The sequence below is a fragment of the Chiloscyllium plagiosum genome, unplaced genomic scaffold (genome assembly GCF_037043375.1).
Source record: "Chiloscyllium plagiosum isolate Xiang-an unplaced genomic scaffold, Cpla_swu_hap1 HiC_scaffold_27, whole genome shotgun sequence".
Taxonomy (NCBI): Eukaryota; Metazoa; Chordata; class Chondrichthyes; order Orectolobiformes; family Hemiscylliidae; genus Chiloscyllium; species Chiloscyllium plagiosum.
The window spans coordinates 74,931,633-75,003,721 of NW_028270165.1; the positions used below are offsets into that span (position 1 = coordinate 74,931,633).

General features: G+C 51.0%; 1 protein-coding gene, 2 non-coding genes and 2 pseudogenes across 5 annotated transcripts; 4 read left to right on the forward strand and 1 right to left on the reverse strand.

The window, feature by feature from the left end:
* Nucleotides 1-15,168: 15,168 nt before the first annotated feature.
* On the reverse strand, nt 15,169-18,897 carry LOC148144584 (uncharacterized). 3 transcript variants are annotated; one of them, XM_087974894.1, is made up of 2 exons: nt 18,376-18,897; nt 15,169-15,468 (listed from the first exon to the last, which is right to left on the reverse strand). In XM_087974894.1, exons 1-2 carry the CDS (start codon nt 18,816-18,818, stop codon nt 15,378-15,380), a joined length of 534 nt encoding a protein of 177 aa, XP_087831020.1. In that variant the 5' UTR covers nt 18,819-18,897; the 3' UTR covers nt 15,169-15,377. The 3 variants fall into 3 exon arrangements, with proteins under 3 accessions (XP_087831020.1, XP_087831022.1, XP_087831021.1); XM_087974896.1 differs by having other exon boundaries at nt 15,169-15,463; nt 18,437-18,865; XM_087974895.1 differs by having other exon boundaries at nt 18,437-18,833.
* Nucleotides 18,898-50,693: 31,796 nt separating this feature from the next.
* On the forward strand, nt 50,694-50,829 carry LOC148144585 (U2 spliceosomal RNA; annotated as a pseudogene).
* A 1,582-nt stretch (nt 50,830-52,411) lies between these two features.
* On the forward strand, nt 52,412-52,602 carry LOC148144586 (U2 spliceosomal RNA). Its single transcript, XR_015751765.1, has one exon. It is a non-coding gene; the product is annotated as a U2 spliceosomal RNA (small nuclear RNA).
* Nucleotides 52,603-57,900: 5,298 nt separating this feature from the next.
* On the forward strand, nt 57,901-58,074 carry LOC148144587 (U2 spliceosomal RNA; annotated as a pseudogene).
* Nucleotides 58,075-60,008: 1,934 nt separating this feature from the next.
* Nucleotides 60,009-60,191, forward strand: LOC148144588 (U2 spliceosomal RNA). The gene has a single exon (XR_015751764.1). It is a non-coding gene; the product is annotated as a U2 spliceosomal RNA (small nuclear RNA).
* Nucleotides 60,192-72,089: the final 11,898 nt, after the last annotated feature.

The following is a 72,089-nucleotide window of genomic DNA, read 5'->3' on the forward strand; positions in this document are numbered from 1 at the left end:
CCCCGTGAGTCTGTGTCTGTCTCTCTCCCCCCCTCGTGAGTCTGTGTCTCTCTCTCTCCCCCCCCGTGAGTCTGTGTCTCTCTCTCCCCCCCCGTGAGTCTGTGTCTCTCTCCCCTCCCGTGAGTCTGTGTCTGTCTCTCTCCCCCCCCCCCGTGAGTCTGTGTCTCTCTCTCTCCCCCCCCGTGAGTCTGTGTCTCTCTCCCCCCCCCGTGAGTCTGTGTCACTCTCTCCCCCCCCCGTGAGTCTGTGTCACTCTCTCCCCCCCCCGTGAGTCTGTGTCTCTCTATCTCCCCCCCCCCGTGAGTCTGTGTCTCTCTCCCCCCCCCCCGTGAGTCTGTGTCTCTCTCTCCCTCCCCCCGTGAGTCTGTGTCTCTCTCCCCCCCCCCCCCGTAAGTCTGTGTCTCACTCTCTCTTCCCCCCCCCCGTGAGTCTGTGTCTCACTCTCTCCCCCCCCCCCCCCGTGAGTCTGTGTCTCTCTCCCCCCCCCCCCCCGTGAGTCTGTGTCTCACTCTCTCCCCCCTCCCTGCAGCCTGGTGACCAGTGGGCTGGACGACAGCGGGGAAACCTCCTTTGGGTCTATCCTTCCCCCCACCATCTCTCGGATTGACATCTGCCGGATGTTCTACATTTGCCTCGGTAAGGGCTGTGACTGAGCAGGACCCTCAGTCCTCACTCTCCCATCCATATCTCTCCTTCACCTCCTTCTTCATTCACCTCCCCGTCTCCGTCTCATCTATCTCCATTTCTTTCTCACACCATTTCTCATGCTGTTTTAAGCACTTCTTAAAACTGTCCCTTTTCACACTGTCTCTATTTGTTTGTACCCACTGACCCACTCTCTCTCTCTCCCAGTCCCCACTGACCCAGACTCTCTCTGTGACTCCACTGACCCACTCTCCCTCTCAGTGACCGCTGACACACTCCCTCTCTCTGTCCCCATTGACACACACTCTCAGTCCCCACTGACACACTCTCTCTCAGTCCCCGCTGACACACTCTCTCTCAGTACCCACTGACACACTCCACCTCTCAGTCCCCACTGACACACTCTGACAGTCCCCACTGACACACTCTCTTTCTCTCTCTCAATCCCCACTGACACATTCTCCGTCTCTCAGTCCCCACTGACCCACGCTCTCTCTCAGTCCCCACTGACACACTCACTCTCAGTACCCACTAACACACACTCTCTCTCTGTCCCCACTGACACACACTCTCTCTCAGTCCACACTCTCTCTTCGTCCCCACTGACACACACTCTCAGTCCCCACTGACACACTCTCTCTCTCAGTCCACAATCTCTCTCAGTCCCCACTGCTACACTCTCTCTCCCAGTCCCCACTGACACACTCACTCTTTCTCAGTCCCCACTGACATACTCTCTCTCTCAGTCCACAATCTCTCTCAGTCCCCACTGCTACACTCTCTCTCCCAGTCCCCACTGACACACTCTCTCTCTCAGTCCCCACTGACACACTCTCTCTCTCAGTCCTCACAGACACACTCTCTCTCTGTCCCCACTGACAAATCCCTCTCAGTCCCCACTGACCCACTCACTCTCTGTCCCCACTGACACACGCTCTCCCTCTCTGTCACCACTGACACACTCTCTCTCAGAGTCCACTGTCACATTCCCTCTCTCGCTCCTCACTGACACACACTCTCTCAATCCCCACTGACACATTCTCCGTCTCTCAGTCCCCACTGACCCACGCTCTCTCTCAGTCCCCACTGACCCACACTCTCTCTCAGTCCCCACTGACACACTCTCTTTCAGTCCCCACTGACACACTCACTCTCAGTCCCCACTGACACACTCTTTCTCAGTCCCCACTGACACACTCTTTCTCAGTCCCCACTGACACACTCACTCTCAGTCCCCACTGACACACTCTCCCTCTCAGTCCACACTCACTCTCAGTACCCACAGACACACTCATTCTTTTTCTCAGTCCCCACTGATACACTCTCTCTCAGTCCCCTCTGCCACACTCCCTCTCTCAGTCCCCACTGACACACGCTCTCTCAGTCCCCAATGACCCACTCCCTCTCAGTCCCCACTGACACACACTCTCTCTCAGTCCCCACTGACCCACACTCTCTCTCTCTGACTCCACTAACCCACTCTCACTCTCACTGAGCACTGACACACTCCCTCTCTCAGTCCCCACTGACACACTCCCTCTCTCAGTCCCTACTGACACACTCCCTCTCTCAGTCCTCACAGACCCACCCTCTCTCTCTGTCCCCACTGTCCCACTCTCTCTCAGTCCCCACTGACCCACTCACTCCCTCTCTCAGTCCTCACAGACACACTGTCTCTCTGCCCCCACTGACAAATCCCTCTCAGTCCCCACTGACCCACTCACTCTCTGTCACCACTGACACACTCTCTCTGTCCCCACTGACACACACACTCAGTCCCCACTGACACACACTCTCTCTCCCTCAGTCCACACTCCCCCTCAGTCCCCACTGACCCACACTCCCTCTCAGTTCCCACTGTCACATTCCCTCTCTCGCTCCTCACTGACACACACGCTCTCTCAGTTCCCTCTGACACACTCTCTCTCAGTACCCACTGACACACTCTCTCAGTCCCCACTGACACACTCTCTCAGTCCCCACTGACACACTCTCTCTCAGTCCCCACTGACACTCTCTCTCAGTCCCCACTGACACACTCTCTCTGTCCCCACTGACACACTCTCTCTCAGTCCCCACTGACACACACTCTCACCCAGTCACCCACTGACACATTCCCTCTCTCAGTCCCCACAGACACTCTCTCTGTCCCCACTGACACACTCTCTCTCTCAGTCCCCTCTGCCACACACTCTCTCTCAGTCCACTCCGACACACACACACTCTCTCAGTCCCCACTGACCCACACTCGCTCAGTCCCTGCTGACACACACACTCTCTTTGACTCCACTAACCCAGTCTACCTCTCAGTGAGCACTGACACACTCTCTCTCTCTCTGTCCCTACTGACACACACTCTCACCCAGTCGCCCACTGACACACACTCTCTCTCTCAGTCCCCACTGACACACTCACTCTCAGTACCCACTGACACACACTCACTCTCTCAGTCCCCACTGATACACACTCTCTCTCAGTCCCCTCTGCCACACACTCTCTCTCTGTCCCCACTGACACATACTCTCTCTCAGGCCCCACTGATACACTCCCTCTCTCAGTCCCCACTGATACACTCCCTCTCTCAGTCCCCTCTGACACACACTCTCACCCAGTCGCCTACTGACACACACCCTCTCTCAGTCCCCACAGACACTCACTCTCTGTCAGTCCCCACTGATACACACTCTCTCTCTCTCTCAATCCCCACTGACACACTCTCCGTCTCTCAGTCCCCATTGACCCACACACCCTCTCAGTCCCTGCTGACACACTCTCTCTCTCTGACTCAAATGACCCAGTCTACTTCTCAGTGAGCACTGACACCCTCTCTCTCTCTCTGTCCCCACTGACACACACTCTCACCCAGTCGCCCACTGACACACTCTCTCTCTCAGTCCCCACTGACACACTCTCAGTCCCCACTGACACACTCTCTCTCTCAGTCCCCACTGACACACTCTCTTTCTCAGTCCCCACTGACGCACTCTCCCACTCAGTCCCCAATGACCAACTCCCTCTCTGTCCCCACTGACCTACTCCCTCTCTCAGTCCCCACTGACCCACATTCTCTCTCAGTCCCCACTGACCCACACACTCTCTCAGTCCTCACTGACACACACTCTCTCAATCCCCACTGACACACTCTCTCCCCCAGTCCCCACTGACCCACACACTCTCTCTCTGACTCCACTGACCCACTCTCCCTCTCACTGAGCACTGACACACTCCCTCTCTCAGTCCCCACTGACACACTCCCTCGCTCAGTCCCCACTGATACACACTCTCTCTCAGTCCCCTCTGCCACACACTCTCTCTCAGTCCCCACTGACCCACACTCTCTCTCAGTCCCCACTGACACACTCACTCTCAGTCCCCACTGACACACTCACTCTCAGTCCCCACTGACACACTCTCTTTCTCAGTCCCCACTGACACACTCTCTCTCTCAGTCCCCACTGACACTCTCCCTCTCAGTCCCCACTGACACTCTCCCTCTCAGTCCTCACAGACACACTCTCTCTCTGTCTCCACTGACACACACTCTCTCAGTCCTCACTGTCACACACTCTCTCAGTTCCCACTGACACACTCTCCGACTCTCAGTCCCCACTGACCCACACTCTCTCTCAGTCCCCACTGACCCACACTCTCTCTCAGTCCCCACTGACCCACACTCTCAGTCCCCACTGACCCACTCCCTCTCTCAGTCCCCACTGACCCACTCCCTCTCTCAGTACCCACTGACACACTCCCTCGCTCAGTCCCCACTGATACACACTCTCTCTCAGTCCCCTCTGCCACACACTCACTCTCAGTCCCCACTGACCCACACTCTCAGTCCCCACTGACACACTCACTCTCAGTCCCCACTGACACACTCTCTTTCTCAGTCCCCACTGACACGCTCTCTCTCAGTCCCCACTGACACACTCTCTCTCAGTCCCCACTGACACTCTCCCTCTCAGTCCTCACAGACACACTCTCTCTCTGTCTCCACTGACACACACTCTCTCAGTCCTCACTGTCACACACTCTCTCAGTTCCCACTGACACACTCTCCGACTCTCAATCCCCACTGACCCACACTCTCTCTCAGTCCCCACTGACCCACACTCTCTCTCAGTCCGCACTGACCCACACTCTCAGTCCCCACTGACCCACTCCCTCTCTCAGTCCCCACTGACCCACTCCCTCTCTCAGTACCCACTGACACACTCCCTCGCTCAGTCCCCACTGACACACTCTCTCTCAGTCCCCTCTGCCACACACTCTCTCTCAGTACCCACTGATACACACTCTCTCTCTGTCCCCACTGTCACACTCTCTCTCACTCTCTCTCTCAGTCCCCACTGACACACTCTCTCAGTCCTCACTGACACACTCTCTCTCTGTCCCCACTGTCACACTCTCTCTCTGTCCCCACTGTCACACTGTCTCTCTCACTCTCTCTCTCTCAGTCCCCACTGACACACTCTCTCTCAGTCCCCACTGACACACTCTCTCAGTCCCTACTGACACACTCTCTCTCAGTCCCCACTGACACACTCTCTCTCAGTCCCCACTGACACACTCTCTCTCAGTCCCCATTGTCACACACTGTCTCTCTCTCACTCTCTCTCTGTCCCCACTGACACACTCTCTCTCTGACCCCACTGACACACTCTCTCTCTGTCCCCACTGTCACACTGTCTCTCTCACTCTCTCTCTCAGTCCCCACTGACACACTCTCTCTCAGTCCCCACTGACACACTCTCTCAGTCCCTACTGACACACTCACTCTCAGTCCCTACTGACACACTCTCTCTCAGTCCCCACTGACACACTCTCTCTCAGTCCCCACTGACACACTCTCTCTCAGTCCCCACTGACACACTCTCTCTCAGTCCCCACTGTCACACTCTCTCTCTCTCTCACTCTCTCTCTGTCCCCGCTGACACACTCTCTCTCTGTCCCCACTGTCACACTCTCTCTCTCTCTCTCAGTACCCACTGACACACTCTCTCTCTGACCCCACTGACACACTCTCTCTCTGTCCCCACTGTCACACTCTCTCTCTCTCTCTCTCTCTCTGTCCCCACTGACACACTCTCTCTCTGACCCCACTGACACACTCTCTCTCAGTCCCCACTGACACACTCTCTCTGTCCCCACTGTCACACTCACTCTCAGTCCCCACTGACACACTCTCTCTCTCTGTCCCCACTGACACACACACTCTCTCTGTCCCCACTGACACACTCTCTCTCAGTCCCCACTGTCACACTCTCTCTGTCCCCACTGACACACTCTCTCTCAGTCCCCACTGACACACACTCTCTCTGTCCCCACTGTCACACTCTCTCTCTCACTCTCTCTCTCTCAGTCCCGACTGACACACACTCTCTCACCGTCCCCACTGACACTCTCTCTCTCTCTCTCTCTCTCAGTCCGCACTGACACACTCCCTCTCTCTCAATCCCCACTGACCCACGCTCTCTCTCTCTCAGTCCCCACTGACCCACTCTGTCACTCAGTACCCACTGAAATACTCTTTTAATCCCCACTGACACACACCCTCTCTCAGTCCCTACTGACACACACACTCTTTCAGTCTCCACTGACACAGTCTCTCTCTCTCAGTCCCCTCTGACACACTGTCTCGTGCTCTGTCTGTCTGTATCTGTCTCACTCTCTCGCTCTCCACTGACACACACGTACTCTGCCTGTCACCTCTGACATGCGCTCTCTGTCTCTCTATCCCCACTGACTCTCTCTCTATCTATCTCTCTCTCGATCTCTCTCCAAATCTCTCTGTCTCTCTCTCTCTCCCCTACCTAACTCCCCCTCTCTGTCTGTCTCCCTGTGCCTCACCCACTCCCCTCACTAACTCCCTCTCCCTGTGCCCCCACTCCCCTCACTAACTCTCTCTCGATGAGTCCCCCCCACTCCCCTCACTAACTCTATCTCTCTGTGCCCCCCCCACTCCCCTCACTAACTCTCTCTCTGTGCTCCCCCACTCCCCTCACTAACTCTCTCTCTCTGTGCCCCCCCACTCCTCTCACTAACTCTCTCTCTCTGTGCCCCCCACTCCCCTCACTAACTCTCTCACTCTCTCTGTGCCTTCCCACTTCCCTAACTCTCTCTCTCTGTGTCCCCCCACTCCCCTAACTCTCTCTCTCTGTGCCCCCACCACTCCCCTCACTAACTCTCTCTCTGTGCCCCCCCCCACTCCCCTCGCTAACTCTCTCGCTCTCTCTGTCTCTGTCCCCTCCCACTCCCCTCACTAACTCTCTCTCTATGTGCCCTCCCACTCCCCTCACTAACTCTCTCTCTCTGTCCCCCCCACTCCCCTCACTAACTCTCTCTCTGTGCCCCCCCACTCCCCTCACTAACTCTCTCTCTGTGCCCCCTCACTTCCCTCACTAACTCTCTCTCTCTCTGCCCCCCCACTCCCCTCACTAACTCTCACTCTCTGTGCCCCCCACTCCCCTCACTAACTCTCTCTCTCTGTGCCCCCCACTCCCCTCACTAACTCTCTCTCTGTGCCCCCCACTCCCCTCACTAACTCTCTCTCTCTGTGCCCCCCACTCCCCTCACTAACTCGCTCTCTCCCCTCACTAATTCTCTCTCTGTCCCCCCACTCCCCTCTCTAACTCTCTCTCCCTTTGCCCCCCCACTCCCCTCTCTAACTCTCTCTCTCTGTGCCCCCCCCACCCCCCTCACTAACTCTCTCTCTCTGTGCCCCCCACTCCCCTCACTAACTCTCTCTCTGTGCCCCCCCACACCCCTCAGTAACTCACTCTCTCTACTGTGCCCCGCCTACTCCCCTCACTAACTCTCTCTCTCTGTGCCCCCCCCACTTCCCTCACGAACTCTCTCTCTGTGCCCCCCCACTCCCCTCACTAACTCTCTCTCTCTCTGTGCCCCCCCACACCCCTCACTAACTCTCTCTCTCTGTGCCCCCCCACTCCTCTTACTAACTCTCTCTCTCTGTGCCCCCCACTCCCCTCACTAACTCTCTCACTCTCTCTGTACCTTCCCACTTCCCTAACTCTCTCTCTCTGTGTCCCCCCACTCCCCTCACTAACTCTCTCTGTGCCCCCCCACTCCCCTAACTCTCTCTCTCTGTGCCCCCACCACTCCCCTCACTAACTCTCTCTCTGTGCCCCCCCCCACTCCCCTCACTAACTCTCTCGCTCTCTCTGTCTCTGTCCCCTCCCACTCCCCTCACTAACTCTCTCTCTATGTGCCCTCCCACTCCCCTCACTAACTCTCTCTCTCTCTGCCCCCCCACTCCCCTCACTAACTCTCTCTCCCTGTGCCCCCACACTCCCCTCACTAACTCTCTCTCTCTGTGCCCCCACACTCCCCTCACTAACTCTCTCTCTCTGCCCCCCCACTCCCCTCACTAACTCTCTCTCCCTGTGCCCCCACACTCCCCTCACTAACTCTCTCTCCCTGTGCCCCCACACTCCCCTCACTAACTCTCTCTGTGCCCCCACACTCTCCTCACTAACTCTCTCTCTCTGTGCCCCCCCACTCCCCTAACTCTCTCTCTCTGTGCCCCCACACTCCCCTCACTAACTCTCTCTCCCTTTGCCCCCCCCACTCCCCTCACTAACTCTCTCTCTCTCTCTGTGCCCCCCCCACTCCCCTCACTAACTCTCTCTCCCTGTGCCCCCACACTCCCCTCACTAACTCTCTCTGTGCCCCCACACTCTCCTCACTAACTCTCTCTCTCTGTGCCCCCCCACTCCCCTAACTCTCTCTCTGTGCCAATACACTCCCCTCACTAACTCTCTCTGTGCTTCCCCACTCCCCTCACTAACTCTCTCTCCCTGTGCTCCCCCACTCCCCTCACTAACTCTCTCTCTGTGCCCCCCCCACTCCCCTCACTAACTCTATCTGTGTCCACCCCACTCCCCTCAATAACTCTCTCTCTGTGCCCCCACACTCCCCTCACTAACTCTCTGTGCTCCCCCACTCCCCTCACTAACACTCTCTCTCTCTGTGCCCCCCCAATCCCCTAACTCTCTCTCTCTGTGCCCCCACACTCCCCTCACTAACTCTCTCTCTCTCTGTGTCCCCCCCACTCCCCTCACTAACGCTCTCTCCCTGTGCCCCCCCACTCCCCTCAGTAACTCTCTCTCTCTCTCTGTGTCCCCCCACTCTACTCACTAACTCTCTCTCTCTGTGTCCCCCCACTTCCCTCACTAACTCTATCTCTGTGTCCACCCCACTCCCCACACTGACTCTCTCTCTGTGCTCCCCCACTCCCCTCACTAACTCTCTCTCTGTGCCCACCCACTCCCCTAACTCTCTCTCTCTGTGCCCCCACACTCCCCTCACTAACTCTCTGTGCTCCCCCACTCCCCTCACTAACACTCTCTCTCTCTCTCTGTGCCCCCCCACTCCACTAACTCTCTCTCCCTGTGCCCCCACACTCCCCTCACTAACTCTCTCTCTCTGTGCCCCCACACTCCCCTCACTAACTCTTTCTCTGTGCCCCCCCACTCCCCTCACTAACTCTCTCTGTGCCCCCACACTCCCCTCACTAACTCTCTCTCTCTCTGTCCCCCCCACTCCCCTCACTAACTCTCTCTGTGCCCCCACACTCCCCTCACTAACTCTCTCTCTCTCTGTCCCCCCCACTCCTCTCACTAACTCTCTCTCTCTCTCTGTGCACCCCCCACTCCCCTCACTAACTCTCTCTCTCTCTCTGTGCCCCCCTACCCCGGAGCAGTGTTGGCAGCGCAGCAGGTTCTCTCCCTGGAGCAGAGCGAGCTGTACGGGAGGATCACCATCCGGCCAGGCCCTAACTTCGAGAAGGGCTGGTGAGGCTGGTCGCCCCGGTAATGGGGGGATGGAGAGGGTTGGTGGGGAGAAGCAGAGGCAGAGGACATTCGGCCCTTCTGAGACAGCCTGGTCCCTGCAGCCTCCCAGCAGTTGGACAGGCGATCTCGAGCGAGACCTGGCCCGGGTGGGGGCGTGGGCAGGAATCCGAGGGAGCTCTCCCTTCCCAGGGAAGGAGACGGCGCATGGAACAGGCTATTCAGCCCATCCTGAAGCCCCTACCTCCCCTCAGCTCTCTTCTGCCCCTCCTCTGGTCCTTACCTTCCTCCATACCTTCCAAACGTTACGATCGTATGGAGGGGGAGATGGTCCAGTGCTGTCTGTTGCTCGAGGGTATCAGCACGGCTGGGGCCAAATGGCCTTCGCCTGCTCCTCCTCCTCCTGCACACCTATCCCCTCCCTCCATCCCCAGCCTGCTCCTCTCCCTCTCTCTGCACCCCAGAATATTCCTGTGGTATTCGACTGGGGACTCCACACCTCCCTACCCCCCCCCCCACCCCAACACTGTGATTAAGTGGGAGCAAAAGAGGCCACTCAGCCCCTCTATTCTGCCCCGCGCCCCCACCCAGGAGAATGGGGTTGGGGAACCCGTTGGCCGCCGTTCAAGGGGCAGGAGCGGACCCGAAGGGTCGAATGTCCTCGTCTTTCCCCGCTCCCGTGTCTCGCTGCAAGCGATGTCAAAGAAAAGAACCGCAGAGGCCGGAATCCCAAGTCGACGTAGCGAGGAGTTGGTGCCAGTGTTGGACTGGGGTGGACACAGTTACAAATCACACGACACCAGGTTATAGTCCAACAGGTTTAATTGGAAGCACTAGCTTTCGGAGCGACGCTCCTTCATCAGGTGATTGCGGAGAATAAGATCGTAGGACACAGAGTTTATAGCAAAAGTTTACAGCGTGATGTAACTGGGATTATATATTGAAAAAGACCTGGATTGTTTGTTAGGTCTCTCATCTTTTAGAATGGCCTTGTTAGTTTCTCTTCTTTCAAACGTAAATCGCAAAACTTTATTTTTAAAAGTTAGATTCTCGAGTGCACTTTAACAATTGGTGTCATGTTGGCCCAGATAAGGTATTGAAGGTGCTAGCTGCCCTGTGCGCGGCTGTCTGTTGGACTCTAACCTGGTGTGGTGTGATTTTTAACTCAGTCCCAGGAGGTAGAGAGATGCCTGGCTTGCTGTGTTCTTCCGACCTCCCTGCCGCCCCCCCTCCCGGATCTTGCCGTCTCCAAACAAGAGGCTGCCTCATCTGATTGTGGTCTCTTTCATCACCCCCTCCTCTCCCCTCGACTCCCTCCTCGACGGGAACCCTCTCTCTAACCTCAGCCTTGAATATGTTTCGTGAGACAGCCCCCTCCCTCCCTCACTCTCCTTGTAAGGGAATTCCTCCTCCTCTCCCTCTGCAACGGGAGAGACCCCCCTCCCCTTTCATTGTTAAACTGACTCGCCATACCCCAGGAGGGGGCAGGAAAATGCCAAAAAGCATCATCTGGGAGGAGGAAATTTGCCCTTGTCCCTGTCGTATTTTTAAACAGTGTTATCCCGCAGCTCTGCGTCTCCGCCACCACCAACCCCTTCCACGAGGGGGAACAGTCATCCCCACCCTCTCAAGCTATGACTGTCTACATCAGGCCACTTCTCAACTCTCCTGAACCCCAAGGAGCACACGTTTCATCTGCTCGGCCCCTCCTCTTCAGAAAAAAAACTCCCTCTGTCCGAAAAGAGTGAACACTGTCCCACCCAGTCCCCAATGGGGAATCAGGGAACGCTGTCCCACCCAGTCCCCAATGGGGAATCAGGGAACGCTGTCCCACCCCAGTCCCCAATGGGGAATCAGGGAACCCTATCCCACCCAGTCCCCAATGGGGAATCAGGGAACGCTGTCCCACCCAGTCCCCAATGGGGAATCAGGGAACGCTGTCCCACCCAGTCCCCAATGGGGAACAGGGAACACTATCCTACCCAGTCCCCAATGGGGAATCAGGGAACGCTGTCCCACCCAGTCCCCAATGGGAATCAGGGAACGCTGTCCCACCCAGTCCCCAATGGGGAATCAGGGAACGCTGTCCCACCCATTCCCCAATGGGGAAACAGTGAACGCTGTCCCACCCAGTCCCCAATGGGAATCAGGGAACGCTGTCCCCCCCAGTCCCCAATGGGGAATCAGGGAACCCTGTCCCACCCAGTCCCCAATGGGAATCAGGGAACGCTGTCCCACCCAGTCCCCAATGGGAATCAGGGAACGCTGTCCCACCCAGTCCCCAATGGGAAACAGGGAACGCTGTCCCACCCAGTCCCCAATGGGAAACAGTGAACGCTGTCCCACCCAGTCCCCAATGGGGAATCAGGGAACGCTGTCCCACCCAGTCCCCAATGGGGAATCAGGGAACGCTGTCCCACCCCAGTCCCCAATGGGGAATCAGGGAACCCTATCCCACCCAGTCCCCAATGGGGAATCAGGGAACGCTGTCCCACCCAGTCCCCAATGGGGAATCAGGGAACCCTGTCCCACCCAGTCCCCAATGGGAATCAGGGAACGTTGTCCCACCCAGTCCCCAATGGGAATCAGGGAACGTTGTCCCACCCAGTCCCCAATGGGGAATCAGGGAACGCTGTCCCACCCAGTCCCCAATGGGGAATCAGGGAACCCTGTCCCACCCAGTCCCCAATGGGAATCAGGGAACGTTGTCCCACCCAGTCCCCAATGGGAATCAGGGAACGTTGTCCCACCCAGTCCCCAATGGGGAATCAGGGAACGTTGTCCCACCCAGTCCCCAATGGGGAATCAGGGAACCCTGTCCCACCCAGTCCCCAATGGGAATCAGGGAACGCTGTCCCACCCAGTCCCCAATGGGGAATCAGGGAACGTTGTCCCACCTAGTCCCCAATGGGAATCAGGGAACGCTGTCCCACCCAGTCCCCAATGGGGAAACAGGGAACCCTGTCCCACCCAGTCCCCAATGGGAAACCGTGAACACTGCCCCACTGCGGAGGTGTGGGTTGAGTTGATCTTCCCCGTGGTCCCACTGCACTCCTCCCAAGTTGGGCGGAAGCGAACCACTCTTTCTCGCGCTCTCTGAAATGGGGCGACAGGCCAGGGAAGGGGCTCTCCCGTTCTGCTAAGTCGGTGGCGGTTTTGGGTGAACGCGACGCCCCCTTCCTCCGGCTGCCTGTACTGCAGCGCCATTCCCTCCCATCCGTTCGCTGGGCGTCCCCCTCCCATGTTACTTTGGGGCGCTCAGAGGGAAAGTATTGTGGGTAGGGAGGGAGGTTCTGTTAGCTCAGTCAGTTACGCCACACTCTCCTGGGACCGGTTCTCACAATCAGCTGAGGTCACCTCCTCAGCCTCTTCACCCCCCCACCCCCCACCTCCCCATTGCCTGAGGTGTAGTGACCCGTGGGAACCATGAACCTGCCCTCCAAGATCTCTGTTCAGCGACACTCCCCAGGACATCAACATGTTTTAAGTCCTGCCCTGATTTGCCTCTCCAAAATAGAGAGATAGAGAGAGCCAGTCTCTCTTCCCCCAACCCCACCCCCCCCCCCCGTCCCTCAGCACCAAGCAGTCCCATGATCCTCTGGGACTGTGGCCATCTTGACATTGAGCTCTTGCATGGGCGACTTTCTTTATTCACTCGCGGGATGTGGAGGTCGCCGGCTGGGGGCCCAGCATTCATTCACCACTCCCGTCCCTATTTGCGCCCCCCCACCACTTGAGAAGGTGGGGGTGAGCTGCCTTCTTAGCCATGTGCTGTGGGTAGACCCACGATGCCCCTCAGGGAGGGGGAATCCCAGGATTCTGACCCAGGAAGGAATGACAGATATATTTCCGAGTTGGGACTGGGAGTGGCTCCTGGGCAGGTGGGGGTAGTTTGCAGGGGGTTGCTGTTCCCATGTATCTGCTGTCCGTTGTCCTCGATGGTAGAGTGGCGTGTGGTTTTGGGAAGGTGCTGTCTAAGGAGCCCCCCCTCAGTGCAGTAGATTCCCTCAGCAGATTCCCCAGCTATCTGAAGGTCCCAGTAACAGCAAGAAAGAGGAATGGTGAGAGGTGGAGATTTTAAATTGGTGCACATTAACACGTCTTAAACCAGATGCTGAGTGTGGTGTGCGACAGGTTTTATTGTAAAGAGGTGTCTGTGTTCTTTTTAAAATTCCTGTGGTTCCAGTCTCTGTTATTGCTAGGATTAACTTTGACCAGTTTGCATCCAGTTAATATTTTCATTGCTGATCTGTATTCCTATTTAAACTAAATAAATAATTTATTTATAAAGGAGCTTCTGGCACTGTTTGTGTTTAATCGGACTGTTCATTGTGAATTTGGGAGAGTGTTTGTCACTGTTTGTCATTTCTAGACCGTTTTCCCCATCACCCTCTCTGTCAGAGAGGCTCTGTCTGTGTATGTTTGTCTTTCCCGTCAGTTTCCCTTGTGGCTTTCTCAGTCTCTTTCATGATTAACACCGAAAAAAGGATCTCCAGCCCATTGCGTCTGTCGGTTCAAAATAATCACCTAACTCTTCTAATCATGTTCTGCTGTTGCTGAGTCTCTCTCTTTGCATTTTGGAAAGACAGATCAGAGCAGGACTTACAATGTTCAGGTCCTGGGGAGTGTTGCTGAACAAAGAGACCTTGGAGTGCAGGTTCATTGCTCCTTGAAAGTGGAGTCACAAGTAGATAGGATAGTGAAGAAGACATTTGGTATGCTTTCCTTTATTGGTCAGAGTATTGAGTACAGGAGTTGGGAGGTCATGTTGCAGCTGTACAGGACATTGGTTAGGCCACTGTTGGAATATTGCGTGCTATTCTGGTCTCCTTCCCATCGGAAGGATGTTGTGAAACGTGAAAGGGTTCAGAAAAGATTTACAAGGATGTTGCCAGGGTTGGAGGGTTTGAGCTACAGGGAGATGCTGAACACACTGTTTTCTCTGGAGCGTTGGGAGGCTGAAGGGTGACCTTAGAGGTTTATAAAATCATGAGGGGAATTGGATAGGATGAATAGACAAAGGTCTTTCCCGTGGTGTAGGGGAGCCCAGAACTAGAGGGGAAAGATATAAAAGAGACCCAAGGGGCAACTTTTTCACGCAGACTTTGGTGCATGTACGGAATGAGCTGCCAGAGGAAGTGGTGGAGGCTGGTACAATTGCAACATTTAAAAGGCATCTGGAGAGGGACATGAATGGGAAGGGTTTGGAGGGCTATGAGCTGGGTGCTGGCAAATGGGACTGGATTAGGTTAGGGACATCTGGGTTGGCATGGACAAGTTGGACTGAAGGGTCTGTTTCCATGATGTATGACTCTATGGCAAGTACCTGTGAACACCACCCCCTGCAATTTCTCCTCCTAGCCACTCACCCTAACCCCCACTCCCCCAATTGCCATTTCTTCCTGAAATTGTTCCCTGTACTCTTCCACAATCGGACTGTGTGAAACTGTCTGTGAGCTAGGGATTTATTCCTTGAAACCTCAGAGAGTGTGGTCTATGGGACCACTGGCAGAATGTCATCTCCCTGGGAAAAAGACAAGGACCTGGTGTTGTGTTCTTTGTCTGAACCATGGAGTCGAAGCCCAACCATGAAAGGTGCTCCGGCCTGTGTTCACCACCGGGAGGTGGGGGAAGAGGGGTGCCGGGGAGGTAGTAAACCCCAGATCACATCACAGGTACCACAACAAGTAAAGTTTAAGAGTAAAGAGGCAAGTTCAGGAGTAAATAACGTCCTCTTTTATTCAGTCGCTGTCGAGGCCGGAGTTTGTTGCCCTGCCCTGAAATGCCAGTGTGACCGCTCAGCCGCTGTCGGAGGTATCACGGACTTCGGCAGATGAGCTGGCTCCCGGGGACAGCTTTCTCTCTCTCCCGGGACAGCAGCGAGAGTTTCCCAGCAGCAGCTTTCAGACACAGGGCCTCTCCTCAGGTTTCTCCTTGTCGGGCTTTGGGTCTGTCATGGACTGAATAAAAAACCCCACTTGGGTAGGCTTTACTTCCTCCACTATGGCCTGTTCTGAAAGAGAAACAGAGTCAGCAGGAGGCGTGCACGTAGACAGACACGCACACACAGACTTGTACACACTGCCACAGGCACGTACAGACACGCATGCACATAGACACACGGACGCATGCACATGCAGACAGAGTCATAGAGATGTACAGCATGGAAACAGACCCTTCGGTCCAACCCGTCCATGCCGACCCAGATATTCCGAACCTAATCTAGACCCATTTGTGAGCACTTGGCCCATATCCCTCCAAACCCTTCCTATTCATGTCCCCATCCAGATGCCTCTTAAATGTTTCAGGTGTACCAGCCTCCACCACATCCTCTGGCAGCTCATTCCATACACGTACCACCCTCTGTATGAAAAAGTTGCCCCTTAAGTCTCTTTTATATCTTCCCCTCTCACCCTAAACCTATGCCTCTAGTTCTGGACTCCCCAACCCCAGGGAAAAGACTTTGTCTATTTATCCTATCCATGCCCCTCATAATTTTGTAAACCTCTATAAGGTCACCCCTCAGCCTCCGATGCTCCAGGGAAAACAGCCCCAGCCTGTTCAGCCTCGCCCTATAGCTCAAATCCTCCAACCCTGGCAACATCCTTGTAAATCTTTTCTGAACCCTTTCAAGTTTTACAACATCCTTCCGATAGGAAGGAGACCAGAATTGCACGCTATATTCCAACAGTGGCCTAACCAATGTCCTGTACAGCTACAACATGACCTCCCAACTCCTGTACTCAATACTCTGACCAATAAAGGACAGCATACCAAACGCCTTCTTCACTATCCTATCCACCTGCGGCTCCACTTTCAAGGAGCTATGAACCTGCACTCCAAGGTCTCTTTGTTCAGCAACACTCCCTAGGACCTTACCATTAAGTGTATAAGTCCTGCTAAGATTTGCTTTCCCAAAATGCAGCACCTCGCATTTATCTGAATTAAACTCCATCTGCCACTTCTCAGCCCATTGGCCCATCTGGTCCAGATCCTGTTGTAATCTGAGGTAACCCTCTTTGCTGTCCACTACACCTCCAATTTTGGTGTCATCTGTAAACTTATTGACTATACCTCTTATGTTCACATCCAAATCATTTATATAAATGCTGAAAAGTAGTGGACCCAGCACTGATCCTTGTGGCACTCCACTGGTCACAGGGCTCCAGTCTGAAAAACAACCCTCCACCACCACCCTCTGTCTTCTACCTTTGAGCCAGTTCTGTATCCAACATCCATGCACACATACAGAAGCAGACACACGCACACAGATCGCAGACGGGCACACATACAGACGCAGGCACATCCATGCACACATGCAGACGCAGGCACATCCATGCACACATGCAGACGCAGGCACATCCATGCACACATGCAGACGCAGGCACATCCATGCACCCATGCAGACGCAGGCACATCCATGCAGACGCAGGCACATCCATGCAGACGCAGGCACATCCATGCACATCCATGCAGACGCAGGCACATCCATGCAGACGCAGGCACATCCATGCACATCCATGCAGACGCAGGCACATCCATGCAGACGCAGGCACATCCATGCGCACACATGCAGACGCAGGCACATCCATGCGCACACATGCAGACGCAGGCACATCCATGCGCACACATGCAGACGCAGGCACATCCATGCGCACACATGCAGACGCAGGCACATCCATGCGCACACATGCAGACGCAGGCACATCCATGCGCACACATGCAGACGCAGGCACATCCATGCGCACACATGCAGACGCAGGCACATCCATGTGCACACATGCAGACGCAGGCACATCCATGTGCACACATGCAGACGCAGGCACATCCATGCAGACGCAGGCACATCCATGCGTACACATGCAGACGCAGGCACATCCATGTGCACACATGCAGACGCAGGCACATCCATGCAGACGCAGGCACATCCATGCGCACACATGCAGACGCAGGCACATCCATGCGCACACATGCAGACGCAGGCACATCCATGCGCACACATGCAGACGCAGGCACATCCATGCGCACACATGCAGACGCAGGCACATCCATGCGCACACATGCAGACGCAGGCACATCCATGCACACATGCAGACGCAGGCACATCCATGCAGACGCAGGCACATCCATGCAGACGCAGGCACATCCATGCAGACGCAGGCACATCCATGCAGACGCAGGCACATCCATGCACACATGCAGACACATGCACACATGCAGACGCAGGCACATCCATGCACCCATGCAGACGCAGGCACATCCATGCAGACGCAGGCACATCCATGCAGACGCAGGCACATCCATGCACACATGCAGACACAGGCACATCCATGCACCCATGCAGACGCAGGCACATCCATGCACACATGCAGACGCAGGCACATCCATGCACCCATGCAGACGCAGGCACATCCATGCACACATGCAGACACAGGCACATCCATGCAGACGCAGGCACATCCATGCACACATGCAGACGCAGGCACATCCATGCAGACGCAGGCACATCCATGCACACATGCAGACGCAGGCACATCCATGCACACATGCAGACGCAGGCACATCCATGCAGACGCAGGCACATCCATGCACACATGCAGACGCAGGCACATCCATGCACACATGCAGACGCAGGCACATCCATGCAGACGCAGGCACATCCATGCGCACACATGCAGACGCAGGCACATCCATGCACACATGCAGACGCAGGCACATCCATGCACACATGCAGACGCAGGCACATCCATGCACACATGCAGACGCAGGCACATCCATGCAGACGCAGGCACATCCATGCACACATGCAGACGCAGGCACATCCATGCACACATGCAGACGCAGGCACATACACAGACAGATGCATGCACACATGCAGGCAGACAGACACGAACAGATACACACAGGTATGCGGACTCACAAAGCCACCGAGAGGGAAACGCCGCCGGTCACTGTAGTCGCCCCCTTCCCCCAGCTCTTACCGGCCGTGCCTGCTGACCTCCTGGCCAGCCTCTTCCTGCTGATCCAGGGACTGAGCTCCAGGCGGCTGCGGTACACGCCCCCGCCGTCGCCGTCGCCGCCGTCCCCTCCCTCGCTGGCGTAGCGGATCTGCTGCAGGGCGCCGCTGGCGGGCTCCCGGAGCAGCAGCAGCACCTCGGCGCTCCAGCGGCAGCTCTCCCGGGGCGGCGCGGGCGCGGGCGCGGGCCCGAGCCCGGGCGCGGCCCCGCTCAGGACGCGCCGGCGCTCCCGCTGCAGCCGCTGCACGCTCTCCCTCAGCTCCTCGCGCTGCACCCCCAGCCCCCGGAGCGCGAGCGCCAGGCCCCGGGCCACGCCCCCCGGCCACGCGTCCACGGCACTCCCCATCTCCACCCACGGGAGGAGGGGGGGATGTGTGGGAAATCAAGAGGCGGAAAGACGGTTTAAAAATCCGAGCCCTCTATTTTATTTGACCCCGGTCCTCTCCCGAAGCCCTTTAAATACTTGGCTCTCCCTCTGTCTGTGGGCCGTGACATTTCACACCCCCGCTCTGGAAGCTCACTTAGCGCCTGCTCACCCCCCCCCCCAACCCCGCTAATGGGCGAGGCTGATGGATTGACACACACACAGACACATTGCTGATGTAGCAAGTCGCAACATTCCAGGGGCACGTGACCGCACGCGCTGAGCTCAGCTCTCACTCGCCCCCCCGCTCTCACTCGCCCCCCCCCCCGCTCTCACTCGCCCCCCCCCGCTCTCACTCGCCTCCCCCCCGCTCTCACTCGCCTCCCCCCCCCCGCTCTCACTCGCCCCCCCCCGCTCTCACTCGCCCCCCCCCCCGCTCTCACTCGCCCCCCCCGCTCTCACTCGCCCCCCCCGCTCTCACTCGCCCCCCCGCTCTCAGTCGCCCCCCCCCGCTCTCACTCGCCCCCCCCTCACTCGCCCCCCCCCGCTCTCACTCGCCCCCCCCCACTCTCACTCGCCCCCCCCCGCTCTCACTCGCCCCCCTCCCGCTCTCACTCGCCCCCCCCACTCTCACTCGCCCCCCCCCCACTCTCACTCGCCCCCCCCCGCTCTCACTCGCCCCCCCCCCGCTCTCACTCGCCCCCCCCGCTCTCACTCGCCCCCCCCGCTCTCACTCGCCCCCCTCCCGCTCTCACTCGCCCCCCCCGCTCTCACTCGCCCCCCTCCCGCTCTCACTCGCCCCCCCCCGCTCTCACTCGCCCCCCTCCCGCTCTCACTCGCCCCCCCACTCTCACTCGCCCCCCCCACTCTCACTTGCCCCCCCCCACTCTCACTCGCCCCCCCCACTCTCACTCGCCCCCCCCGCTCTCACTCGCCCCCCTCCCGCTCTCACTCGCCCCCCCCACTCTCACTCGCCCCCCCCACTCTCACTCGCCCCCCCCCACTCTCACTCGCCCCACCCCCCCGCTCTCACTCGCCCCCCCCGCTCACACTCGCCCCCCCCGCTCTCACTCGCCCCCCCCCGCTCTCACTCGCCCCCCCCACTCTCACTCGCCCCCCCCACTCTCACTCGCCCCCCCCCCCACTCTCACTCCCCCCCCCCCCCCCACTCTCACTCGCCCCCCCCCCTGCTCTCACTCGCCCCCCCCCCCTGCTCTCTGCAGGACAGTGCGTGCAATGAGGTTAGACCCCCTGCAGCGTGGAAACAGGCCCTTCAATCCCAACAAGCCCACACCGACCCTCCGAAGAGCAACCCAACCCGGACCCATTCCCATCTCTCTCTGACGCATTATCCATAGTTATCCAACTATGCAACACAACTTAAAATAAAAATCACGCACAACACCGAGATATCGTCCAAACAGGTTGCTTGGGAAGCGTCAGCTTTCGGAGCGCTGCTCTTTCGTCAGGTGGTTGGAGCAGCGTTCCGAAAGCTGGTGCTTCCCAAGCAACCTGTTGGGACTATAACCAGGTGTTGTGCGATTTTTAACTTTGTACACCCCAGTCCAACACCACATCATCGCACTTCAACGCTATGGGTAATTTAGCACGGCCAATCCACCCTAACCTGCACATCCCTGGGCACTATGGGTAATTTAGCACGGCCAATCCACCCTAACCTGCACATCCCTGGGCACTATGGGTAATTTAGCATGGCCAATCCATCCTAACCTACACATCCCTCGGCACTATGGGTAATTTAGCAATGGCCAATCCACCCTAACCTACACATCCCTCGGCACTATGGGTAATTTAGCACGGCCAATCCACCCTAACCTGCACATCCCTCGGCACTATGGGTAATTTAGCACGGCCAATCCACCCTAACCTACACATCCCTGGGCACTATGGGTAATTTAGCACGGCCAATCCACCCTAACCTACACATCCCTCGGCACTATGGGTAATTTAGTATGGAGCGGCACAGTGGTTTGCAATGCTGCCTCACAGCACCAGAGTCCCAGGCTCGATTCCTACCTCGGCCAACTGTGTGTGGTGTTTGCACATTCTCCCGATGTCTGCGTGGGTTTCCTCCGGGTGCTCCGGTTTCCTCCCACAGTCCAAAGATGTGCAGGTCAGGTGAATTGGCCGTGCTAAATTGTCCATAGTGTTTGGTGCATTAGTCAGAGGGAAATGGGTCTGGGTGGGTCACTCTTTGGAGGGTCAGTGTGGACTGGTTGGGCCGAAGGGCCTGTTTCCACACTGTAGGGAATCTAATCTAATCCCTGGACACTATGGGTAATTTTGCACGGCCAATCCACCCTAACCTACACGTCCCTGGGCACTATGGGTAATTTAGCACGGCCAATCCACCCTAACCTACACACCCCTGGGCACTATGGGTAATTTAGCACGGCCAATCCACCCTAACCTACACGTCCCTGGGCACTATGGGTAATTTAGCACGGCCAATTCACCCTAACCTACACATCCCTGGGCACTATGGGTAATTTAGCACGGCCAATCCACCCTAACCTACACGTCCCTGGGCACTATGGGTAATTTAGCACGGCCAATCCACCCTAACCTACACGTCCCTGGGCACTATGGGTAAATATCGCACGGCTTTGGACTGTAGGAGGAAACCCATGTCAACAAGGGGGAGAACATACAAACTCCACACAGCCAGTGACTGATGTCCCTCACCACTGAAGCCAGCCTTGTCAGTTGGGTCAGGAATCTGGATACGGTGGGGTTAATTTAAATGTGCTTGGGTCTGAAATCCCTTCCCTCTGAAATGGACCCTTTCAGTTCAAGGGGCAGTTGGGGAATGGCCGGCAAATGCCATGCCAGGCCAGGATGTGCTCGCATCTCCATGGGAAGGCAGTGGGCGAAGAGCCAATTAACACGCCCCTGGCGCAGGCCGCGGTCACCTCGGTGTGAAATGTTTGGTCAAGGTGCAGAGACTCGCCTGTGTCCCAGTCCGAGGGGAGCCAGGGCCTCGGGGTTTGCTCTCACCTTCTCACACTGGGTTGTGAACTATTTCAATCCTTGGAATGAGCTGCGTGTGTTATTGCAGGAATGAGAAAGCACTGCAAGGCCCATTCACTCTTGTGTGTGGGCGAGCATGTGTTTGGATATGTCTTTGTGTGCATTTGTGTGTATGACTGTGCACATTCATGTTACTGTGTGGATCTGTGAGCGTATGCACGTGTCAATGTGGATCTGAACATCTGTGCACTTCTGAGTGTGCCTCTGTGACTATCTGCATGTGTGTGTGTGTGCACGCATTGGCATGTGCCTTTATATCTGTATCTGTGTGCATTTGAGTGTGTCTGCAGGTGAGTCTGTCCCTCTGTGTATATCTGTGTGAGTGTGCAGGTTGTAGTGTGTCCCTCTGTGTATATGTGTGTGTGTGCAGGTGTTCGTGTGTCCCTCTGTGTATATCTGTGTGTGAGTGTGTGTGCAGGTGTTAGTGTGTCCCTCTGTGTATATCTGTGTGTGTGTGCAGGTGTTCGTGTGTCCCTCTGTGTATATCTGTGTGTGAGTGTGTGTGCAGGTGTTAGCATATCCCTCTGTGTATATCTGTGTGTGTGTGTGTGTGTGCGCGCGCGCAGATGTTAGCAGGTCCCTCTGTGTATATCTGTGTGTGTTAGTGTGTCCGTGTAGGTGTTAGTGTGTCCCTCAGTGTATTTCTGTGTGTGTGTGTGTAGGTGTTAGTGTGTGTGCAGGTGTTAGTGTGTCCCTCTGTGTATATCTGTGTGTGTGTGTGTGTGTGTGCAGGTGTTAGCATGTCCCCCTGTGTATATCTGTGTGTGTGTGTAGGTGTTAGTGTGTCTCTCTGCGTATATCTGTGTGTGTGTGTGCAGGTGTTAGCATGTCCCTCTGTGTATATCTCTTTGTGTGTGTGTGTGTGTGCGTGCAGGTGTTAGCATGTCCCTCTGTGTATATCTGTGAGTGTGTGTGTGTATCTGTGTGCAGGTGTTCGTTTGTCCATTTGTGTATATCTGTGTGTGTATGCAGGTGTTAGCATGTCCCTCTGTGTATATCCGTGTGTGTGCGTGCGTGCAGGTGTTAGTGGGTCCCTGTGTGTGTGTGTTTAGGTGTTAGCATGTCCCTCTGTATATATCTGTTGTGTGTGTGTGTGCGCGCGCGCCCAGCATTAGTGTGTTCCTCTGTATATCTGTGTGTGTGTGTGCAGATGTTAGCATGTCCCTCGGTGTATATCTCTTTGTGTGTGTTCCTCTGTGTGTGTGTGTGTGTTTGTGCAGGTGTTAGCATGTCCCTCTGTGTATAAGTGTGTGTGCAGGTGTTAGCATATCCCGCTGTGTATATCCCTTTGTGTGTGTGTGTCCTCGCACGTGGTGTTAACGTGTTCCTCTGTGTATAAGTATGTGTGCCGGTTTGTTAGCATATCCCACTGTGTATATCTGTGTGTTTGTGTGTGTGTATGCAGGTGTTAGCATGTCCCTCTGTGTATATCTGTGTGTGTGTGTAGGTGTTAGTGTGTCCTTGTGTGTGTGTGTATAGGTGTCAGCATGGCCCTCTGTATATATCTGTGTGTGTGTGTGTATGTAGGTGTTAGTGTGTCCTTGTGTGTGTTTGTAGATGTTAGTGTGTTCCTGTATGTGTGTATAAGTATTGGTGTGTCCCTGTGTATATCTGTGTGTGTGCACATGTGCCCCTCTGTGTATATCTGTGTGTGTGTGTAGTTGTTAGTGTGTCCCTGTATGTGCATGTGTAGGTGTTAGTGTGTCCAGTGTGTGTGTGTGTGTGTATAGGTGTTAGTGTGTCCCTATGTGTATATCTGTGTCCCTGTGTGTAGGTGTTAGTGTGTCCCAGTATGTGTGTGTGTGTGTGTGTGTGTGTGTGTGTGTGTGTGTGTGTTAGTGTGTCCCTGTGTGTGTAGGTGTTAGTGTGTCCCTCTGTGTGTGTAGGTGTTATTGTGTACCTGTGTGTGTGTATATGTGTTAGTGTGTCCCTCTGTGAATATCTGTGTGTGTGTGTGTAGGTGTTCGTGTGTCCCTGTATATATGTGTGTGTGTTTGTGCAGGTGTTAGTGTGTCCCTGTGTGTGTAGGTGTTAGTGTGTCCCTCTGTGTGTATGTGTGTGTGTGTGTGGAGGTGTTAGTGTGTCCCTGTGTGTGTGTATGTAGGTATTAGTGTGTCCCTGTGTGTGTGTGTTTAGGTGTTAACATGTCCCTCTGTGTATATCTGTTTTGTGTGAGTGTGTGTGTGTGTGTGCGCAGCATTAGTGTGTTCCTCTGTATATATGTGTGTGTGTGTGTGTGTGTGTGCAGATGTTAGCATGTCCCTCTGTGTATACGTGTGTGTGCAGGTGGTAGCATATCCTGCTGTGTATATCCCTTTGTGTGTGTGTGTGTGTTCCCGCTCGTGGTGTTAGCGTGTTCCTCTGTGTATAAGTATGTGTGCCGGTTTGTTAGCATATCCCACTGTGTATATCTGTGTGTTTCTGTGTGTGTATGCAGTAGTTAGCATGTCCCTCTGTGTATATCTGTGTGTGTGTGTGTGTGTGTATAGGTGTCAGCATGACCCTCTGTATATATCTGTGTGTGTGTGTGTATGTAGGTGTCAGTGTGTCCTTGTGTGTGTTTGTAGATGTTAGTGTGTTCCTGTATGTGTGTATAAGTGTTGGTGTGTCCCTGTGTATATCTGTGTGTGTGCACGTATGCCCCTCTGTGTATATCTCTGTGTGTGTGTAGGTGTTAGTGTGTCCCTGTATGTGCATGTGTAGGTGTTAGTGTGTCCAGTGTGTGTGTGTGTGTGTGTATATAGGTGTTAGTGTGTCCCTATGTGTATATCTGTGTCCCTGTGTGTAGGTGTTAGTGTGTCCCTGTATGTGTGTGTGTGTGTGTAGGTGTTAGTGTGTCCCTGTGTGTGTAGGTGTTAGTGTGTCCCTCTGTGTGTGTAGGTGTTATTGTGTACCTGTGTGTGTGTATATGTGTTAGTGTGTCCCTCTGTGAATATCTGTGTGTGTGTGTGTGTGTGTGTAGGTGTTAGTGTGTCCCTGTATATGTGTGTGTGTGTGTGTGTGTGTGTAGGTGTTAGTGTGTCCCTCTGTGTGTGATGGTGTTATTGTGTACCTGTGTGTGTGTATATGTGTTAGTGTGTCCCTCTGTGAATATCTGTGTGTGTGTGTGTGTGTAGGTGTTAGTGTGTCCCAGTATGTGTGTGTGTGTGTAGGTGTTAGTGTGTCCCTGTGTGTGTAGGTGTTAGTGTGTCCCTCTGTGTGTGTAGGTGTTATTGTGTACCTGTGTGTGTGTATATGTGTTAGTGTGTCCCTCTGTGAATATCTGTGTGTGTGTGTGTAGGTGTTCGTGTGTCCCTGTATATATGTGTGTGTGTTTGTGCAGGTGTTAGTGTGTCCCTGTGTGTGTAGGTGCTAGTGTGTCCCTCTGTGTGTATGTGTGTGTGTGGAGGTGTTAGTGTGTCCCTGTGTGTGTGTGTAGGTATTAGTGTGTCCCTGTGTGTGTGTGTTTAGGTGTTAACATGTCCCTCTGTGTATATCTGTTGTGTGTGTGTGCGCAGCATTAGTGTGTTCCTCTGTATATATCTGTGTGTGTGTGTGTGTGTGTGTGTGTGTGCAGGTGTTAGCATGTCCCTCTGTGTATATCTCTTTTTGTCTGTGTGTGCGCGCAGTGTTAGTGTGTTCCTCTGTGTATATGTGTGTGTGTGTGTGCAGGTGTTAGCATGTCTCTCTGTGTATACGTGTGTGTGTAGGTGGTAGCATATCCCGCTGTGTATATCCCTTTGTGTGTGTGTGTGTGCGTGTCCGCGCACGTGGTGTTAGCGTGTTCCTCTGTGTATAAGTATGTGTTTGTTAGCATATCCCACTGTGTATATCTGTGTGTTTGTGTGTGTGTATGCAGGTGTTAGCATGTCCCTCTGTGTATATCTGTGTGTCCCTCTGTGTATATCTGTGTGTGTGTGTGTGTGCAGGTGTTCGTGTGTCCATTTGTGTATATCTGTGTGTGTATATGTGTGTCTGTGTGCAGGTGTTAGCATATCCCTGTGTGTGTGTGTGTGTGTGTGTGTGCAGGTGTTAGTGTGTCCCTCTGTGTATATGTGTGTGTGTGTGTGTGTGTGTGTGTGTGCAGGTGTTAGTGTGTCCCTGTGTGTGTGTTTAGGTGTTCTTGTGTCCCTGTGTGTGTGTGTACAGGTGTTAGTGGGTCCCTGTGTGTGTGTGTATAGGTGTCGCTCTGTGTATATGTGTGTCCCTGTGTGTGTGTGTATAGGTGTTAGTGTGTCCCTGTATATGTAGGTGTTAGTGTGTCCCTGTATGTGCATGTGTAGGTGTTAGTGTGTCCCGGTGTGTATGTGTGTGTGTCGGTGTTAGTGTGTCCCTATGTGTATATCTGTGTCCCTGTTTGTGTGTATAGGTGTTAGTGGTCCTTCTGTGTATATCTGTGTGTCGGTGTTAGTGTGTTCCTGTGTGTGTGTAGGTGTTAGTGTGTCCTGTGAGTGTGTGTATGTAGGTGTTCGTGTGTCCTTCTATGTGTATCTTTGTGTGTGTGTGTGTGTAGGTGTTAGTGTGTCCCTGTGTGTGTGTATGTTGGTGATGGTGTGTCCCTCTGTGTATATCTTTGTGTGTGTGTGTAGGTGTTAGTGTGTCCCTGTGTGTGTGTAGATGTTAGTGTGTGTCTCTAGGTGTTAGTGTGTCCCTGTGTGTGTGTGTGTGTGTGTGTGTGTGTGTGTGTAGGTATTAGTGTGTCCCTGTATGTGTGTGTGTGTGTAGGAGTCAGTGTGTCCCTGTCTGTGTGTGTAGTTGTTAGTGTGCCCCTGTGTGTGTGTGTGTGTGTGTGTGTGTGTTGGTCTTAGTGTGTCCCTGTGTGTGTGTGTGTGTGTGTGTGTGTATAGATGTTATTGTGTCCCTGTGTGTGTGTATAGGTGTTAGTGTGTTCCTGTGTGTGTGTGTGTGTGTGTAGGTGCTACTGTGTCCCTGTGTCTGTGTGTAGGTGTTAGTGTGTCCGCGTGTGTGTGTGTAAAGGTGTTAGTGTGTCCCTGTGTGTGTGTAGGTGTTAGTGTGTGCCTGTGTGTATGTGTGTGTAGGTGTTAGTGTGTCCCTCTGTATATATCTGTGTGTGTGTGTGTGTGCAGGTGTTAGTGTGTCCCTCTGTGTATATCTGTGTGTCTGCGTAGGTGTTAGTGTGTCCCTGTGTGTGTGTAGGTGATAGTGTGTCCGCGTGTGTGTGTGTAAAGGTGTTAGTGTGTCCCTGTGTGTGTGTAGGTGTTAGTGTGCCCCTGTGTGTGTATAGGTGTTAATGTGTCCATCTGTGTATATCTGTGTGAGTGTGTGTGTGTGTATAGGTGTTAGTGTGTCCCTATGTATATGTATGTTTCCCTGTGTGTGTGTGTGTGTGTGTGTCCCTGTGTGTGTGTATATGTGTTAGTGTGTCCCTCTGTGTATATCTGTGTGCGTGCAGGTGTTAGCATGTCCCACTGTGTATATCTGTGTGTTTGTGCAGGTGTTAGTGTGTCCCTCTGTGTATATCTGTGTGTCCCTCTGTGTATACCTGTGTGTGTGTGTGCAGGTGTTAGTGTTCCCTCTGTGTATATGTGTGTTTGTGTGCAGGTGTCAGCATATCCCTCTGTGTATATCTCTGTGTGTGTGTATAGGTGTTAATGTGTCCCTCTGTGTATATCTGTGTGAGTGTCTGTGTATAGGTGTTAGCATGTCCCTCTGTGTATACATGTGTGTGTGTGTGTGTGTGTGTGCAGGTGTTAGTGTGTCCCTCTGTGTATATGTGTATGTGTGTGTGTGCAGGTGTTAGCATGTCCCTCTGTGTATATCTGTGTGTGTGTGTGTGTCCGCGCGCGCGGTGTTGGTGTGTTCCACTGTGTATATGTGTGTCTGTGTGCAGGTGTTAGCATGTCCCTCTGTGTATAAGTGTGTGTGAAGGTGTTAGCATATCCCGCTGTGTATATCTCTTTGTGTGTGTGCGCGTGTGTGCGTGTGCAGGTGATAGCATGTCCCTCTGTATATATATGTGTGTGTGTGGTGTTAGCATGTCCCTTTTTGTATATCCGTGTGTGTGTGCGCAGGTGTTCGTGTGTCCCTGTGTATATCTGTGTGTGTTCGTGTGTGCACAGGTGTTAGTGAGTCCCTCTGTGTATATCTGTGTGTGTGTGTGTAGGTGTTAGCATGTCCCTCTGTGTATATCTGTGTGTGTGTTTGAGTGTGTGTGTAGGTGTTAGCATGTCCCTCTGTGTATATCTGTGTGTGTGTAGGTGTTAGTGTGTCCCTCTGTGTATATCTGTGCGTGTGTGTGTGTAGGTGTTAGTGTGTCCCTGTGTGTATATCTGTGTGTGTGTGTGTGCAGGTGTTCGTGTGTCCATTTGTGTATATGTGTGTCTGTGTGCAGATGTTAGCATGTCTCTCTGTGTATATCTGTGTGTGTGTGCGTGCGTGCAGGTGTTCGTGTGTCCCTCAGTGTATATGTGTGTGTGTGGGTGTTAATGTATCCCTGTGTGTGTGTAGGTGTTAGTGTGTCCGTGTGTGTGTGTGTATAGGTGTTAGCATGTCCCTCTGTGTATATCTGTGTGTGTGTGTGTGTGTGTGAATATGTGTTAGCATGTCCGTGTGTGTATGTGTGTGTGTGTGTGTAGGTGTTCTTGTGTCCCTGTGTGTGTGTGTATAGGTGTCAGTGGGTCCCTGTGTGTGTGTGTATAGGTGTGTGTGTATAGGTGTTAGTGTGTCCCTGTATATGTAGGTGTTAGTGTGTCCCTGTATGTGCATGTGTAGGTGTTAGTGTGTCCCGGTGTGTATGTGTGTGTGTGTGTGTGTATAGGTGTTAGTGTGTCCCTATGTGTATATCTGTGTCCCTGTTTGTGTGTATAGGTGTTAGTGGTCCTTCTGTGTATATCTGTGTGTCGGTGTTAGTGTGTTCCTGTGTGTGTGTGTGTATAGGTGTTAGTGTGTCCCTGTATATGTAGGTGTTAGCGTGTCCCTGTATGTGCATGTGTAGGTGTTAGTGTGTCCCTGTGTGTGTGTGTATGTGTGTGTGTGTGTGTATAGGTGTTAGTGTGTCCCTATGTGTATATCTGTGTCCCTGTTTGTGTGTATAGGTGTTAGTGGTCCTTCTGTGTATATCTGTGTGTCGGTGTTAGTGTGTTCCTGTGTGTGTGTGTGTGTGTGTAGGTGTTAGTGTGTCCTGTGAGTGTGTGTATGTGGTGTTCGTGTGTACCTGTGTGAGTGTGTGTGTGTGTGTATAGGTGTTAGTGTGTCCCTATGTATATGTCTGTTTCCCTGTGTGTGTGTGTGTGTGTGTGTGTGTGTGTGTGTAAGTGTTAGTGTGTCCCTGTGTGTGTGTATGTAGGTGATGGTGTGTCCTTCTGTGTATATCTTTGTGTGTGTGTGTAGGTGTTAGTGTGTCCCTGTGTGTGTGTAGATGTTAGTGTGTGTCTCTAGGTGTTAGTGTGTCCCTGTGTGTATATCTTTGTGTGTGTGTGTGTGTGAGTGTAGGTGTTAGTGTGTCCATGTGTGTGTAGGTGTTAGTGTGTCCCTGTGTGTGTGTGTGTGTGTGTGTGTAGATGTTAGTGTGTGTCTCTAGGTGTTAGTGTGTCCCTGTTTGTGTGTGTGTAGGTATTAGTGTGTCCCTGTATGTGTGTGTGTGTAGGAGTCAGTGTGTCCCTGTCTGTGTGTGTAGTTGTTAGTGTGTCCCTGTGTGTGTGTTTGTGTGTATAGGTGTTATGTGTGTCCCTGTGTGTGTGTGTTGGTCTTAGTGTGTCCCTGTGTGTGTGTGTATAGGTGTTATTGTGTCCCTGTGTGTGTGTGTGTGTAGGTGTTAGTGTGTCCCTGTGTGTGTGTGTGTAGGTGTGTCTGTGTGTAGGTGCTACTGTGTCCCTGTGTCTGTGTGTAGGTGTTAGTGTGTTCCTGTGTGTGTGTGTGTAGGTGTTAGTGTGTGCCTGTGTGTATGTGTGTGTAGGTGTTAGTGTGTCCCTCTGTGTATATCTGTGTGTCTGCGTAGGTGTTAGTGTGTCCCTGTGTGTGTGTGTAGGCGATAGTGTGTCCGTGTGTGTGTGTAGGTGTTAATGTGCCCCTGTGTATGTGTATAGGTGTTAATGTGTCCATCTGTGTATATCTGTGTGAGTGTGTGTGTGTGTATAGGTGTTAGTGTGTCCCTATGTATATGTCTGTTTCCCTGTGTGTGTGTGTGTGTAGGTGTTAGTCTGTCCCTGTGTGTGTGTGTAGATGTTAGTGTGTCCCTGTGTGTGTGTGTGTGTATGTATGTGTAGGTGTTAGTGTGTCCCTGTGTGTGTGTGTGTGGGTGTTATTGTGTCCCTGTGTGTGTATATGTGTTAGTGTGTCCCTCTGTGTATATCTGTATGTGTGGCTGTAGGTGTTATTGTGTCCCTATGTGTGTAGGTGTTAGTGTGTCCCTGTGTGTGTGTATAAGTGTTGGTGTGTCCCTGTGTATATCTGTGTGTGTGCACGTGTGCACAGGTGTTAGTGTGTCCCTCTGTGTACATCTGTGTTTGTTCCGCGCGCGCGGTGTTAGTGTGTTCCTCTGTGTATATGTGTGTGTGTGTGCAGGTGTTAGCATGTCCCTCTGTGTATAAATGTGTGTGCAGGTGTTAGTGTGTCCCTCTGTGTATATCTGAGTGTGTGTGTGTGTAGGTGTTAGCATGTCCCTATGTGTATATCTGTGTCCTTGTATGTGTGTGTGTGTGTGTGTAGGTGTTAGTGTGTCCGTGTGTGTGTGTGTTTAGGTGTTAGTGTGTCCCTGTGTGTGTGTGTGTGTGTGTAGGTGTTAGTGTGTCCCTGTGTGTGTGTGTGTAGGTGTTAGTGTGTCCCTGTATATATCTGTGTGTGTGCGCGTGTGACCCTCTGCGTATAACTGCGTGTGTGTAGGTGTTAGTGTGTCCCTGTATGCGTGTGTGTGTGCGTGTGTGTGTGTGTGTGTGCGTGTGTGTAGGTATTAGTGTGTCCCTGTATGTGTGTGTGTGTGTAGGAGTCAGTGTGTCCCTGTCTGTGTGTGTAGTTGTTAGTGTGCCCCTGTGTGTGTGTGTGTGTGTGTGTGTGTGTGTTGGTCTTAGTGTGTCCCTGTGTGTGTGTGTGTGTGTGTGTATAGATGTTATTGTGTCCCTGTGTGTGTGTATAGGTGTTAGTGTGTTCCTGTGTGTGTGTAGGTGCTACTGTGTCCCTGTGTCTGTGTGTAGGTGTTAGTGTGTCCCTGTGTGTGTGTGTATAGGTGTTAGTGTGTGCCTGTGTGTATGTGTGTGTAGGTGTTAGTGTGTCCCTCTGTGTATATCTGTGTGTGTGTGTGTGTAGGTGTTAGTGTGTCCCTCTGTGTATATCTGTGTGTCTGCGTAGGTGTTAGTGTGTCCCTGTGTGTGTAGGTGATAGTGTGTCCGCGTGTGTGTGTGTATAGGTGTTAGTGTGTCCCTGTGTGTGTGTAGGTGTTAGTGTGCCCCTGTGTGTGTATAGGTGTTAATGTGTCCATCTGTGTATATCTGTGTGAGTGTGTGTGTGTGTATAGGTGTTAGTGTGTCCCTATGTATATGTATGTTTCCCTGTGTGTGTGTGTGTGTGTGTAGGTGTTAGTGTGTCCCTGTGTGTGTGTGTAGGTGTTAGTGTGTCCCTGTATATATCTGTGTGTGTGCGCGTGTGACCCTCTGCGTATAACTGCGTGTGTGTAGGTGTTAGTGTGTCCCTGTATGTGTGTGTGTGTGTGTGTGTGTGTGTAGGTATTAGTGTGTCCCTGTATGTGTGTGTGTGTGTAGGAGTCAGTGTGTCCCTGTCTGTGTGTGTAGTTGTTAGTGTGCCCCTGTGTGTGTGTGTGTGTGTGTGTGTTGGTCTTAGTGTGTCCCTGTGTGTGTGTGTGTGTGTGTGTATAGATGTTATTGTGTCCCTGTGTGTGTGTGTGTGTAGGTGCTACTGTGTCCCTGTGTCTGTGTGTAGGTGTTAGTGTGTCCCTGTGTGTGTGTGTATAGGTGTTAGAGTGTTCCTGTGTGTGTGTGTGTAGGTGTTAGTGTGTGCCTGTGTGTGTGTGTGTGTAGGTGTTAGTGTGTCCCTCTGTGTATATCTGTGTGTGTGTGTGTGTGTGTGTGTAGGTGTTAGTGTGTCCCTCTGTGTATATCTGTGTGTCTGCGTAGGTGTTAGTGTGTCCCTGTGTGTGTGTAGGTGATAGTGTGTCCGCGTGTGTGTGTGTATAGGTGTTAGTGTGTCCCTGCGTGTGTGTAGGTGTTAGTGTGCCCCTGTGTGTGTATAGGTGTTAATGTGTCCATCTGTGTATATCTGTGTGAGTGTGTGTGTGTGTATAGGTGTTAGTGTGTCCCTATGTATATGTATGTTTCCCTGTGTGTGTGTGTGTGTGTGTGTGTGTGTGTGTAGGTGTTAGTGTGTCCCTGTGTGTGTGTGTAGGTGTTAGTGTGTCCCTGTGTGTGTGTGTGTGTGTGTGTCCCTGTGTGTGTGTATATGTGTTAGTGTGTCCCTCTGTGTATATCTGTGTGCGTGCAGGTGTTAGCATGTCCCACTGTGTATATCTGTGTGTTTGTGCAGGTGTTAGTGTGTCCCTCTGTGTATATCTGTGTGTCCCTCTGTGTATACCTGTGTGTGTGTGTGCAGGTGTTAGTGTTCCCTCTGTGTATATGTGTGTTTGTGTGCAGGTGTCAGCATATCCCTCTGTGTATATCTCTGTGTGTGTGTATAGGTGTTAATGTGTCCCTCTGTGTATATCTGTGTGAGTGTCTGTGTATAGGTGTTAGCATGTCCCTCTGTGTATACATGTGTGTGTGTGTGTGCAGGTGTTAGTGTGTCCCTCTGTGTATATGTGTATGTGTGTGTGTGCAGGTGTTAGCATGTCCCTCTGTGTATATCTGTATGTGTGTGTGTGTTCGCGCGCGCGGTGTTGGTGTGTTCCACTGTGTATATGTGTGTCTGTGTGCAGGTGTTAGCATGTCCCTCTGTGTATAAGTGTGTGTGAAGGTGTTAGCATATCCTGCTGTGTATATCTCTTTGTGTGTGTGCGCGTGTGTGCGTGTGCAGGTGATAGCATGTCCCTCTGTATATATATGTGTGTGTGTGGTGTTAGCATGTCCCTTTTTGTATATCCGTGTGTGTGTGCGCAGGTGTTCGTGTGTCCCTGTGTTTATCTGTGTGTGTTTGTGTGTGCACAGGTGTTAGTGAGTCCCTCTGTGTATATCTGTGTGTGTGTGTGTGCAGGTGTTCGTGTGTCCATTTGTGTATATGTGTGTCTGTGTGCAGATGTTAGCATATCCCTCTGTGTATATCTCTGTGTGTGTGTATAGGTGTTAATGTGTCCCTCTGTGTATATCTGTGTGTGTGTGTGCATGCGTGCAGGTGTTCGTGTGTCCCTCAGTGTATATGTGTGTGTGTGGGTGTTAATGTATCCCTGTGTGTGTGTAGGTGTTAGTGTGTCCGTGTGTGTGTGTGTATAGGTGTTAGCATGTCCCTCTGTGTATATCTCTGTGTGTGTGTATAGGTGTTAATGTGTCCCTCTGTGTATATCTGTGTGTGTGTGTGCATGCGTGCAGGTGTTCGTGTGTCCCTCAGTGTATATGTGTGTGTGTGGGTGTTAATGTATCCCTGTGTGTGTGTAGGTGTTAGTGTGTCCGTGTGTGTGTGTGTATAGGTGTTAGCATGTCCCTCTGTGTATATCTGTGTGTGTGTGTGTGTGTGTGAATATGTGTTAGCATGTCCGTGTGTGTATGTGTGTGTGTGTGTGTAGGTGTTCTTGTGTCCCTGTGTGTGTGTGTATAGGTGTCAGTGGGTCCCTGTGTGTGTGTGTATAGGGGTGTGTGTATAGGTGTTAGTGTGTCCCTGTATATGTAGGTGTTAGTGTGTCCCTGTATGTGCATGTGTAGGTGTTAGTGTGTCCCGGTGTGTATGTGTGTGTGTGTGTGTGTGTGTGTGTGTGTGTGTATAGGTGTTAGTGAGTCCCTATGTGTATATCTGTGTCCCTGTTTGTGTGTATAGGTGTTAGTGGTCCTTCTGTGTATATCTGTGTGTCGGTGTTAGTGTGTTCCTGTGTGTGTGTGTGTGTGTGTAGGTGTTAGTGTGTCCTGTGAGTGTGTGTATGTAGGTGTTCATGTGTCCTTCTGTGTGTATCTGTGTGAGTGTGTGTGTGTGTATAGGTGTTAGTGTGTCCCTATGTATATGTCTGTTTCCCTGTGTGTGTGTGTGTGTGTGTGTAGGTGTTAGTATGTCCCTGTGTGTGTGTATGTAGGTGATGGTGTGTCCCTCTGTGTATATCTTTGTGTGTGTGTGTAGGTGTTAGTGTGTCCCTGTGTGTGTGTCTCTAGGTGTTAGTGTGTCCCTCTGTGTATATCTTTGTGTGTGTGTGTGAGTGTAGGTGTTAGTGTGTCCATGTGTGTGTGTAGGTGTTAGTGTGTCCCTGTGTGTGTGTGTGTGTGTGTGTGTAGATGTTAGTGTGTGTCTCTAGGTGTTAGTGTGTCCCTGTGTGTGTGTGTAGGTATTAGTGTGTCCCTGTATGTGTGTGTGTGTAGGAGTCAGTGTGTCCCTGTCTGTGTGTGTAGTTGTTAGTGTGTCCCTGTGTGTGTGTTTGTGTGTATAGGTGTTATGTGTGTCCCTGTGTGTGTGTTGGTCTTAGTGTGTCCCTGTGTGTGTGTGTGTATAGGTGTTATTGTGTCTCTGTGTGTGTGTGTGTATAGGTGTTAGTGTGTTCCTGTGTGTGTGTGTGTAGGTGTTAGTGTGTGCCTGTGTGTATGTGTGTGTAGGTGTTAGTGTGTCCCTCTGTGTATATCTGTGTGTGTGTAGGTGTTAGTGTGTCGCTCTGTGTATATCTGTGTGTCTGCGTAGGTGTTAGTGTGTCCCTGTGTGTGTGTAGGCGATCGTGTGTGTGTGTAGGTGTTAATGTGCCCCTGTGTATGTGTATAGGTGTTAATGTGTCCATCTGTGTATATCTGTGTGAGTGTGTGTGTGTGTATAGGTGTTAGTGTGTCCCTATGTATATGTCTGTTTCCCTGTGTGTGTGTAGGTGTTAGTCTGTCCCTGTGTGTGTGTGTAGGTGTTAGTGTGTCCCTGTGTGTGTGTGTATGTGTAGATGTTAGTGTGTCCCTGTGTGTGTGTAGGTGTTATTGTGTCCCTGTGTGTGTATATGTGTTAGTGTGTCCCTCTGTGTATATCTGTATGTGTGGCAGTAGGTGTTATTGTGTCCCTATGTGTGTAGGTGTTAGTGTGTCCCTGTGTGTGTGTATAAGTGTTGGTGTGTGCCTGTGTATGTCTGTGTGTGTGCACGTGTGCACAGGTGTTAGTGTGTCCCTCTGTGTATATCTGTGTTTGTTCCGCGCGCGCGGTGTTAGTGTGTTCCTCTGTGTATATGTGTGTGTGTGTGCAGGTGTTAGCATGTCCCTCTGTGTATAAATGTGTGTGCAGGTGTTAGTGTGTCCCTCTGTGTATATCTGAGTGTGTGTGTGTGTGTAGGTGTTAATGTGTCCGTGTGTGTGTGTGTGTATGTGTTTAGGTGTTAGTGTGTCCCTGTGTGTGTGTGTGTGTGTGTGTGTGTGTAGGTGTTAGTGTGTCCCTGTGTGTGTGTGTAGGTGTTAGTGTGTCCCTGTATATATCTGTGTGTGTGCGCGTGTGACCCTCTGCGTATAACTGCGTATGTGTGTAGGTGTTAGTGTGTCCCTGTATGTGTATGTGTAGGTGTTAGTGTGTCCAGTGTGTGTGTGTGTGTGTAGGTGTTAGTGTGTCCCTGTGTGTGTGTAGGTGTTATTGTGTCCCTGTGTGTGTGTATATGTGTTAGTGTGTCCCTCTGTGAATATCTGTGTGTGTGCGTGTGTGTATATGTGTTAGTGTGTCCCTGTGTGTGTGTGTGTATAAGTGTTGGTGTGTCCCTGTGTATATCTGTGTGTGCACGTGTGCACAGGTGTTAGTGTGTCCCTCTCTGTACATGTGTGTGTGTGTGTGTGTGTGTGCAGGTGTTAACATGTCCCACTGTGTATATCTGTGTGTGTGTGTGTCCGCGCACGTGGTGTTAGCGTGTTCCTCTGTGTATAAGTATGTGTGCAGGTTTGTTAGCATGTCCCTCTGTGTATATCTGTGTGTGTGTGTAGGTGTTAGTGTGTCCCTGTGTTTGTGTGTATAGGTGTTAGCATGTCCCTCTGTATATATCTGTGTGTGTGTGTATGTAGGTGTTAGTGTGTCCTTGTGTGTAGATGTTAGTGTGTCTCTGTGTGTGTGTATAAGTGTTGGCGCGTCCCTGTGTATATCTGTGTGTGTGCTCGTGTGCCCCTCTGTGTATATCTGTGTGTGTGGAGGTGTTAGTGTGTTCCTGTATGTGCATGTGTAAGTGTTAGTGTGTCGTGTGTGTGTGTGTGTGTGTAGGTGTTAGTGTGTCCCTGTGTGTAGGTGTTAGTGTGTCCCTCTATGTGTGTGTGTGTGTGTGTGTGTGTGTGTGTGTAGGTGTTATTGTGTCCCTGTGTGTGTGTATATGTGTTAGTGTGTCCCTCTGTGAATAACTGTGTGTGTGTGTGTGTGTGTGTGTGTAGGTGTCAGTGTGTCCCTGTATGTGTGTGTGTGTGTGTAGGTGTTAGTGTGTCCCTGTGTGTGTAGGTGTTAGTGTGTCCCTCTGTGTGTGTGTGTGTGTGTGTGTGTGTGTGTGTGTAGGTGTTAGTGTGTCCCTGTGTGTGTTGGTGTTATTGAGTCCCTGTGTGTATGTATATGTGTTAGTGTGTTCCTCTATGAATATCTGTGTGTGTGTGTAGGTGTTAGTGTGTCCCTGTGTGTGTAGGTGTTAGTGTGTCCCTGTGTGTGTGTGTGTGTGTATAAGTGTTGGTGTGTCCCTGTCTATATCTGTGTCACTATCACGTGTGCACAGGTGTTAGTGTGTCCCTCTGTGTATATCTGTGTGTGTGTGTGTAGGTGTGTGTGTGTCCCTGTATTTGCATGTGTAGGTGTTAGTGTGTCCTGGTGTGTGTGTGTAGGTATTAGTGTGTCCCTATGTGTATATCTGTGTCCCTGTGTGTGTGTAGGTGTTAGTGTATCCCTCTGTGTGTGTGTAGGTGTTAGTGTGTCCCTGTGTGTGTGTGTGTGTGTAGGTGTTAGTGTGTCCGTGTGTGTATGTATGTGTAGGTAGGTGTTAGTGTGTCCATGTGTCTGTGTTGGTGTATCCCTGTTTGTGTATGTGTGTGTGTGTCTATAGGTGTTAGTGTGTCCCTCTGTGTATGTCTGTGTATGTGTAGGTGTTAGTGTGTCCCTCTGTGTATATGTGTGTCCCTGTGTATATGTGTAGGTGTTAGTGTGTCCCTGTGTGTGTATATATGTGTTAGTGTGTCCCTCTGTGTATATCTCTGTGTGTGTGTAGGTGTCCCTGTGTGTGTGTGTGTATAAGTGTTGGTGTGTCCCTGTGTATGTGTATAGGTGTTAGTGTGTCCCTCTGTGTGTGTGTGTGTATATGTGTTAGTGTGTCCCTCTGTGAATAACTGTGTGTGTGTGTGTGTGTAGGTGTTAGTGTGTCCCTGTATGTGTGTGTGTGTGTGTGTGTGTGTGTGTAGGTGTTAGTGTGTCCCTGTGTGTGTAGGTGTTAGTGTGTCCCTCTGTGTGTGTGTGTGTGTGTGTGTGTAGGTGTTAGTGTGTCCCTGTGTGTGTTGGTGTTATTGGACGTGCGTGTGCAGGTGATAGCATGTCCCTCAGTTTATATCTGTTTGTGTGTGTTTAGGTGTTAGTGTGTGTGTGTATAGGTGTTAGTGTGTCCCTCTGTGTGTATGTGTGTAGGTGATAGTGTGTCCCTCTGTGTATATCTGTGTCCCTGTGTGTGCGTAGGTGTTAGTGTGTCCCTGTGTGTGTGTATACGTGTTTGTGTGTCCCTCTGTGTATATCTGTGTGTGTGTGGCTGCATAGGTGTTAGTGTGTCCCTGTGTGTGTGTAGGTGTTAGTGTGCCCCTGTGTGTGTGTGTAGGTGTTAATGTGTCCCTCTGTGTATATCTGTGTGAGTGTGTGTGTGTGTATATAGGTGTTAGCATGTCCCTCTGTGTATATCTGTGTGTGTGTGTCCCTCTGTGTATATCTGTTGTGTGTGTGTGTGTGCACGCACGGTGTTAGTGTGTTCCTCTGTATATATGTGTGTGTGTGTGTGCAGGTGTTAGCATGTCCCTCTGTGTATAAGTGTGTGTGCAGGTGTTAGCATATCCCGCTGTGTATATCTCTTTGTGTGTGTGTGTGTGCGTGTGCAGGTGATAGCATGTCCTTCAGTGTATATCTGTTTGTGTGTGTTTAGGTGTTAGTGTGTCCCTCTGTGTATATCTGTGTGTCCCTCTGTGTATATCTGTGTGTGTGCAGCTGTTAGCATGTCCCTCTGTGTATATCTGTGTGTGTGTGCAGGTGTTATTGTGTCTCTCTGTGTATATCTGTGTGCGCACACACACACACACACACACACACACACACACAACAGATGTACACAGCAAGGAGGGGACATGAAAGGTCCTTAGTTGGTAGGATTAGGGAAAACCCTAAGGCTTTCTATAGGTATGTCAGGAATAAAAGAATGACTAGGGTAGGAATAGGTCCAGTCAAGGATAGTAGTGGGAAGTTGCGTGTGGAGGCTGAAGAGATTGGGGAGACACTGAATGAATACTTTTCGTCAGTATTCACTCAGGAACAGGACATTGTTGCCGATGTGAGTATTGAGTCACAATTAATTAGAATGGATGGCTTTGAGGTATGTAGGGAAGAGGTGTTGGAAATTCTGGAAAGGGTGAGATTAGATAAGTCCCCTGGGCCTGATGGCATTTATCCTGGGATTCTCTGGGAAGCAAGGGAGGAGATTGCAGAGCCATTGGCCTTGATTTTTATGTCCTCGTTGTCTACAGGAGTAGTGCCAGAAGACTGGAGGCTAGCAAATGTGGTTCCTTGTTCAAGAAGGGGAGTAGGGATAACCCTAGTAACTATAGGCCGGTGAGTCTCACTTCTGTTGTGGGCAAAGTCTTAGAGAGAATTGTAAGGGATAGGATTTATGAACATCTGGATAGGAATAATGTGATCAAGGATAGTCAGCATGGTTTTGTGAAGGGCAGGTCGTGCCTCACAAACCTTATTGAATTCTTTGAGAATGTGACTAAGGAGGTAGACGAGGGTAAAGCGGTAGATGTGGTGTATATGTATTTTAGTAAGGTGTTTGATAAGGTTCCCCATGGTAGGCTACTGCAAAACATACGGAGGTATGGCACTGAGGGTAAGTTGGAGGTTTGGATTAGGAGTTGGCTGGCTGGAAGAAGGCAGAGGGTAGTAGTTGATGGTAAAGGTTCATCTTGGAGTGCAGTTACTAGCGGTGTTCCGCAAGGATCTGTTTTGGGACCATTGCTGTTTGTCATTTTTATAAATGACCTGGAGGAGGGGTTAGAAGGTTGGGTGAGCAAGTTTGCGGATGATACGAAAGTCGGAGGAGTTGTAGACAGTGAGGAAGGATGTGGCAGGTTAAGCTGCAGAGCTGGGCAGAAAGGTGGCAAATGGAGTTCAATGTAGCTAAGTGTGAGGTGATTCACTTTGGTAAGAGTAACAAAAAGATGGGGTACTGGGCTAATGGTCGGATACTTGGTAGTGTGGATGAGCAGAGGGATCTTGGTGTCCATGTACACAGATCTCTGAAAGTTGCCACCCAGGTAAATAGTGCGGTGAGGAAGGCATATGGCGTACTGGCTTTTATTGGTAGAGGAATTGAGTTCCGGAGCCCTGAGGTCATGTTGCAGTTGTATAAGACTCTGGTGCGGCCGCATCTGGAGTATTGTGTGCAGTTTTGGTCGCCATACTATAGGAAGGATGTGGAGGCACTGGAACGGGTGCAGAGGAGGTTTACCAGGATGTTGCCTGGTATGGTAGGAAGATCGTATGCGGCAAGGCTGAGGCACTTGGGGCTGTTTTCATTGGAGAAAAGAAGATTTAGGGGTGACTTGATAGAGGTGTACGAGATGATTAGGGGTTTAGATAGGGTTGACCATGAGAACCTTTTTCCACGTATGGAGTCAGCTATTACGAGGGGGCATAGCTTTAAATTAAGGGGTGGTAGGTATAGGACAGATGTTAGGGGTAGATTCTTCACTCAGCGAGTCGTGAGTTCATGGAATGCCCTGCCAGTAGCAGTGGTGGACTCTCCCTCTTTATGGGCATTTAAACGGGCATTGGATAGGCATAGGGAGGATAGTGGGCTAGTGTAGGTTAGGTGGGCTTGGATCGGCGCAACATCGAGGGCCGAAGGGCCTGTACTGCGCTGTATTCCTCTATGTTCTATGTAGGTGTTAGCATGTCCCTCTGTGTATATCTCTTTGTGTTTGTGCAGGTGTTAGTGTGTCCCTGTGTGTGTGTGCAGGTGTTAGTGTGTCCCTGTGTGTGTGTGCAGGTGTTAGTGTGTCCCTCTGTATATATGTGTGTGTGTGCAGGTGTTAGCATATCCCTCTGTGTATATTTGTGTGTGTGTGTGTGTCCCTGTGCGTGTAGGTGTTAGTGTGTCCCGGTGTGTGTGTGTGTATAGGTGTTAGCATGTCCCTCTGTGTATATCTGTGTGTCCCTGTGTGTGTGTGCAGGTGTTAGCATGTCCCTCTGTGTATATCTGTGAGTGTGTGTGTGTGTGTGTGTGTGTGTGTGTGCAGGTGTTAGCGCGTCCCTCAGTGTATATCTGTGTGTGTTCCTCTGTGTATATGTGTGTGTGCAGATGGTAGTGTGTCCCTCTGTGTATATGTGTGTGTGTGTGTGTGTGCGCGCAGGTGTTCGTGTGTCCTTCTGTGTATATGTGTGTGTGTGCGCAGGTGTTAGTGTGTCCCTCTGTGTATATCTGTCTGTGTGTGTGTAGGTGTTAGCATATCCCTCTGTGTATATCTGTGTGTGTGTGTGTGTGTGTGTGCGTGTGCATGTGCAGGTGTTCGTGTTTCCCTCTGTGTGTGTGTGTGTGTGCAGATGTTAGTGTGTCCCTCTGTATATATGTGTGTGTGGAGGTGTTAGTGTGCCCCTGTGTGTGTGTGTGTGTATAGGTGTTAGCATGTCCCTCTGTGTGTATCCGTGTGTGCGCGCGCAGGTGTTAATGTGTCCCTGTGTATATCTGTGTGTGTTCGTGTGTGCACAGGTGTTAGTGTGTCCCTCTGTGTATATCTGTGTGTGTGCGTGCGAAGGTGTTAGTGTGTCCCTGTGTGTGTGTGTGTGTATAGGTGTTAGCATGTCCCTCTGTGCGTATCCGTGTGTGCGCGCGCAGGTGTTAATGTGTCCCTGTGTATATCTGTGTGTGTTCGTGTGTGCACAGGTGTTAGTGTGTCCCTCTGTGTATATCTGTGTGTGTGTGTGTGTGTGTGTGCGAAGGTGTTAGTGTGTCCCTGTGTGTGTGTGTGTGTGGTGTTAGCATGTCCCTCTGTGTATATCCGTGTGTGTGTGCGCAGGTGTTAGTGTGTCCCTGTGTATACCTGTGTGTGTGTGTGTGTGTGTGTGTGAAGGTGTTAGTGTGTCCCTGTGTGTGTGTGCGTGTGTATAGGTGTTAGAATGTCCCTCTGTGTATATCTGTGTGTGTGTGTGTGTGTGTAGGTATTAGTGTGTCCGTGTGTGTGTATAGATGTTAGCATGTCCCTCTGTGTATATCTGTGTGTGTGTAGATGTTCGTGTGTCCATTTGTGTATATGTGTGTCTGTGTGCAGATGTTAGCATGTCCCTCTGTGTATATCTGTGTGTGTGTGCGTGCGCACGTAGTTAGTGTGTCCCTCTGTGTTTTTGTGTGTGTGTGTAGGTGTTAGTGTGTCCCTGTGTGTGTGTAGGTGTTAGTGTATCCCTGTGTGTGTGTGTGTGTATAGGTGTTAGCATGTCCCTCTGTGTATATCTGTGTGTGTGTAGGTATTAGTGTGTCCCTGTGTGTGTGTGTGTGTAGGTGTTAGTGTGTCCCTGTGTGTGTGTGTGTGTGTAGATGTTCTTGTGTCCCTGTGTGTGTGTGTGTGTATAGGTATTAGTGGGTCCATGTGTGTGTGTATAGGTGTCGCTCTGTGTATTTGTGTGTCCCTGTGTGTGTGTGTGTTTGTATAGGTGTTAGTGTGTCCCTGTATGTGTAGGTGTTAGTGTGTCCCTGTATGTGCATGTGTAGGTGTTCGTGTGTCCCGGTGTGTATGTGTGTGTGTGTATAGGAGAAAGTGAGGTCTGCAGATGCTGGAGATCAGAGCTGAAAATGTGTTGCTGGAAAAGCGCAGCAGGTCAGGCAGCATCCAGGGAACAGGAGAATCGATGTTTCGGGCATAAGCCGTGTGTGTGTGTGTGTGTGTGTGTGTATAGGTGTAAGTGTGTCCCTATGTGTATATCTGTGTCCCTGTTTGTGTGTATAGGTGTTAGTGTGTCGCTCTGTGTATATCTGTGTGTCGGTGTTAGTGTGTTCCTGTGTGTGTGTGTATACAGGTGTACGTGTGTCCTTGTATGTGTGTGTGTGTGTGTAGGAGGCAATGTGTCCCTGTCTGTGTGTGTAGTTGTTAGTGTGTCCGTGTGTGTGTGTATAGATGTTATGTGTGTCCCTGTGTGTGTGTGTTGGTCTTAGTGTGTCCCTGTGTTTGTGTGTGTGTGTATAGGTGTTATTGTGTCTCTGTGTGTGTATGTAGGTGTTAGTGTGTCCCTGTGTGTGTGTGTGTATAGGTGTTAGTGTGTTCCTGTGTGTGTGTGTAGGTGTTAATGTGTACCTGTGTGTATGTGTGTGTAGGTGTTAGTGTGTCCCTCTGTGTATATCTCTGTGTGTGTGTGTGTGTCTGTGTAGCTGTTAGTGTGTCCCTGTGTGTGTAGGTGTTAGTGTGCCCCTATGTGTGTGTGTAGGTGTTAGTGTGCCCCTATGTGTGTGTGTAGGTGTTAGTGTGCCCCTATGTGTGTGTATAGGTGTTAATGTGTCCCTCTGTGTATATCTGTGTGAGTGTGTGTGTGTGTGTGTGCAGGTGTTAGCATGTCCCTCTGTGTATAAGTGTGTTTGCAGGTGTTAGCATATCCCGCTGTGTATATCTATGTGTGTGTGTGTGTGTAGGTGTTCTTGTGTCCCTGTGTGTGTGTGTGTAGGTGTTCTTGTGTCCCTGTGTGTGTGTGTGTATCGGTGTTAGTGCATCCCTCTGTGTGTGTGTGTGCAGGTGTTAGCATGTCCCTCTGTTTATATGTGTGTGTGTGTGTGCAGGTGTTAGTGTGTCCCTCTGTGGATATGTCTGTGGTGTGTGTGTGTGCAGGTGTTAGCATGTCCCTCTGTGTATATCTGTGTGTGTGTGTGTGTGTGCAGGTGTTAGTGTGTCCCTCTGTGTATATCTGTGTGTGTGTGTGTGTGTGCAGGTGTTCGTGTGTCCATTTGTGTATATGTGTGTCTGTGTGCAGGGGTTAGCATGTCCCTCTGTGTATATCTGTGTGTGTGTGTGTGTGTGCGTGCAGGTGTTAGTGTGTGCCTCTGTGTATATGTGTGTGTGTAGGTGTTAGTGTGTCCCTGTGTGTATGTGTAAGTATTAGTGTGTCCCTGTGTGTGTGTGTATAGGTGTTAGCATGTCCCTCTGTGTATATCTGTGTGTGTGTGTGCAGGTGTTAGTGTGTTCCTCTGTGTATATCTGTGTGTCCCTCTGTGTATATCTGTGTGTGTGTGCAGGTGTTAGTGTGTCCCTCTGTGTATATCTGTGTGTGTGTGCAGGTGTTAGTGTGTCCCTCTGTGTATATCTGTGTGTGTGTGTGTGCGTGCAGGTGTTAGCATATCCCTCTGTGTATATCTGTGTGTGTGTGTGTGTGTGTAGGTGTTAGCATGTCCCTCTGTGTATATCTGTGTGTTTGTGCAGGTGTTAGTGTGTCCCTCTGTGTATATCTGTGTGTCCCTCTGTGTATATCTGTGTGTGTGTGCAGGTGTTAGTGTGTCCCTCTGTGTATATCTGTGTGTGTGTGTGTGTAGGTGTTAGCATATCCCTCTGTGTATATCTGTGTGTGTGTGTGTGTGTAGGTGTTAGTGTGTCCCTGTGTGTGTGTGTGCAGGTGTTAGCATATCCCTCTGTGTATATCTGTGTGTGTGTGTAGGTGTTAGTGTGTCCCTGTGTGTGTGTGTGCAGGTGTTAGCATATCCCTCTGTGTATATCTGTGTGTGTGTATAGGTGTTAGCATGTCCCTCTGTATATCTGTGTGTGTGTGTGTGTGCAGGTGTAACTGTGTCCTTCTGTGTGTGTTTGTGTGTGTGCAGGTGTTAGCATGTCCCTCTGTGTATATCTGTGTGTGTGTGTGTGTGTGCAGGTGTTAGTGTGTCCATCTGTGTGTGTGTGTGTGTGTGTATAGGTGTTAGCATGTCCCTCTGTGTATATCTGTATGTGTGTGTGTGTGTGCAGGTGTTAGTGTGTCCCTCTGTGTATATCTGTTGTGTGTGTGTATGCGCGCGGTGTTAGTGTGTTCCTCTGTGTATATGTGTGTGTGTGTGTGCGCACAGGTGTTAGCATGTCCCTCTGTGTATAAGTGTGTGTGCAGGTGTTAGCATATCCCGCTGTGTATATCTCTTTGTGTGTGTGTATGTATGTGTGTGTGCGTGCTTGTGCAGGTGATAGCATGTCCCTCAGTGTATATCTGTGTGTGTGTGTTTAGGTGTTAGTGTGTCCCTCTGTGTATATCTGTGTGTGTGTGTGCAGGTGTTATTGTGTCTCTCTGTGTATATCTGTGTGTGCTCACACACACACACACACACACACACACAACAGATATACACAGCAAGGAGGGGACATGAAAGGTCCTTAGTTGGTAGGATTAGGGAAAACCCTAAGGCTTTCTATAGGTATGTCAGGAATAAAAGAATGACTAGGGTAGGAATAGGTCCAGTCAAGGATAGTAGTGGGAAGTTGCGTGTGGAGGCTGAAGAGATTGGGGAGACACTGAATGAATACTTTTCGTCAGTATTCACTCAGGAACAGGACATTGTTGCCGATGTGAATACTGAGTCACAATTAAGTAGAATGGATGGCTTTGAGGTATGTAGGGAAGAGGTGTTGGAAATACTGGAAAGGGTGAGATTAGATAAGTGCCCTGGGCCTGATGGCATTTATCCTGGGATTCTCTGGGAAGCAAGGGAGGAGATTGCAGAGCCATTGGCCTTGATTTTTATGTCCTCGTTGTCTACAGGAATAGTGCCAGAAGACTGGAGGATAGCAAATGTGGTTCCCTTGTTCAAGAAGGGGAGTAGGGATAACCCTAGTAACTATAGGCCGGTGAGTCTCACTTCTGTTGTGGGCAAAGTCTTAGAGAGAATTGTAAGGGATAGGATTTATGAACATCTGGATAGGAATAATGTGATCAAGGATAGTCAGCATGGTTTTGTGAAGGGCAGGTCGTGCCTCACAAACCTTATTGAATTCTTTGAGAAGGTGACTAAGGAGGTGGACGAGGGTAAAGCAGTAGATGTGGTGTATATGGATTTTAGTAAGGCGTTTGATAAGGTTCCCCATGGTAGGCTACTGCAAAAGATACGGAGATATGGCATTGAGGGTGAGTTGGAGGTTTGGATTAGGAATTGGCTGGATGGAAGAAGACAGAGGGTAGTAGTTGATGGTAAAGGTTCATCTTGGAGTGCAGTTACTAGCGGTGTTCCGCAAGGATCTGTTTTGGGACCATTGCTGTTTGTCATTTTTATAAATGACCTGGAGGAGGGGTTAGAAGGTTGGGTGAGCAAGTTTGCGGATGATACGAAAGTCGGAGGAGTTGTAGACAGTGAGGAAGGATGTGGCAGGTTAAGCTGCAGAGCTGGGCAGAAAGGTGGCAAATGAAGTTCAATGTAGCTAAGTGTGAGGTGATTCACTTTGGTAAGAGTAACAAAAAGATGGGGTACTGGGCTAATGGTCGGATACTTGGTAGTGTGGATGAGCAGAGGGATCTTGGTGTCCATGTACACAGATCTCTGAAAGTTGCCACCCAGGTAAATAGTGCAGTGAAGAAGGCATATGGCGTACTGGCTTTTATTGGTAGAGGAATTGAGTTCCGGAGTCCAGAGATCATGTTGCAGTTGTATAAGACTCTGGTGCGGCTGCATCTGGAATATTGTGTGCAGTTTTGGTCGCTATACTATAGGAAGGATGTGGAGGCACTGGAACGGGTGCAGAGGAGGTTTACCAGGATGTTGCCTGGTATGGTAGGAAGATCGTATGAGGAAAGGCTGAGGCACTTGGGGCTGTTTTCATTGGAGAAAAGAAGGTTTAGGGGTGACTTGATAGAGGTTACGAGATGATTAGGGGTTTAGATAGGGTTTACCATGAGAACCTTTTTCCACGTATGGAGTCAGCTATTACGAGGGGGCATAGCTTTATGGTGGTAGGTATAGGACAGATGTTAGGGGTAGGTTCTTTACTCAGCGAGTCGTGAGTTCATGGAATGCCCTGCCAGTAGCAGTGGTGGACTCTCCCTCTTTATGGGCATTTAAATGGGCATTGGATCGGCATATGGAGGATAGTGGGCTAGTGTAGGTTAGGTAGGCTTGGATCGGTGCAACATCGAGGGCCGAAGGGCCTGTACTGCGCTGTATTCTTCTATGTTCTATGTTCTATGTAGGTGTTAGCATGTCCCTCTGTGTATATCTCTTTGTGTGTGTGTGTGTGCGTGCAGGTGTGTCCCTCTGTGTATATCTGTGTGTTTGTGCAGGTGTTAGTGTGTCCCTCTGTGTATATCTGTGTGTCCCTCTGTGTATATCTGTGTGTGTGTGCAGGTGTTAGTGTTTCCTCTGTGTATATGTGTGTTTGTGTGCAGGTGTTAGCATATCCCTCTGTGTATATCTCTGTGTGTGTGCAGGTGTTAGTGTGTCCCTGTGTGTGTGTGCAGGTGTTAGTGTGTCCCTCTGTGTATATTTGTGTGTGTGTGTGCAGGTGTTAGTGTGTCCCTCTGTGTATATCTGTGTGTGTGTGTGTCCCTGTGTGTGTAGGTGTTAGTGTGTCCCGGTGTGTGTGTGTGTGTATAGGTGTTAGCATGTCCCTCTGTGTATATCTGTGTGTGTGTGTGTGTGTGCAGGTGTTAGCGCGTCCCTCAGTGTATATCTGTGTGTGTGCGCGCGCACGATGTTAGTGTGTTCCTCTGTGTATATGTGTGTGTGCAGATGGTAGTGTGTCCCTCTGTGTATGTGTGTGTGTGTGTGTGCGTGCAGGTGTTCATGTGTCCTTCTGTGTATATGTGTGTGTGTGCAGGTGTTAGTGTGTCCCACTGTGTATATCTGTGTGTGTAGGTGTTAGCATATCCCTCTGTGTATATCTGTGTGTGTGTGTGTGTGCAGGTGTTCGTGTGTCCTGTGTATATGTGTGTGTGCAGGTGTTAACATGTCCCTCTGTGTATATCTGTGTGTGTGTGTGCAGGTGTTCATGTGTCCATTTGTGTATATGTGTGTCTGTGTGCAGATGTTAGCATGTCCCTCTGTGTATATCTCTGTGTGTGTGTGCGTGCGTGCAGGTGTTAGTGTGTCCCTCTGTATATATGTATGTGTGTGTGTGTGTGCGTGTGTATAGGTGTTAGCATGTCCCTCTGTGTATATCTGTGTGTGTGTGTGTGTGTGTGTGCAGGTGTTCGTGTGTCCATTTGTGTATATGTGTGTCTGTGTGCAGATGTTAGCATGTCCCTCTGTGTATATCTGTGTGTGTGTGCGTGCGTGCAGGAGTTAGTGTGTCCCTCTGTGTATATCTGTGTGTGTAGGTGTTAGTGTGTCCCTGTGTGTGTATAGGTGTTAGCATTTCCTTCTGTGTATATCTGTGTGTGTGTGCGCGTGTGTGTGTAGGTGTTAGTGTGTCCCTGTGTGTGTGTGTATAGGTGTTAGTGTGTCCCTGTATATGTAGGTGTTAGTGTGTCCCCGTATGTGCATGTGTAGGTGTTCGTGTGTCCCGGTGTGTATGTGTGTGTGTGTGTGTGTATAGGAGAAAGTGGGGTCTGCAGATGCTGGAGATCAGAGCTGAAAATGTGTTGCTGGAAAAGCGCAGCAGCTCAGGCAGCATCCAGGGAACAGGAGAATCGGGCATAAGCCGTGTGTGTGTGTGTGTGTGTGTGTAGGTGTTATTGTGTCCCTATGTGCATATCTGTGTCCCTGTTTGTGTGTATAGGTGTTAGTGTGTCCCTCTGTGTATATCTGTGTGTCGGTGTGAGTGTGTTCCTGTGTGTGTGTGTATATAGGTATTCGTGTGTCCTTCTGTGTGTATCTTTGTGTGTGTGTGTAAGTGTTAGTGTGTCCCTGTGTGTGTGTATGTAGGTGATGGTGTGTCCCTCTGTGTATATCTTTGTGTGTGTGTGTAGGTGTTAGTGTGTCCCTATGTGTGTGTAGATGTTAGTGTGTGTCTCTAGGTGTTAGTGTGTCCCTATGTGTATATCTTTGTGTGTGTGTATGTGTGTGTAGGTGTTGGTGTGTCCATGTGTGTGTGTGTAGGTGTTAGTGTGTCCCTGTGTGTGTGTAGATGTTAGTGTGTGTCTCTAGGTGTTAGTGTGTCCCTGTGTGTGTGTCTATGTAGGTATTAGTGTGTCCCTGTATGTGTGTGTGTGTGTGTAGGAGTCAGTGTGTCCCTGCCTGTGTCTGTAGTTGTCAGTGTGTCCGTGTGTGTGTGTGTGTGTGTGTATAGGTGTTATGTGTGTCCCTGTGTGTGTGTGTGTAGGTGTTAGTGTGTGCCTGTGTGTATGTGTGTGTAGGTGTTAGTGTGTCCCTCTATTTATATGTGTGTGTGTGTGTGTCTGTGTGTATGTAGGTGTTAGTGTGTGCCTCTGTGTATATCTATGTGTGTGTGTGTAGGAGTTAGAGTGTCCCTCTGTGTATATCTGTGTGTGTGTGTGTGTCTGCGTAGGTGTTAGTGTGTCCCTGTGTGTGTGTAGGCGATAGTGTGTGTGTGTGTATAGGTGTTAGTGTGTCCCTGTGTGTGTGTAGGTGTTAGTGTGCCCCTGTGTGTGTGTATAGGTGTTAATGTGTCCCTCTGTGTATATCTGTGTGTGTGTGTGTGTGTGTGTGTGTGTATAGGTGTTAGCATGTCCCTCTGTGTATATATGTGTGTGTATGAGTGTGTGTGTGCAGGTGTTAGCATGTCCCTCTGTGTATAAGTGTGTTTGCAGGTGTTAGCATATCTCGCTGTGTATATCTATCTGTGTGTGTGTGCAGGTGTTAGTATGTCCCTCTGTGTATATCTATGTGTGTGTGTGTAGGAGTTAGAGTGTCCCTCTGTGTATATCTGTGTGTGTGTGTGTGTGTGTAGGTGTTCTTGTGTCCTTGTGTCATTGTGTATAGGTGTTAGTGTGTCCCTGTGTGTGTGTGTGTGTGTGTGTGTGTGTATAGGTGTTGCTCTGTGTATATGTGTGTTCCTGTGTGTGTGTGTGTGTGTGTGTATAGGTGTTAGTGTGTCCCTGTATGTGTAGGTGTTAGTGTGTCCCGGTGTGTATGTGTGTGTGTGTGTGTGTATAGGTATTAGTATGTCCCTATGTGTATATCTGTGTCCCTGTTTGTGTGTATAGGTGTTAGTGTGTCCCTCTGTGTATATCTGTGTGTCGGTGTTAGTGTGTTCCTGTGTGTGTGTAGGTGTTAGTGTGTCCTGTGAGTGTGTGTGTATAGGTGTTCGTGTGTCCTTCTGTGTGTATCTTTGTGTGTGTGTGTAGGTGTTAGTGTATCCCTGTTTGTGTATGTGTGTGTGTGTCTATAGGTGTTAGTGTGTCCCTCTGTGTATATCTGTGTCCCTGTATGTATGTGTAGGTGTTAGTGTGCCCTTGTGTGTGTAGGTGTTATTGTGTCCCTGTGTTTGTGTATATGTGTTAGTGAGTCCCTCTGTATATATCTGTATGTGTGTGTAGGTGTTAGTGTGTCCCTGTGTGTGTGTATATAAGTGTTGGTGTGTCCCTGTGTGTGTGTATAGGTGTTAGTGTGTCCCTCTGTGTATGTCTGTGTGTGTGTGTGTATAGGTGTTAGTGTGTCCCTCTGTGTGTGTGTGTGTGTGTGTAGGTGTTAGTGTGTCCCTCTGTGTGTGTGTGTGTGTAGGTGATAGTGTGTCCCTCTGTGTATATCTGTGTCCCTGTGTGTGCGTAGGTGTTAGTGTGTCCCTGTGTGTGTGTATACGTGTTTGTGTGTCCCTCTGTGTATATCTGTGTGTGTGTGTGTCTGCGTTGGTGTTAGTGTGTCCCTGTGTGTGTGTGTAGGCGATAGTGTGTCCCTGTGTGTGTGTAGGTGTTAGTGTATCCCTGTGTGTGTGTAGGTGTTAGTGTGCCCCGTGTGTGTGTATAGGTGTTAATGCGTCCCTCTGTGTATATGTGTGTGAGTGTGTGTGTGTGATGTAGAAGGAGATGTCAAACCGAGGTGCCACATGTGGTGATGGGGTGTAACTGCAGCGTGACATGTTTACATAGGGAGGTCAGCTCCCTCCTCATTCTACACAGAGAGGTGGGTACAAGCAGAGCGGTAATTGACAATGTCTGACAAAGAAAGGGTGCACAGAAGTAATTTACTGTTTGCAACTTTTCAGATGGATGTGGGATTGAAAAGTGTGGTGGTGGAAAAACAGGCAGCATCCGAGGAGCAGGAGAGTCGCCGTTTCGAGCATAAGCTCTTCATTCCTGATACTTTCCCAGCACCACACCTTTCGACTCTGATCTCCAACATCTGCAATCCTCACTTTCTCCTAGACTGATGTGGGATGCCAAGGAGCTATTCCCACTAAGTGAGAGAAGCAATGATTTGTGTTTATGGGGAAGCTGCCTGAACACAGCAGGAAATGAATACGACCTTTGTTTCAATGGCAGCATTTATTGCCCGACCCTAGCTGTCCCTGAGAAGGTGGTGGTGAGCTGCTCTCTTGAACCACTGCAGCCCATCTGCTGTAGTTGGACCCACACTGCTGTTAGGTAGGGAATTCCAGGAATTTGACCCAGCGACACCTCAGGAACAGCGGTGTGTTTGCGACTCAGGACGGTGAGTGCCTTGGAGGAGAACTTTCTGGTAAGTCCCGCCTGTGGGGCACTGTATATTAAATTGGTTTTTGGAGCAGGGAGATGGACTAGGAGCTTGCTCTGTTCACCCCACACATCGGCCTGGTATTGCAGTATCTCTGGGAATGGTGTACCCAACATCACCAAAGTTAAAAGCAGATTTATTCATCTTTTGCAGTAGTGATTTCAGTGAAGTGTTACTTTCTGTTAGGTTCACACGTTTGCCCCACACTTCAGCAAAGGTCAAATGGTTGTCCAACTCTCCAGATGCCTGAAATTTCGTGGTTATAGTCTTGTACAAGCAAGACATGCCTGCGGTTTGTTTGCTGGATAAACTCAAACCCCCATGTTTGTTTCTTCATACGTTACTGTACAGAATCAAACTGCTTCATAGAATCTCTACAGTGTCCAAACAAGCCATTTGGACCAACTAATCCACACCGAAGAGTATCCCATCCAGACCCTTTTCCCTACCCTATTTGACTACATTCTCCCCTGACTAATGCCACCCTAGCCTGTACACTATGGGCAATTTAGCATGGCCAGTCCACCTTAACATGTACATCTTTGGACTGTGGGAGGAAACCAGAGCATCCGGAGGAAACCCACGCAGACACTGGGGGGGAGAATGTACAAATTCCACACAGACACGGTCGCCCGAGGGTGGAATTGAACCTGGGTCTCTGGCGCCGTGAGGCAGCAGTGCTAACCGCTGAGCCACTGTGTCAGCCATAGCTGGGGAAGGCTAGTGGTTACACTGATGACGGGAAGGGGGTGTAGTGAATCGAGTACTGGAGTCAGAGCCGAGAGGGAGAGGGAAAAGGGATAGGCAAACAAAGAGGTAGGTGTTGGGAAGCCAATAGAGAGGGCCTGATGCTAAGTCGGGTGTTAATGAGAAGTGGGAATAGTTGTGGGAGGGTTTGGCTGCATTGGGAGTAACCCATTCAATGCAGGACCTGGGGGAAGAGGAGATGCTGGACATCTTAAAACGTAAAAGTATTCTTTTCACTGTATCTTGATCCAGGTGAGAATAATTATTCAAATCTCTCTCTCTCACTCTCTTCCTCGCTTTCTCTCTTCTTTCTCCCTTCTCTCTCTCTCTCCTGTCTCTTCCTTCTCTTTTTTGTGTTCTTTCCCCCTTCTCTCTCTCCCGGAGTCTCTTTCTCTCCCTCTCCCTCTCTCCTTCCCAACCTTGAATTCTCTTTCTCTCTCTCTGTGTTCTGTCTCTCATTCTCTTCTATCTCTTCCTTCCCCCTTCTCTCTCTATCTCTCTCTCTTTGACTCACTTCTCTTCCCATCCCTCTCTCCAAGAATGCATTGATAAATTCCCTGTAATGAAAGGGGCCTGGGCTTGCTGTTGATAAATTGGGACTGTGCAAGTTGCTGGGACAGCGGAGCTGACAGGGAGAGCGCGGGCTGAATGGCCGCCTTGAGGCGCTGCAGCACTCAGCTGGGTTCAGTCAGGCGCGTTCCACAGAGACCCCGCCCCCGGTGAACAGCTGATTGGTCCCTGAGCCTCATCTGCATGACCGTGAAACCGACTGGATCGGAAACGGATCAACTGCTGCAAAGCGATCTTCTGATCGAGTTGGAAATCCTGGGACAGGGGTTATAACAGTGACAAAAGGTCCAGCAGTCAGTGGCAAAAACTTTGAACACAGTCAGGTCGATTGTAAAGGCAGAGGGCAACGGTGACCAGCATGGGTCGCAACAGTTGTGGTATCGCTTCTCGGCCTCTTGGCTAAGAACAATGTGTAGTATCTGTTCTTATCAGTTTAATATCTGATATTCCCCATGTGGGGAGCTGTGTATTGAATTGATTTTTGCAGCAGGGGGATGGACTAGGAGCTTGCTCTGTTCACCCCACACATCGGCCTGGTATTGCAGTATTTCCAGGAACGGTGTACACACCATTACCAAAGTTAAAAGTAGATTTATTATATTTCACTGGGGTATCGCTTCTCGGCCTTTTGGCTAAGATCAAGTGTCTGTTCTTATCAGGACAGGGGTCGAGTTGCGAGTCATCAGAGCTAGTGGAGATCATCGCTGGATCGTGATTGGACGTTGGAGGATCGTTTGGTTGTGCTGACCTGCTATTGGTGGATCTTCATGCTGGCTTCGGCCTAACGCCAATTCAGGGACCAGCCAACCTCAGAGCAATGGCCTCAACAGCTGTGCGCAGCCCTGGGCAGGGGGTTTGAAACACCGTCCGGGTGTCTGTTAAGAAGGTGGAGGAGCGGACACCAGTCGATCGGACGGTGTTCGTCAAGAAGGTGTTGTTCGAGTGCTGTGGATTCGCCGCAGCAGACGTGTACTGCCTGCAGGATTTCCCTGGGGCAGGCTACTTCGATGTCACCTTCAGGAGTGTGAAGCAATGTGAGCAGCTCCTGAAGGTCTTCAAGGAGAAGGAAGGGGAGCCGCTGTTCTCCATCTTGTCGGCGGTCCCCTTGTGTGTGCTTCCTGCACAGAGGAGCCGGGTTGTTACTATCCACATGTACAACCCCTACGTGCCAGCAACTGATGTCCTGACGTTCCTGGGAAGATATGTGCAGGTCGAGGGTCAAAGCACCGACGTGGTTGACCCTTTCGGGATCTGGACCAGCAAACGACAGGTCAAGGTAACCCTGAGGGTGGACGCCAGCGGGAATATCCTCCACCCACCCTCCAGCTTTGCTATCGGAGGGAGCAGAGGGTACCTGACTTATGCAGGGCAGCCGAAAGTGTGCCGAACCTGTGGGAGGTCAGGCCACATGGCGGCGGACTGCAAGGTCACGATCTGTCGCAATTGCAAGAAGGAGGGCCACCCGACCAAAGACTGCAAGGAGGAAAGGAACTGCAATCTGTGCGGGGAGGCGGGCCACGTGTACAGGGCCTGCCCAAGACGAGGGGCCGCCACCTATGCGCAGATGGCCGGAGGCGGGCCACAAAAGGAAGGCAAGGCACCGCAAACCGGCAAGGGAATGGTGTCAGGAGGCACGCGACAGGAAGGACAGGCCGGAGCAGAGCAGATGACAGTTACCGGAGAGGTACAGCTGCCGAGCGAAGCTCCGACAGGACAGGAGGAGGAGGCGGAGAAGGGAAAGAAGGAGGCAGAGGAATGGACCGTGGTGAAAAACAGGAAGAGGAAAACCCACCCGGTCACCAAGACCTCCCAGAAAAAGGGGAAAAGGCAGCTGCAGGTGGAAGACACGGACAGCTCTTCGGAGAGTGAGGACGGAAGAAAGGAGGGTCGTCACCAAAAGAAGAGGCAGAGCGCTGCGAGGAGAAAGGAGAGCAGCAACTGCCAACCAAGGGACGAGCCTCCTGAGGAAATGGGAAACCACCACCCCCCACCAGGTGAAAGCCAGGAGGGCCCCACTGCCCCACAGCTCCAGGTCACTGGGAGCAGCGACCCTCTGACAGCCCCGCTGTCAGATATAGAAACAGACAGCGTGGACCCTGGTCTCGGCCCGATGACACCGGAGCGGGCAAATGGGCCGAGTGAGGAACTGGACAGCTACCTCAGCCCAGCGAGGGTCCAGCAGTTTGCGCACTGCATGGGGATGCAGACAGCTACCCCAGAGGGGCAGGACCAGCAGCAATCGGACATGGGTAACCTTACAACCTGTTAACAAAATGGGGTTTAAAATTGCAACCATCAATGTGCGCAGTATAAAATCTGCTGCGCGATGTGTTTCAACTCTGGCCTTCCTGGCCAACGTGAAAGCTGATGTCCTGTTTCTGCAGGAGTGTGGGATACCGCACCTCAGCAGCTACAGGAGATGGTCGAGCTTGTGGGCCCATGGGCCGTCAGTGTGGTCGGGGGGCAACGATAACCGCTCCTCGGGCCTGGGTATTCTGTTACGGGGAGGCAACTTCACCATCTCCGAGGTTAAGGAGGTGGTGGGCTGGCGCCTCCTCGTTGCTGATGTTACATACAGAAACGCTCCTGTGAGACTAATTAATGTGTACGCCCCAGCGGGTAAGAGTGAACGGTTGGCCGTCCTGCAACAGCTTCCACTGTTGCTGGCTACGTCCAGGCCGGTCATTCTGGCCGGAGACTTCAACTGTATCATCGATGCAGATGGACGATCCGGCGGGGGGGACAGTAAACTGGACGCCACGTCCAGAGCCCTGCTGGACACGGTCAAAGACGCCAAGCTGCACGACGTCTTCAGCACCCCTGCAGACGGAGCGCAGCGTAGATATACATGGTCACGGGCAGACGGGTCTATCCGCTCAAGGATAGATTAACTGTTTGTGTCCCGAACGTTCTCGGTCAGATCCACCGACGTCAAGCCGGTGTTCTTCTCTGACCACTGCCTCCTGCTGGCCGACTGTCACCTACAGGACGAGCAGCGGGCTGGTAAGGGAACGTGGAAACTGAACACCAAGCTGTTGACCCCGGGAAACATTGAGGAGCTCAAGAGGGATTACGCAGGTTGGAGAACCGTGAAGTCCCTCTTTGAGTCTCCAGCAGACTGGTGGGAAACAGTAAAAGGGAACATCAAGAGGTTCTTCATCCTCAAAGGTGTTCAGGAGGCGAGAGAGAGACGGGGAAAACTGTCCCAGCTCCAGGAAAGTATGCAGAACCTGCTCCTGCTGCAGACGTTGGGGGTCGATGTCACGGAGGACCTCAAGGAGGTGAAGGGCCAGCAAGCCTCGCTCTTTGCCTCGGAGGCCTCCAAGATAATCTTCCGGTCCAGGGTCCGCTCGGTGGAGCAGGACGAGACGTGCTCACGTTTCTTCTTCCAGAAGGTGCACAAAGAGAGCTCCGTGCTCAGCAGCCTGAAGGAAGAAGATGGCTCGGTAACGTCATCTCAGGCTGACATCATGAGGATCAGCAAATCCTTCTATGCCAGTCTGTATGACTCGAAGCCAACCGACAGCGCGGCCTCCCAGTCGTTCCTGTCCTCTATCACGGAGGTCTTAGACGACGGAACACGAGAGAGGCTGGACCAGCCGCTATCTCTGGATGAGCTGACCAAGGCCCTCGAGTCCTTCGAAAAGAATAAAACTCCCGGAAGCGACGGCTTACCGGTCGAGCTCTATTCCGCTCTTTGGGACTTGATTGGCCGGGACCTGCTGGAGGTGTATGTCAGTATGCTTCGGGCAGGTACCATAAGTGAATCCATGAGGAAAGGCATCATCACCCTCATCTACAAGCAGAAGGGGGAGAGGGAAGAAATTAGAAATTGGAGACCGATCTCACTGTTAAACACAGACTACAAAATCTTGTCAAAGGTCATCGCCAACCGGGTCAGGTCTGCTCTGGGATCGGTGATTCACCCTGACCAAACCTGTGCTGTACCGGGCAGGAAGATCGCTGAGAGTCTCGCACTCCTCAGGGATACGATCGCCTACGTGCAGGACAGGGGGGTGGACACCTGCCTCATCAGCCTGGACCAGGAGAAAGCCTTTGACAGGATATCGCATACATATATGAGGGATGTCCTCTCCAAAATGGGTTTCGGGGAGGGAATCGCTAATTGGATCAGACTGCTCTACACCAACATTGTCAGTGCAGTCTCAATCAATGGGTGGGAATCAGATAGCTTCCCAGTCAGATCTGGAGTCAGGCAGGGCTGCCCTCTCTCTCCTGCCTTGTTTGTGTGTTGCATAGAGCCATTTGCCGAGTCCATCAGGAAGGATGCGAGCCTGAAAGGGGTGACTATTCCTGGCAGCGGGGGCCTGCAGGTTAAGGCCTCCCTGTACATGGATGACGTCACCGTTTTCTGCTCGGATCCGCTGTCCGTGCACAGACTCATGTGCATCTGTGACCAGTTCGAACGGGCCTCGGGGGCCAAGGTAAACCGAGGCAAGAGCGAGGCCATGCTCTTCGGGAACTGGGCCGACCAATCCTCTATCCCCTTCACCGTCAGGACTGACCACCTGAAGGTGCTGGGTATTTGGTTCGGGGGGGCTGGGGCGTGCACCAAGACCTGGGAGGAGCGGATCAGGAAGGTGAGACAGAAACTGGGCAGATGGGAGCAACGGTCGCTCTCCATCGCGGGTAAGAACCTGGTCATCAGGTGTGAGGTACTCTCAGTATTGTTATACGTGGCACAGGTCTGGCCTATCCCCAGAACCTGTGCTGCCGCAGTCACCCGGGCCATCTTCCACTTCGTGTGGAGATCAAAGATGGACCGGGTCCGAAGAGATGTAATGTACAAAGACCGGTGCAATGGGGGAAAAAACACACCCAATGCCACCCTCACCCTGATGGCCACCTTTGTGTGTGGCTGCATCAAGCTGTGCGTGGATCCCCGGTACGCAAACACCAAGTGTCACTACGTACTGAGGTTCTACCTGTCCCCGGTGTTGCGAAGGATGGGCCTGGCCTCGCTGCCGCGGAACGCTCCGAGTAGTTGGACCGTTCCGTATCACCTGTCCTTCGTGGAGAAATTTATCAAGAAAAACACCTTTGACCACAAGTCCATCAGGAAGTGGTCAGCACGTAGTGTCCTTGAGACCCTTCGGGAAAAGGAGAGGGCGGATCCTGTCGAGCGGTTCCCTGAGCAGACTGTCAAAGCCATTTGGCAGAATGCCTCATCGCCAGAACTTTCCAACAAGCACCAAGACATGGCTTGGCTGGTGGTGAGAAGGGCTCTGCCTGTGAGATCATTTATGCACGCCCGGACTCTCTGCCGCACCGCACGCTGCCCTCGAAGCGGCTGCGGGGGGGACGAGACTGTCACACACCTCCTTCTGGAATGTGCCTATGCAGAGGAAGTCTGGAGAGGAATGCAGTGGTGTCTGTCGAGGTTCGTCCCGAGCAGTGCTGTGACGCGGGACTCCGTGCTCTACGGCCTGTTCCCCGGGACGCACACCGAGACGAACATCAACTGCGCCTGGAGGATCATCAACTCGGTGAAGGACGCTCTCTGGGTGGTCCGAAACCTGTTGATCTTCCAGCTGAAGGAGTTGACCCCGACTGAGTGTTGCAGACTGGCACATTCCATGGTCCAGGACTACGTGTTGAGGGACGCGCTGAAGCTTGGGGCAGCTGCCGCCAAGGCGCGGTGGGGAAAGACCACCGTCTAACATCTGCCTGCCTAATGAAGAACAGGGGGCCCACACAGTCATTTGGGCTCCGCTGGCGTCTGAGCTCAATGTAATCGCACTAACCTGTGAATATGAATGATTACCCTGTTTCGATACGTAAAGAAATGGAATGTTCACAGAATGATGACATGTCCAATTGTATAGATTAAATATATATGAATAAAGTATATTTTTGAAATAAAAAAAATCTGTTCTTATCAGTTTAATATCTGATATTCCCCCATGTGGGGAACTGTATATTGAATTGATTTTTGCAGCAGGGGGATGGACTAGGAGCTTGCTCTGTTCACCCCACACATCGGCCTGGTATTGCAGTATTTCCAGGAACGGTGTACAAACCATTACCAAAGTTAAAAGTAGATTTATTATATTTCACTGGGGTATCGCTTCTCGGCCTTTTGGCTAAGATCAAGTGTCTGTTCTTATCAGGACAGGGGTCAAGTTGTGAGTCATCAGAGCTAGTGGAGATCATCGCTGGATCGTGATTGGACGTTGGAGGATCGTTTGGTTGTGCTGACCTGCTATTGGTGGATCTTCATGCTGGCTTCGGCCTAATGCCAATTCAGGGACCAGCCAACCTCAGAGCTATGGCCTCAACAGCTGCGCGCAGCCCTGGGCAGGGGGTTCGAAACACCGTCCGGGTGTCTGTTAAGAAGGTGGAGGGCCGTACACCGATGGATCGCATCCTGTTTATTAAGAAGGTATTGCTAGGATGCTGTGGGTTCGCTGCAGCAGACGTGTACTGCCTGCAGGATTTCCCTGGGGCAGGCTACTTTGATGTGACCTTCAGGAGTGTGAAGCAGTGCGAGCAGCTCCTGAAGGTCTTCAAGGAGAAGGAAGGGGAGCCGCTGTTCTCCATCTTGTCGGCGGTCCCGTTGTGTGTGCTTCCTGCACAGAGGAGTCGGGTTGTTACAATCCATATGTACAACCCCTATGTTCCAGCGGCTGATGTCCTGACCTTCCTGGGAAGGTACGTCCAAGTTGAGGGAGAAGCCACCGACGTGATCGACCCCTTTGGGATCTGGACCAGTAAGCGGCAGGTCAGAGTGACTCTGAGGGTCGATGGCAATGGGAACATTCTTCACCCACCCTCGAGCTTCGCAATTGGAGGGAACAGAGGCTACCTGACATATGCAGGGCAGCCAAAAGTGTGCCGAGCCTGCGGGAAGTCGGGACATGTGCTGGCGGATTGTAAGGTGACCATCTGCAGGAACTGCAAACAGGAGGGTCACCTGACTAAGGACTGTCAGGAAGAAAGGAGCTGCAACCTGTGCGGAGAGGCGGGCCACGTGTACAAGACCTGCCCAAGACGGGGGGTGCCACACTTACGCACAGATGGCTGGAGGTGGCAAGGCGAGCCGTGGACCCCCAAAGACCAGCAAGGTCCACCCAGACAGCAGGGAAACAGAGTCTGGTGTCACCCAGAAAGAAGAACAGGCTGGAGTGGAGGAGGGGGCAGCCAGTGGAGAGACACAGCAGCTAATCCTAGCTCTCGCTGGGCAGATGGAAGCAATGGAGGAGGAGGAGGAGGTAATCGAGCAGGCAGAGGAGTGGATACCGGTTATAAACAGGAAGAGAAAATCCGGCCACGCCCACAAAGCCTCCCAGCAAAGGGGGAAAAGACAGCTGCACGAGGGAGGGACGGCCAGCACTTCGGATGGGGAAGACGGGCACAAAGAACATCATCACCACCAGAAGAAGAGACAGAGCGCCGTAGATAAAGAGGAGGACATTTCCTCCCAGCCAGGAAACAACGGACCCCCTGAAGTCCACCCCCCACCCAGTGAGAACCAGGGGGTACCCACTGTCCCACAACTACAGGTAACAGAGCTGCGATCCTCTGACAGTCCCATTGTCAGACACAGAACTGGACGGTGCGGACCCTTGCCTTGGCTCAATGACACCAGAGCAGGTAAATGACCCCAGTGAGGGCCTGGATAGCTACCTCAGCCCAGAGAAGGTCCAGCAGTTCGTGCACACCATGGGGATGCAGATAGCTACCCCAGAGACAGGACAGTCAAATGGACAAGGGTAACCCCATAAACTGGGGGTTAAAGAAGTTTTCCTTTGCTCTCATATAACAGGGCACCCACTCAGTAGGTGGGTTCCGCTGAAGCCACAGCTAAATAATAAGAGACTGGATGGTTAATGAAGGGAACTGTATTTAGGATAACTGTAAATTTGAGCAATTCAATCTGTTCTTTACGACATGGAATGTATATATTTATGAACGACATGACAAATTGTACAAGTACCAAAGATTTATTTCTATGAATAAAGTATATTTTGAAATATAAAAAAAAATCTGTTCTTATCAGTTTAGTATCTGATATTCCCCCATGTGGGGAACTGTATATTGAATTGATTTTTGCAGCAGGGGGATGGACTAGGAGCTTGCTCTGTTCACCCCACACATCGGCCTGGTATTGCAGTATTTCCAGGAACGGTGTACACACCATTACCAAAGTTAAATGTAGATTTATTATATTTCACTGGGGTGTGTCCTCAGTGAAGTTTATGTGTGACCTCAGCCAATGTCAAATGGTTCTCTGACCGACCCGCCTGATGCCTTGCATTTATGTGGCTATACTCTTGTACAAGCAGCACATGCCCTTGGTTTGTTTCCTGGATAGACTCAAACCCTCATGTTTGCCTCATATCTTACTGTACGCAATCCAGCTGTTTCATAAACTCTCTACAGTGCACAAACAGGCCATTTGGCCCAACGAGTATCCTACCCAGATCTTCCCCCCCCCCTACTCTATCACTCGACATTTATGGAACAAATTAGTGTGGCCACTCCACCCTAACCTGCACATCTTTGGGCTGTGGGAGGAAACTGGAGCACCCGAAGGAAACCCACGTAGACACGGGGAGAGAATGTACACCCTCCACACAGTCGCCCCAAGGCTGGATGAGTGGCTGAGCAGAGCCTGGGAGCTAAGTTTGGTATCCATGGGGATGGCCTCAACTGGGACCTTGGGTTCATGTCACACTACAGGGGACCCCACTGCACTGTACACACACACACACACTCATACACCTACACACGCACACATACATACACACACACTCATACACCTACACACGCACACATACTTACACGCGCACACACACACATACACACACACACTCATACACCTACACACGCACACATACATACACACACACACTCATACACCTACACACGCACACATACATACACGCACACACACTCACACATACACACTCACTCACACATACGCACGCACACATACACACATGCATAAACACGTGCACATACACACACGTACACATACTCTTATGTACTCACACTCGCACACTCTCATTCACATGCTCTCTCATCAAACACACACACATACACCCCCCCCCCACACACACCCTCTCACAGGCTTATACCCTGTAACACCCATGCACACATTCTACTGAGCACGCATACACACATTCTCTCATGTGCACTCACACTCACGTGCACACTCTCTCTCCCTCACGCGCACTCACACACACGCACACGTCTGTATATCCTGTGACATTGAGCGTAAGGTATAGCAGCAGATCTGGCCATTCAGCCCATCGGGTTTGCCCCGCCACTTTGATCACGGCTGATCTGTTTCTCAAGTCCATTCCCTTCCCTTCTCCCCGTAACCCTGGATCCCCTGAACAATGGGGTAAACAGTTTAGTTCCCCTTACCTGAGGAAAGATTTACTGCCATTGGAGAGAGTGCAGCAGCCAGTCCGCCCGGCTGTTACTGGGTATGGAGGGGCTGCCTTATGAGCAGGTTGGGCCTGTACTGATTGGAGCTTAGGAGAATGAGCAGGAACCGTATTGAAAGGGCTTGACAGGGGACATGGGGAAAGGTTGTTGCCCCCATGGGCGAGAGTCTAGCACCAGAGGGCATCACCTCAGAGTAAGGCAGATGAAAGATGTGGAGGAATTTCTCCCGTGAGGGGGATGAATCCTTTACCACCGGTGACTGTCAAGGCTGGCTCATTAAGTATGTTCAAGATGTGCAGGAGCCAGTGTTGGACCGGGGTGAACATAGTTATACATCCCACCGCACCAGGTTACAGTCCAACAGCTTTATTTGGAAGCACTAGCTTTCGGAGCACTGCTCCCCCATCAGCTTCCTGATGAAGGAGCGGCGTTCCGAAAGCAAGTACTTCCAAGTAAACCTGTTGGACTATCACCTGGTGCTGTGGGATTTTTAACTAAGTACAGTAGCGCCTCGACATACGAACGACCCCGCTCACAAACAAATCGGTTTACGAACAGGATTGTACGTAAAGTTTTGCTTCAACGTACGGACGGAATTCAAGGTACGAACGAAGGTGCGACCGCAAAAAGCCGGTGTGCGACCACGTGGTTTCATTGTTCTGCTGTGCTCCGCGCCTGTCGAACGCTAAAGCTCTCGGGCCCCGCGTGATCTCATCCAGTTTGTCTTTGGCGTGTGCCCTGTGAACAGCGTTCGTCGCTACGTCCAAGCATTCTTACCCTATTCCGAACAACGGGAAAAATTTATTCAGTTCACAAACTTTTTGGTTCGCGAACCGGGACACTGAACGGATTAAGTTCGTAAGTCGATGCGCTACTGTATATTCAAGGCTGAGATAGACAGATCTTTGATCGGTAAGGTGGGTGGGTGGGGGGAGGGGGGACTGTCGAGGGTCATGGGGAGAAAAGAAGGAAAGTGGGAGTGGAGGGTGATCAGATCAACCACGGTCTCGTTAAGTGGCAGGGCCTTACTCGATGGGCTGAATGGCCTGGTTTCTACTCCTGTGGTTGAGTTAGTTTTTGTCCAACGATTCGGGGTGGGTTTTGCAGGAGAGGGGTTGGAGGGGGGGGAGGGTGTGTGTGTGTGTGTGTGTGGGCGGGGGGGGGGTGATGGTAAGCAATATGCAGTGGGGAATAGTACAGAAGCTGTCACTACAGATCTCATACTGGATTGTATAAGATCCAGACCTCTGGTCCCTGTGTCTGTAGACAGTGTCTGTTCTCACATCTGCTCTCAGCTCTGCACCGTGTGTGTGTGTCTCTCTCTCTCTCTACAGTGCGACCTCTCTTGTCATTGCTTCATGTGTCTCCTCTGTGTGATAGCTCTCAGCGCTATGTCCACCGACAGTGTCACTGCCCATACCTCTGTCCCGTCTGTGTGTCTTTCCAGTGCTGTGTGTTGGGGACAGTCCCAGACAGTCCGTTCCTGTGTCTGTTGAAACAAAGACTCCCCGGTCCTTGTCAGGATCCAGTCCTCGCCGTGAGATGAAACGGTGAATGTGAGATGGATATTCAGATTCCAGCCAAGGACACAGTCTTTGCTCAAGTGTCCACAGCTTTGTACACGCACCCTGCTCTTATTCTGAGCATGTATATATACACGCAGGCACACACACACATGCAATCACATGGACACAATTACACAGACACACGCAGACACACACACACATGCAATCACATGGACACAATTACACAGACACACGCAGGCACACACACACATGAAATCACATGGACACAATTACACAGACGTGCAGGCACACACACACATGCAATCACACGGACACAATTACACAGATACACACACAGGCACACACGCAATCACACAGACACAATTACACACATACACATGCAATCATACTGACACAATTACAAATGCGCAAGCACGCACACACACGCCATCATATGGACACAATTACACGGACACACGCAGGCACATAAACATGGAATCACACGGACACAATTACATAGACACACGCAGGCACACACAAACATGCAATCACACGGACACAATTACACACGCGCAGGCATACACACACACGCAATCACATGGACACAATTACATAGACACACACGCAGGCACACACAAACATGCAATCGCACAGACACAATTACACAGATACACACGCAGGCACACACACAATCCCACGGACACAATTACACAGAGATGCAGGCACACACACACACGCAATCACATGGATGCAATTACACAGACACACGCAGGCACACACATGCAATCGCACAGACACAATTACATAGACACACAGGCACACACACACAATCACACGGACACAATTACACAGACACGCATGTAGGCACACACACACATGCAATCACACGGACACAATTACACAGACACACATGTAGGCACACACACACATGCAATCACACGGACACAATTACACAGACACACGCAGGCACACACATGCAATCATACGGACACAGTTACACAGACACACGCAGACACACACATGCAATCACATGGACAGAATTACACAGACACACGCAGACACACACACAATCACACGGACACAATTACACAAACATACTCAGACACACACATGCAATCACACAGATACAATTACACCGACACGTAGGTAGACACACACACATGCAATCACATTGACACAATTACACAGACACACACAGGCACACACACACACACACAATCACATGGACACAATTACATAGACACACACGCAGGCACACACAAACATGCAATCACACAGACACAATTACACAGATACACACGCAGGCACACACACAATCCCACAGACACAATTACACAGACACGCAGGCACACACACACATGCAATAATACGGACACAATTACACAGACAGACGCAGGCAGACACACACATGCAATCACACGGACACAATTACACAGACACACACAGGCTCAAACAAACATGCAATCACATGGACATAATTACACAGACACGCGCAGGCACACGTACACATGCAATCACACGGACGCAATTACACAGACACGCAGGCACACACGCATGCAATCGCATGGACACAATTACACAGACACGCAGGCACACACACACACACACACAATCACATAGACACAATTACACAGACACACGCAGGCACACACACAATCATACGGGCACAGTTACACAGACACACATGCAGGCACACACACACACACACACACAATCACACAGACACAATTACACAGACACACACGCAGGCAAACACACACATGCAATCACACGGACACAATCACACAGACACACGTAGGCACACATACACCTGCAATCACACGGACACAGTTACACAGACACACATGCAGGCACACACACACACACACACACAATCACACAGACACAATTACACAGACACACACGCAGGCAAACACACACATGCAATCACACGGACACAATCACACAGACACACGTAGGCACACATACACCTGCAATCACACGGACACAGTTACACAGACACACATGCAGGCACACACACACACACACACACAATCACACAGACACAATTACACAGACACACGCAGGCACACACACACATGCAATCACACGGATACAATTACACAGACAAACGCAGGCACACATACACCTGCAATCACACGGACACAATTACACAGACACACGCAGGCACACACACACATGCAATCACACGGATACAATTACACAGACACACGCAGGCACACACACACATGCAATCGCACAGACACAATTACACAGACACACAGGCACACACACACAATCACACGGACACAATTACACAGACACGCATGTAGGCACACACACACATGCAATCACACGGACACAATTACACAGACACGCATGTAGGCACACACACACATGCAATCACACGGACACAATAACACAGACACACAGGCACACACACACAATCACACGGACACAATTACACAGACACGCATGTAGGCACACACAAACATGCAATCGCACAGACACAATTACACAGATACACACGCAGGCACACACACAATCCCACGGACACAATTACGCAGAGACGCATGTAGGCACACACACACATGCAATCACACGGATACAATTACACAGACACACGCAGGCACACATACACCTGCAATCACACGGACACAATTACACAGACACACATGTAGGCACACACACACATGCAATCACACAGACACAATTACACAGACACACGCAGGCACACACATGCAATCATACGGACGCAATTACACAGACACGCAGGCACACACGCATGCAATCGCATGGACACAATTACACAGACACGCAGGCACACACACACACACACACAATCACATAGACACAATTACACAGACACACGCAGGCACACACACAATCATACGGGCACAGTTACACAGACACACATGCAGGCACACACACACACACACACACAATCACACAGACACAATTACACAGACACACACGCAGGCAAACACACACATGCAATCACACGGACACAATCACACAGACACACGTAGGCACACATACACCTGCAATCACACGGACACAGTTACACAGACACACATGCAGGCACACACACACACACACACACAATCACACAGACACAATTACACAGACACACGCAGGAACACACACACATGCAATCACACGGATACAATTACACAGACACACGCAGGCACACACACACATGCAATCACACGGATACAATTACACAGACAAACGCAGGCACACATACACCTGCAATCACACGGACACAATTACACAGACACACGCAGGCACACACACACATGCAATCACACGGATACAATTACACAGACACACGCAGGCACACACACACATGCAATCGCACAGACACAATTACACAGACACACAGGCACACACACACAATCACACGGACACAATTACACAGACACGCATGTAGGCACACACACACATGCAATCACACGGACACAATTACACAGACACGCATGTAGGCACACACACACATGCAATCACACGGACACAATAACACAGACACACAGGCACACACACACAATCACACGGACACAATTACACAGACACGCATGTAGGCACACACACACATGCAATCACACGGATACAATTACACAGACACACGCAGGCACACATACACCTGCAATCACACGGACACAATTACACAGACACACATGTAGGCACACACACACATGCAATCACACGGACACAATTACACAGACACACGCAGGCACACACATGCAATCATACGGACACAGTTACACAGACACACGCAGACACACACATGCAATCACATGGACAGAATTACACAGACACACGCAGACACACACACACAATCACACGGACACAATTACACAAACATACTCAGACACACACATGCAATCACACAGATACAATTACACCGACACGTAGGTAGACACACACACATGCAATCACATTGACACAATTACACAGACACACACAGGCACACACACACACACACAATCACATGGACACAATTACATAGACACACACGCAGGCACACACAAACATGCAATCACACAGACACAATTACACAGATACACACGCAGGCCCACACACAATCCCACAGACACAATTACACAGACACGCAGGCACACACACACATGCAATCACACGGACACAATTACACAGACACGCAGGCACACACGCATGCAATCGCATGGACACAATTACACAGACACGCAGGCACACACACACACACACACAATCACATAGACACAATTACACAGACACACGCAGGCACACACACAATCATACGGGCACAGTTATACAGACACACATGCAGGCACACACACACACACACACACAATCACACAGACACAATTACACAGACACACACGCAGGCAAACACACACATGCAATCACACGGACACAATCACACAGACACACGTAGGCACACACACACATGCAATCACACGGACACAATTACACAGACACACATGCAGACACACACAATCACACAGACACAATTACACAGACACGCAGGCACACACACACACACACACAATCACATAGACACAATTACACAGACACACGCAGGCACACACACAATCATACGGGCACAGTTATACAGACACACATGCAGGCACACACACACACACACACAATCACACAGACACAATTACACAGACACACACGCAGGCAAACACACACATGCAATCACACGGACACAATCACACAGACACACGTAGGCACACACACACATGCAATCACACAGACACAATTACACAGACACACGCAGGCACACTCACGCATGCAATCACACACACACAATCACACGGACACAATCACACAGACACACGTAGGCACACAGATACATGCCATCACATGGACACAATTACACAGACACACGTAGGCACACACACTCACATGCAATCACACAGACACAATTACACAGATACACGCAGGCAGACACACACACATGCCATCACATGGACACAATTACACAGACGCATGCAGGCACACACACACATGCAATCACACGGACACAATTACACAGACACACGCAGGCACACACACACATGCAATCACACGGACACAATTACACAGACGCATGCAGGCACACACACACATGCAATCACACGGACACAATTACACCGACACACGTAGGCACACACACACATGCAATCACACGGACAGAATTACACAGACACACGTAGGCACACACACACATGCAATCACACGGACACAATTACACCGACACACGTAGGCACACACACACATGCAATCACACGGACAGAATTACACAGACACACGCAGGCACACACACATGCAATCACGTGGACACAATTACACAGACACACGAAGACACACTCACGCATGCAATCACACAGACATAATTACACAGGCACACACGCAGGCACACACACATGCAATCACACGGACACAATTACACACATACACATGCAATCACACGGACACAATTACACAGACACACACGGGCACACACACACACACATGAAATCACACAGACACAATTACACAGACACGCAAGCACACACACACATGCAATCACATGGATACAATTACACTGACACACACGCAGGCACACACACATATTCAATCACACGGACACAATTACACAGACACACGCAGGCACACACATACACAATCACACGGTCACAATTACACAGACACGCAGGCACACACACATGCAATCATACGGACACGGTTACACAGACACACATGCAGGCACACACACACAATCACACGGACACAATTACACAGACACACGCAGGCACACACACACAATCACAAGGACGCAATTAAACAGACACACACATTCAATCACACGGACACAATTACACAGTCACGCAGGCACACACACACATGCAATCACATGGACGTAATTACACAAACACTCGCGAGCACACAGACACACACGCAATCACACGGACACAATTACACAGACACACGCAGGCACACACACACAATTACAAGGACGCAATTAAACAGACACACACATGCAATCACATGGATACAATTACACTGACACACACGCAGGCACACACACATATTCAATCACACGGACACAATTACACAGACACACGCAGGCACACACATACACAATCACACGGTCACAATTACACAGACACGCAGGCACACACACATGCAATCATACGGACACGGTTACACAGACACACGCAGGCACACACACACAATCACACGGACACAATTACACAGACACGCAAGCACACACACATGCAATCACATGGATACAATTACACTGACACACACGCAGGCACACACACATATTCAATCACACGGTCACAATTACACAGACACGCAGGCACACACACATGCAATCATACGGACACGGTTACACAGACACACGCAGGCACACACACACAATCACACGGACACAATTACACAGACACGCAAGCACACACACATGCAATCACATGGATACAATTACACTGACACACACGCAGGCACACACACATATTCAATCACACGGACACAATTACACAGACACGCAGGCACACACACACATGCAATCAGATGGACGTAATTACACAAACACTCGCGAGCACACAGACACACACGCAATCACACGGACACAATTACACAGACACGCAGGCACACACATACATGCCATCACATGGACACAATTACACAGACACATGCAGGCACACACATACATGCAATCACACGGACGCAATTACACAGACATACACAGGCGCACACACACATGCAATCACATGGACACAATTACACAAACACGCAATCACACAGACACAATTCCACAGTCACACAAAGGCACAAACACACATGCATTCACACGGACACAATTACACAGACACACGCAGGCACACACACACATACAATCACACAGACTCAATTACACATCCACACGCAGGCACACACATACGCAATCGCGCGGACACAATTACATGGACAGACACACACATGCAATCACACGGACAGAATTACACACATACACATGCAATCACACGGACACAATTACACAGACACATGCAGGCGCACACAAACATGCAATCACACGGACACATTTACACAGACACACACAGGCACACACACACATGCAATCACACGGACACAATTACACAGACACACGCAGGCACACACAAACATGCAATCACACGGACACATTTACACAGACACACACAGGCACACACACACATGCAATCACACGGACACAATTATACAGATACACAGGCACGCACACATGCAATCACATACATACAATTACACAGACACACATGCAGGCACACACACACATGCAATCACACGGATACAATTATACAGATACACAGGCACACACACATGCAATCACATAGATACATTTACACAGACACACATGCAGGCACACACAAACATGCAATCACACAAAAACAACTGCACAGACACACGCAGGCACACACATACACATGCAATCACACGAACACAATTACACAGACACACCCAGGCACACACACACATGCAATCACACAGACACAATTACTCAGTCGCACGCAGGCACACACACACACACATGCAATCACACAGACACAATTAAACAGACACACGCAGGCACACACACACTTACGCAATCACACAGACACAATTACACAGTCACATGCAGGCACACACACACAAGCAATCACACGGACACAATTACACAGACACACACACACATGCAATCACACAGACACAATTACACAGACTCACACATGCAATCACACTGACACAATTACACAGACACACACGCAGGCACACACATGAAATCACACAGACAAAATTACGCAGACACACGCAGGCACACACACACATACAATCACACAGACTCAATTACACATCCACAAGCAGGCACACACATACGCAATCGCACGGACACAATTACATGGACAGACACACACATGCAATCAGACGGACACAATTACACAGACACGCAGGCACGCACACACATGAAATCACACGGACACAATTACACAGACACAGGCAGGCACACACACACACATGCAATCACACGGACACAATTACACAGACACACCCAGGCACACACACACATGCAATCACACAGACACAATTACACAGTCGCACGCAGGCACACACACACATGCAATCACACAGACACAATTACACAGACACACACGCAGGCACACACACACATACGCAATCACACAGACACAATTCCACAGTCACATGCAGGCACACACACACAAGCAATCACACGGACACAATTACACAGACACACACACACACATGCAATCACACAGACACAATTACACAGACTCACACATGCAATCACACTGACACAATTACACAGACACACACGCAGGCACACACATGAAATCACACGGACACAATTACACAGACACACACATGCACACACACACGTGCATTAACACAGACACAATTACACATATGCAATCACACGGACACAATTACACAGACACACACGCAGGCACACACACACAAGCAATCACACGGACACAATTGCACAGACATACACGCAGGCACACACACACATGCAATCACACAAACAATTACACAGACACACGCAGGCACACATACACATGCAATCACACAAACAATTACACAGACACACGCAGGCACACATACACATGCAATCACAAAAACAATTACACAGACACACGTGCAGGCACACACACACATGAAATAACACAGACAAAATTACACAGACACACGCAGGCACACCCACAAATGCAATCACACGGACACAATTACTCAGACACACAGGCACACACACACATGCACTCACATGGACACAATTACACAAACACGCAGGGACACACACATGCAATCACACGAACACAATTACACAGACACACCCAGGCACACACACACATGCAATCACACAGACACAATTACACAGTCGCACGCAGGCACACACACACACATGCAATCACACAGACACAATTACACAGACACACGCACAGGCACACACACACATGCAATCACACAGACACAATTACACAGACACACACGCAGGCACACACACACATACGCAATCACACAGACACAATTCCACAGTCACATGCAGGCACACACACACAAGCAATCACACGGACACAATTACACAGACACACACACACATGCAATCACACAGACACAATTACACAGACTCACACATGCAATCACACTGACACAATTACACAGACACACACG

What these genes read in the sequence shown, in the direction of transcription:
- LOC148144584 (XM_087974894.1), bottom strand. Translation starts at nt 18,818, where the DNA reads ATGGGGAGTGCCGTGGACGCGTGGCCGGGGGGCGTGGCCCGGGGCCTG. An exon ending in GTTTCCCTCTCGGTGGCTTT is followed by an intron (nt 15,469 to 18,375) that starts GTGAGTCCGCAT and finishes TTTCTCTTTCAG; the next exon opens with AACAGGCCATAGTGGAGGAA.